This window comes from Panicum virgatum, chromosome 8K (genome assembly GCF_016808335.1).
Source record: "Panicum virgatum strain AP13 chromosome 8K, P.virgatum_v5, whole genome shotgun sequence".
Lineage (NCBI taxonomy): Eukaryota > Viridiplantae > Streptophyta > Magnoliopsida > Poales > Poaceae > Panicum > Panicum virgatum.
In genome coordinates, this window is record NC_053143.1 from 38,653,842 (window position 1) to 38,725,930 (window position 72,089).

At 45.8% G+C, this 72,089-nt stretch overlaps 3 protein-coding genes across 3 annotated transcripts; 2 read left to right on the top strand and 1 right to left on the bottom strand.

The window, feature by feature from the left end:
* The first annotated feature begins 18,569 nt into the window (after positions 1-18,569).
* LOC120644590 lies at positions 18,570-22,021 on the top strand. The gene is made up of 2 exons (XM_039921238.1): positions 18,570-18,996; positions 21,023-22,021. Exons 1-2 carry the CDS (start codon positions 18,680-18,682, stop codon positions 21,516-21,518), a joined length of 813 nt encoding a protein of 270 aa, XP_039777172.1. The 5' UTR covers positions 18,570-18,679; the 3' UTR covers positions 21,519-22,021.
* Positions 22,022-22,051: 30 nt separating this feature from the next.
* Positions 22,052-22,893, top strand: LOC120644591 (germin-like protein 11-1). Its single transcript, XM_039921239.1, has one exon. It carries the CDS (start codon positions 22,084-22,086, stop codon positions 22,750-22,752), a length of 669 nt encoding a protein of 222 aa, XP_039777173.1. The 5' UTR covers positions 22,052-22,083; the 3' UTR covers positions 22,753-22,893.
* A 1,956-nt stretch (positions 22,894-24,849) lies between these two features.
* LOC120644592 (respiratory burst oxidase homolog protein B-like) lies at positions 24,850-30,485 on the bottom strand. The gene is made up of 4 exons (XM_039921240.1): positions 29,446-30,485; positions 27,911-29,299; positions 26,239-26,756; positions 24,850-25,278 (listed from the first exon to the last, which is right to left on the bottom strand). Exons 1-4 carry the CDS (start codon positions 30,270-30,272, stop codon positions 25,169-25,171), a joined length of 2,844 nt encoding a protein of 947 aa, XP_039777174.1. The 5' UTR covers positions 30,273-30,485; the 3' UTR covers positions 24,850-25,168.
* Between the last annotated feature and the right edge of the window lie 41,604 nt (positions 30,486-72,089).

The window sequence follows — 72,089 nt, forward strand, 5'->3', positions numbered from 1 at the left end:
AGGCCCTATTTATTGGCCGGGACGAGGCAAGGGTGAGGGGAGTGGGGTGGCCGGCTGGATTGCGAGGCAGCCATTAATGGCGGTGGGGGTAGGTCTGGGCGTCGTGGAGCGGCGCGGGTGTCGAGGGCGAGCAAGGGGACGTGGTCGAGCAGAGGATGGACGGCGCAAGTGGAGGACGGTAGAGGGGGTCGGGTTGCTGTGCTCAGCGTCGAGCTCTGCTCGCGAGCAGTGCGGGCTCGGTCGGCGAGGCGTGCACAGGGCGACGAGACCGGTCGGGCAGGGGCGAGCGGCGCGGCAAGCATCCTGGGGCGCGTGGAGCGCGTGGGAGCACAGGGAAAATTTTTAACAATGATTGATTTTGGTGTCAGGACGGTGATTTGATGTTTTGATGTTGGAACGGAAATTGGGTTTGGTGCCAGGGCAACGAACCACCAAAAAGATTTGAGCTCAGCGATGAAAAGATTTTGAAAAACATTTTTAGTGTGTAATTTATTTTGGTGAATTTTTGGGATGTTACACGTGCTTGGATGCAGAGGTGGCTACCAGGGGGAGGTTGTCTATACTCTTAGCCTTGCCGCCATTTGTTGGGCCATCTGGAAGCACAGAAACAAGGCGTGCTTTGAGAATAAGAAACTGAAGCACCCCGCTGAGATTATTTGCTTTGAGAATAAGAAACTGAAGCACCCCGCTGAGATTATTATTCACGCTTGCGCTTTCATACTTATTGGGCAGGTCTCCGTGGGGCGGACTTGCAGAACAAGATTCTAGAGGGGGGCAAGGTCCTTCTCGCCAGCGCATACAAGGTGCTGGCTCAGCAGCCGCGGCCAGTGATCTGCCTACCGGCACCACATGATGATACTCTGGAGGAAGAAGATGAAGAGTGAAGAACCATCATGCCGATCGCTTGCTTCTTTGCTACTTTGTGCTTTGGTCATCGTCCTAGTTCTTGCCAGTGCTTTGCTACTCCAGTTGTGTCGAATCTGTAATAATCAGTAGCTTTGTGGGAGGCTTGCCTTAGGAATCCTTTGGCCACGGTTGGGTTCAGTTCGGGGCACCGGGGTTTTGAATGTCAAAATTTCGGATGTCTCCTCTTCCCCTTCTATATGTCTGTAATCTCTTGCTATTCTGTACCAAATTGAGGGACCGAAGCCGGCGACCAGAGGGGGGGTGAATGGGAGCCGATCAAAATTTCTTCGAAATTCGAACCATCGGCCTATATCCCAAAAATCAACCAAGCCCTCAAACGTTCTGACCAGAGTTTGGAGTAGCTATGGAAAAGCTAAGCCAACAGAAAAGGCCTCGAACGAGCGAGCGAAACCACAAAACAGATCGGAAGCAAATCGGGAAAACTGCAGAAATGATCTGCCTAGACCGGTCTGACCGGTGCACAGGACCGGTCTGACCAGTCGAGTCTGTTCAATAACTAGCAGACCGGTCTGACCGGTCTTGCCTACCGGTCTGACCGGTGGCACCCAGAACACCCCCGAAAACTTGGATTCAAACGATGAATCTCGACCAAACGACCACGAAAATCGATGAAACTTGGAGGAAGGCTTCGTTTCTACCCCAAGAACGTATCCCCAAGAGATCTCACCCTAAAGATATCCATAGCACGAGAATTTCGGGATGAGATCAAAAGGAGTGGGGTTTTCTCTAGAACTCAAGAAATCGAATTCGAACGAGCTAGTGATTCCAGAGGGATTAGGACAGAGCTAGAAGCACGGGAATCACAGCAAAGAACTCATGGAACCATCGCAATCGTGTGCACCAAAAACGAAACCAAAATCCATCACAAACGGGCACAAAAACGAGGGGATTGAATTGATTCAAAAGCCCAGAGGGCACGAGGAGGATAGGGCCTCCTTTCCCAAACAAATCCCACTAAAGGTCTCAACAATCCATGGACAAAATCTACTCTAAAGAGAGGAATAAAGGGAGGGGAACACAGGGGCGGCGGTCTGGAGAACAACACAATTCACGGACGAAATACACAAGCCGCACTAAACCTAACACAAGTGAAGGGGTATTTATACCCGCGAAACCGGTCAGACCGGTGCCAGGGACCGGTTAGACCGGTTGGCCTGCAGCACCCCCTGTACACGATCTCATCCGACGGCCGAGGTTCTTTCTTCGGAATGAAGTCTTCTCCACGATGCTGCCATCTTGATGAAGATCCAGTCCACGGTTTTGGAGGGTCCGCGAAACCCGGGTAGGTGGCCGGTTTTGAGAAAACCGCCAAAACCTCACGCGCGGGAAGATTCCCGCCTCTACGCCGTGGCCCTAGACGCCGTTCCCGCCACGTCCTTCTGACGGCCCTAGACGCCGCCCGACGCTCATCACTTCCTCGCACGCAGCGAGGCCCTAGACGCCGTCGACGCCCGTCACCTCCGTCAGTCCCGAGACCGACGCCCGTGCCTCCACGACTTGGCGTCTTCAACCGCCGTCCGCCTCCTTAGTTTTGTGGCGCAAACCAAGAAACCCGCCTAACGTCGCCGCTTGCGCCCTCGATCCAGGAGTGGACGCCACAGCTGCCACCCGGTCCGAGCTCCGGTGCCGGCTGCCCTTCACCGCCGTCCACCGCACGGTCCATCGGCCACAGCACCTCCACGGCAGCTCCCCGTCGACACTCGACGCTCGTGTACCTGCAATTCAAAGACCAAGCGCACGATCACACCGCACGGTTGACAATTCACTCATCACAAGCAGGATAGAGTACTCAACATTCCTCAATCTCCCCCTTGATGAGTGCATTGTCTACACACCACAAACAAACCAAGAGAAGTGAAACCAGAAAAGAACAAAGAAGCACAAGCAAGTGACAAAAGGCTCAGAAAGGCAGGAACAGTCACTTACTCAAGCAAAATCGATCCCCTAAGACAAGGGCAAAGGCTCGACGCAATCGATCAAAGGCCAAAACATGACTTCTCAAAGACAGAATTAACGCTCGACGCAGTCATGCAAGAAGCTGAGGGAAAACGAGGAAAACCAGGAGCCAAGAACAAAGCAGAAACTCCCCAAGCAAAGCTTTTCCCTCTCACAAGTGCAACTCTCCCAAAATGATGCACTCTCGAAGCCCTGTGCAGAACAAGTTTTTCAAAAATCAAACAAGTCTCCCCCTTGTTCGATCACTTCTCTCAAAATTCTCCCCTTTGTTGGCACATGCACACATCAAGCCTAAAAAGACCTAAAGCTCCCCCTGAAGCTAAAACTCCCCCTGAATAGATGCTATGCAATGAATGCAATGCAGGAGGTATAAGTGAAATCATTCAGGGATACAAGGATATGAGCAACATCTAGTCACAAGCACGTGTGCATCCATAAACAAGATCTGCATCTAGCTCAACAGGGTATATCATATCAGTATAGAGCTAGGCAAGTTCAGTTTAGGAGAAATATAATCATCACCCATGATCTAGCACTAACAAGTAGGGAATGGAAAGCAGTGCTACTCAAACTCATACAGGTGAGCCAAACCAGCCAAAACAAGTTGCCAACACTCATTTTTCAATCAATTTTATATCAAGCAATTCTTAATGCCAGGGGTCGAAAGCTTGTCATGCTTTACTTAGCAACAAGGCCAAGCCTATGCCAAAAGATAATCAGAAGCTTAAGGTACTCGTTTCAGTCATGCACAGCCTTGCTCGGGTTCTCACAAGTGCAAAGTGAGCCGTCCCGAAAGCTCGATCAGTGCGACAAGCAATCCCACCTGGATCTTTTCAATTCACTTCAAGAACAGTTCAAGCAATTTTATCAGATTTAAATCATTTCAAGTATGAATTGCTGAACGAAAAGCCACACTAGCATGAATAAGATAGCAAAGCATATCAACACGCCCTAACATGCTAGTAGCCAAGACAAGGTGATCATGTTTTCAGTTTTTCAAATCAAAATAGCTTAACTCAGATGATGTCATATACACAGTGGAGCAAGCTATACATGATCAAATTTATCAACTCACACTAGCAGGTTCTAGAAAATCATAGCAGTGTATACAAGAATGCAAGTGCAAGTGAGACAATGCAAAATGCAAACATGTACAATGCATATGCACAATGCAACTACCAAACCTAGAAAACAAAGAGAAGCAAATAAAATCTACAAAGCTAACCAAAGAAAAGTCAGCAATCAAAAGGGGTAACAAACCCCAAGCTCCCCTCGCAAGCGAGCAAAGGTGTCATGCTCTAGCGGTTTGGTGAGGATATCTGCGGTTTGCCTCTCTGAAGGGACATGGATCAGGTCTATGTGTCCTCTCTCATGGTTGTCTCGCAGGAAATGGAATCGGATGTCTATGTGCATGGTCCTGGAGTGTAGGACAGGGTTCTTTGCAATGCTAATGGCTGACATGTTGTCTACAAAGATGGGAACCCTACCAAAACTCAAGCCATAATCCTGCAAGGTTTGTTTCATCCAAAGTATCTGGGAGCAGCAACTAGCAGCGGCAACATACTCAGCTTCTGTGGAAGAAAGCGCTACACTAGCCTGCTTGCGAGAGGACCAAGACACCAAAGATGTACCGAGAAATTGACAAGTGCCAGATGTCGACTTGCGATCCAACCAACACCCACCCAAATCGGCATCAGAAAAGCCCACCAAAACTATAGAAGAATCCGCAGAATACCAAAGACCAAATTCAGGGGTGAATTTCAGATACCTGAAGATGCGCTTCACCACCTGCCTGTGAGAGGTGCGCGGTGAAGCCTGATACCACGCGCAGAGGCAGACGCCGAACTGGATGTCCGGTCGCGTCGCCGTCAGGTACAGAAGAGAGCCGATCATGCTCCTGTACTCCTTCTGGTCCACCGCCTCGCCGTCCAAGTCCTCATCAAGCGTCGTAGATGTGCTGATCGGAGTCGACTGAGGAGACAAGTCAGTCATGTCAAACTTCCGCAGTAAGTCTCTAGTGTACTTGGCTTGATGGACAAAAGTGCCCTGAGGAGTTTGCTTGATCTGCAGCCCGAGGAAGAACTGCAACTCACCCATCATGCTCATCTCGAACTCCCTATACATCTGCTCAGAAAACTTGGAGACAAGAGCGTGAGAAGAGCCACCAAAGATAATATCATCCACGTATATCTGAACCAAAAGAAAATCAGTGCCAGATCACATGAGGAACAAAGTTTTATCAACACATCCCATTTTAAAGCCCTGAGCCAGCAAAAAGGTTTTCAATCTATCATACCAAGCTCTAGGTGCCTGTTTCAAACTGTAAAGAGCTTTCTGAAGTTTATAAACACGGTTTGGAAACTTGGGATTTCCGAAACTAGGGGGTTGCTTCACATAAACTTCTTCTTCAATAAAACCATTCAAGAAGGCAGATTTAACATCCATTTGGAAAACCTTAAAACCCTTGGAAGCAGCAAATGCAAGAAAGATTCGAATAGCTTCCAATCGAGCAACAGGGGCAAAAGTTTCCTCAAAATCAATACCCTCTTTTTGACAAAACCCCTGGGCAACAAGACGAGCCTTGTTCCGAACAACCAAACCATCCTCACCCTGCTTGTTTTTGAAAACCCACTTCGTACCGATGGGATTACAAGCAGGTGGAGGCTCGACTAAGACCCAAACTTGGTTTCTTTCAAAATTTTCAAGTTTCTCATGCATGGCTTGACCCAATTAGAATCAGAAAGAGCGTGTCCAATATCCTTGGGCTCAAAAGAGGCAACAAATGCTGAATGAGCAAAGCCAGCGATACTTGTTACCTTGGACCTGGTGACTCGCTCGTTGAGATCACCTAGTATCTGTTGAGGTGGATGGCGACGCTGAATGTGTCGCGGTGCTTCCCGTGTCGAAGTCGCCTCCTCCTCAACCAAAGCTGGTGCCTCCTCAGGTGCAGCTGGTGAAGCCTGAGTCACCTCCTCGAACAGCCCCCGGGAAGTAGACGTAGTTGGGTCGGGGCCGTCGTCACCATCTGAGCTCGTGGCAGAGATAGCTAGGTCCACAGCACGCGTGGTAGCCTCAGCGTTGCCCTCTGCAGCTTCTTCCTCCTCATCTTCAAAGATGGAGGTGCCAAGCTCATCATCTCCTGCAACTTCAAAGACAGAAGAATTGCACGGTGCAGTCTCGTCGAAAGTGACTTCACAAGTCTCTCTGACGATGTTAGTATCAATAATCAGCACATGGTACGCTCTAGAGTGAGAAGCATAACCGAGAAAAATACCGTCAGACGAGCGAGACTCAAATTTATCAAGATTTCCACCTTTCAGCACAAAGCACCGGCAACCGAAAACTCTGAGATGATCAACATGGGGCTGGTGTCCAAACCGCAACTCATAAGAAGTCATGTGCATGAAAGCACGCAAGAAAATGCGGTTGGACACGTAACAAGCGGTGTTAACCGCCTCAGCCCAGTATTTGCGAGGACTCCTATGCTCATCGAGCATCGTTCTCGTCATCTCAACCAGCGTCCGATTCTTCCGCTCTACAACTCCATTCTGCTGTGGAGTGTAGGGAGAAGAATACTGGTGTTCGAGCCCTTGATCACTGCAAAAGGCGTCAAAACGAGTGTTTTTGAATTCTGTGCCATTGTCACTGCGGATCGCTCTCATGGCCAGGGGTAACTCGTTTTTCAACCTCAAGATCAAGTCTCGAACAAACTCGAAAGCCTCATCCTTGGTTCTCATGAAAAAGACCCAAGAATAGCGAGAAAAGTCGTCCACAATCACAAGAACGTACCACTTCCCACCAACAGACATCACCCGAGAAGGACCGACAGTGTCCATATGTAGCAACTCTCCAAGGTGAGAGGTCATCACTTGATTAACAGGTGGATGTGAAGTGGCAATCATCTTCCCGTGGCGACACGGATGGCAAACAATGTCCTTTTCAAACTTCAATTTGGGCAATCCTCGGATCAGGCCAAGTGAGCTCAGTCTAGACAACAAGTCAAAGATCAAATGTCCCAGTCTCCTATGCCACTTCCACAGATCAGAAGAAGGACCAGCCAACAAGCAATGAGAAGGGCCAAAAGGAGTTCCAGAGAAGTCAACAAAGAAAACCCGATCGCGAGGTGTAATCCGGCAAACCAAATCTCCCCTGGAATCCAAAACACGCGAGCAACCCTCCTTGAAGCAAACCTCAAACCCCTCATCAAGAAGTTGCGAAACAGAGAGCAAATTAAAGCCAAGATTCGAAACCAAATCAACTTCTCTCAGGGTAAAGCGATCAGAAACTCGAATAGCGCCAAGTCCACGTACCTTTCCTCTTCCATTATCCCCGAACACAATGTACTCCTTTGAGCGCATCGGGGTGAGGCTGGAGAACCATTTGTCATTCCCGGTCATGTAGCGCGAACAACCGGAGTCCATGATCCACCTGTTCTCCAAGCCTCCGACCTGCACATCAGTAGTGAGATAAAGGGTGAGCAAATGTCTCAACACTGGGGTTAGCAAAGTGAGAAGCAAACCAGTGTCAAGCCATTTGCTCTACAGAAGGGTTAGCAAAACCAGAAAAAGCGTATCCCCCGTCCCGTCTACCGCGTGACTGATGAACACCACCGCGAGGAAAGCGTTGAGCCTCAAAATCTCCTCCAAAGCCTCGGTCCCGTGGTCCATAGCCGTACTGAAAACGACCAGGAGCACGACCGGCAAAGCGACCACCTACTGGAGCACGGTAACCACCACCGTCTCCCTGACCTCCACCTACACGGCGCGCCCTAGCATCTCGCCTATCACCACGCCGAGAAGGACCATGCACCCGAGCAGAGTACATGTCCACGTTCCGTCTCTCCTACTCTCTCCTCACAGCCCGCTTCCTCCTGAAGCAAAACTCCTCCAGGTGACCTTCCCTGTCACAGAACTCGCAGTGGTACCTCACCTCACGCTTGGGAGGTGGAGGCCTAGCCTGCGGACGGGGAGGAGCAGCCCTCTTCTTCTGGGCAACCTGGGCTGTGGCAGCAGGGAGCGTGTCGAGGGGATTCCTCAACGCATTGGGCTTTGGAACCCAAACCTGCTTCTGCGGAGGTGCTTTCGATGGTTCTTTAAGCACACCATCCTCGGGGTCAACAAGCGAAGGCTGCGTGCTTGTGCTAGCAGTGTATCCAGCAGCCTTGCCAATCTTACCATACAACCTGTCAAAGTCTGACTTCGTGTATGTGTAACCGACCCCAAACAAATCACCACGCTTGAACTGCTTAATCATCATGCCCAACTGCGGCTCACTACTAGAAACCCAACTCAGAATCGCCCTAAGATAGGTATTCTCATTCTCTAAGTTGGCTTTCTCTACCGCAAGACTATCTAAATTAGCAATCAAACCAGGGCAAACAGAGCAGTCAATAGGTGGGCTAGACTCTACGACCTTAGTCTTTCCAAAAGACTTGATCAAAGCATTCTTCTCCTCTAGCTCCCACCTAAGCGTGGGACAAAGCTTACAAGCGCCAAACAAAGCAGGCCTAGATCTAAGCTCCTCTAGTTCACAAACAACAGTATCAAACTTAGACTGCAAAGAAGCTAGATCAGACTTGAAGATAGGACACTCATCACATTCAAGCACATCACTAACAATGGGAGCGTCTTTGACAAGTTCAAGCTCATGCTCGGCCTTGGCTAGCTCGTGAGACACGTCAGAAAGCGATGTCTTAGCAACATCTAAGTTCGCGATGTTCTCATCATGCTTGGCACGGAGAGCAACAAGATCATTCATGTGAGATATGCAGCCAGCGCACTCATCCTCACTAGATTTCTCCCTAGCACAAGCCAGCTCAGCCCTAAGCTTTCTACGCTCTCTAGCTGCTTCCTTAAGCAGCCTCTTCTGGTTGTCGAGAGCGGCGTACAACTCCCTAACCTCTGTATCAAGCAGGTCGATCGTGGAGTTTACCTCTGAATCGCTCTCAGGATCCAGGAGAAGAGCCGGAGTGCGTCAGTGTAGCATGTCCACCCGAAGACGCACGAGCACCATCGGCTTCACCCGCCATGGTGCAGAAGCTCTTGCGCCGACCGGCCGCCAAGCAAAGGCCGATGAAGCCGGTGGCTTCCTTGTCCCGCTTCTTATTCTTCTTGTCATCGTCGTCGGAGGTCGGTGAAGAAGTGCGGTCGGTGTTGGAGCTCTTGTCGAGGTCGCTGAGCTGCGCCAGGAAGGCCTTCTCCCGCTTCTTGGCCTTGTACTGGAAGCGCTTCTTGAGCGACTCCTTGTCGAAGCATCCTCCCCGGTCACGAATGCGGTGCTTGTGGCGCCGACACTCCTTGTTGGAGCCTCCCTCGTCGCGGTCACGGTGGCGGTAGTAGTCGAAAGAGTTGTTCTGGCCACCGCCGGACTTCTTGGGACAATCGGCGACGAAGTGGTTCAGATCGCCGCAGTTGTAGCACCCGGGGGTTCTTCTTCCTCTGCCTGTTGTGGTAGACGCGCTGGAACTTGCTGATCAGGAGGTACAAGTCGTCGTCGCCCAGCGTCTCCAGCTGCTCATCTGAAACAGAAGGCAAAGAGGCAAGAGAAAAGCCAAGAGCAGAGTTAGTGTTAGAGCTCGATCCACCTGGGCCAGTCACAAGAGCGACGCTCTTGGAAGGAGGGGCACCATTGAGCTTGGCTCGTGTCTGGTTATCCACCTCCATGGCCTTGAGCTTGCTGAAAAGCTCGTTCACCGTCAGAGTCTCATAGCCAACAGACTCAATGATGGTGTTCACCTTGAGATCCCACACAGAGCGATCAAGTGCGTAAAGCAACTTAAGGGCCTTCTCGTGCTCTGTGTACTCAAGGGCGCCAGCAGATCTATTCGCATTGACTTTGTTCACAATTGACTGAAAACGACTGAACATCAAGTCAATGCTCTCACCCGGCTCCTGTGTGAAGTTCTCGTACTCACGCCGGTGAGTCTCGAACAGTCTGGCCTTCACCTGAGGTGTACCCTCGTGGTAGTTCTCAAGACACGTCCAAATTTTGTGGGCTTCCTGAAAACCCTGGACGCGTGAGAACCCCGCACGAGAAATGCCAGCGAACAAGGCATTGATGGCCTTGGCGTTAGCCTCGTGCTGGGTCACCTGAAGAGGTGTGGTCCGAACAGCCAGCACCTCGTAAAGCTGGTTCGTGGTAATTTTCCAGACCTCGGCTCCGATGCTCTGCAGGAAGGCTCTCATGCGAACCTTCCAGTAGGCATAGTCCTCGCCGGAAAACACCGGGATCTTACCAAGACTCGCCATGGTCGCCGAGTGGTTTTCGAACCGGTTAAGGTACTGAAAACCTCAACCAAGCTCTGATACCAATTGAGGGACCGAAGCCGGCGACCAGAGGGGGGGGGGTGAATGGGAGCCGATCAAAATTTCTTCGAAATTCGAACCATCGGCCTATATCCCAAAAATCAGTCAAGCTCTCAAACGTTCTGACCAGAGTTTGGAGTAGCTATGGAAAAGCTAAGCCAACAGAAAAGGCCTCGAACGAGCGAGTGAAACCACAAAACAGATCGGAAGCAAATCGGGAAAACTGCAGAAATGATCTGCCTGGACCGGTCTGACCGGTGCACAGGACCGGTCTGACCGGTCGAGTCTGTTCAATAACTAGCAGACCGGTCTGACCGGTCTTGCCTACCGGTCTGATCGATGGCACCCAGAACACCCCTGCAAACTTGGATTCAAACGATGAATCTCGACCAAACGACCACGAAAATCGATGAAACTCGGAGGAAGGCTTCGTTTCTACCCCAAGAACGTATCCCCAAGAGATCTCACCCTAAAGATATCCATAGCACGAGAATTTCGAGATGAGATCAAAAGGAGTGGGGTTTTCTCTAGAACTCAAGAAATCGAATTCGAACGAGCTAGTGATTCCAGAGGGATTAGGATAGAGCTAGAAGCACGGGAATCACAGCAAGGAACTCATGGAACCATCGCAATCGTGTGCACCAAAAACGAAACCAAAATCCATCACAAACGGGCACAAAAACGAGGGGATTGAATTGATTCAAAAACCCAGAGGGCACGAGGAAGATAGGGCCTCCTTTCCCAAACAAATCCCACTCAAGGTCTCAACAATCCATGGACAAAATCTACTCTAAAGAGAGGAACAGAGGGAGGGGAACACAGGGGCGGCGGCCTGGAGAACAACACAATTCACGGACGAAATACACAAGCCGCACTAAACCTAACACAAGTGAAGGGGTATTTATACCCGCGGGACCGGTCAGACCGGTATGCTGGACTGGTCAGACTGGTTGGTTAGACCGGTCAGACCGGTGCCAGGGACCGGTCAGACCGGTTGGCCTGCAGCACCCCCTGTACACGATCTCATCCGACGGCCGAGGTTCTTTCTTCGGAACGAAGTCTTCTCCACGATGCCGTCGTCTTGATGAAGATCCAGTCCACGCTTTTGGAGGGTCCGCGAAACCCGGGTAGGTGGCCGGTTTTGAGAAAACCACCAAAACCTCACGCGCGGGAAGATTCCCGCCTCCACGCCGTGGCCCTAGATGCCGTTCCCGCCTCGGCCTTCTGACAGCCCTAGACGCCGCCCGACGCCCGTCACCTCCTTGCATGCAGCGAGGCCCTAGACGCCGTCGACGCCCGTGCCTCCACGACTTGGCGTCTTCAACCGCCGTCCGCCTCCTTGGTTTTGTGGCGCAAACCAAGAAACCCGCCTTCCGTCGCCGCTTGCGCCCTCGATCTAGGAGTGGACGCCACAGCTGCCACCTGGTCCGAGCTCCGGTCCCGGCTGCCCTTCACCGCCGTCCACCGCACGGTCCATCGGCCACAGCACCTCCACGGCAGCTCCCCGTCGACACTCGACGCCCGTGTACCTGCAATCCAAAGACCAAGCGCACGATCACACCGCACGGTTGACAATTCACTCATCACAAGCAGGATAGAGTACTCAACATTCCTCACAAACTGCCGGTATTTCCGTTTGGTTAATGGAGGTGGGGTAAATCCTCGATTCGAAAAAAAAAATCTCAAATCCATGCCTAAATGCACAACAAAAATGATAAAACGTGACACTATACAAAATAAGTACATAATAAAAGACAATTTGGTCCATAGGCATCACTTATATATTCATTGATGCTAGCATGTTAACCTGAACCTACACATAATGTTGGACGATTCTAATAAACTAGCAGCAGGAACCCGCACGCAACGTGGTCCCAGCTAACTCAAAACACATGAATCTGCTGCTCATAAAAACAGCACAGTATATCAAGCATGTTAGAATTCCTAAATACTTGAGGCTTTGAATTGCTAAGTAAATGCTTTCATTTATTGGGATTGCATAATGTTTTTGTCATAGAATACGACACCGTTGTTCCTAATTAAACACAAATCCCTCCTCAATGCATGTCGGTGCATGTCCAATCTAGAATCAGGTTGATTAAAGTCCACTACCCTTTGCTGCTCTCCTCGCAGCGGCGGACAAAATGGATGCGTGTCGCTTTGAGCTAGCTTTGGATATTTTGCAAAACCACTGTAACACTCAGCTACTAATTCACTGCAGTTAAGCTAATTAAGGTCATTAGTTTCGGACCTAAATAGGGAACCATAAGTTAGCAATCTCTTTGTCAGTCTGGCCCGACCGGTCTGACCGGTATGGGCGACCGGTCTGACCGGTAACCGAGTTGGTGGTTTTGGGCCCACAGCATTTAAATCTCTCCCTCACTCTCACAACAGCACGCACTCTCTCTGTCTCTCTCGCCCAGCTCCCTCTCCCTCACTCTCCCGTGCCCTCCCCTCTCTCCCAAACCCTCCCTCTCAAATCCCTCGCCCCAAATCAAATCCAAGGCGTGGGAAGCTTCAAATCGGAGTCAAGGATCGTCCCTGGCATGAACTCTTTCCCGGGGTGAGGTGGAATCCAAGTTCTTCGTGGGGGAGGAACCCTTTTAAGGTAAACAAGTGAGAGTTGAGTTGATCTCCTTTTCTAGGTGGTTATGAGTGCATCCCTTTGGTCAAATACCTCTAGTTAGATCCATGAACTAAAGCCTAGAAGGGAATGAGAGTTTGAAGGTTAGTGTACTCATATAAGGTATATCACCTAGGGTTGAGTAAATCCATCATTTAGAGGGATTTCGTCGATTTCCTTTGGTCAAGATCACCTTTATGCATCCCTGAACCTAGGTCTGGTAAGTATTTGGAATTTGGTGGACTAGTTTAACCGCGACATGGCCTCCAGCTTGTGATCTGGGTGGGACCGGTCTGACTGGTCGAAGTGACCGGTCTGACCAGTGTGTCAGAGACAGAAAGGGTTCAGTCTGGGGTAGTTAGTGTAATCAATTAGAAATTGTTTTGGGTATTAGGTTAAATATAATTTTTGCAATCACACATGCATTTTCTCATATCATATGCATATGCACACGTGTAGCGGCCGCGGCGGAGGAGGTCGTATACGAGGTGGTTGCGGAGCCACAGGAGCCGCAGGGGCAAGCCCCGCAGGAGGAGGTTCGCGGGGAGTCGGCCCAAGACCCAACTCACCCTAGTGTTGAGCAGCAGACGCAAGGCAAGCCCCGGAGCACAACCTATTAATTTTAAATTATGACATCTATATATATATCTATTACTTGTGCATTACATATAGAAATTGGTTTAAACCCTAGTTGCATGATCTCTAGGTTTCCTTGAGTTTATACTAGTATGATAGGACGATAGTAATGGTATGCTTAAGAGTTCGCTGTAGAAGTCGAGTGACTTCTTGTCACTCGCGAGAGATAGAATATATAGAAGTCGAGTAATTTCCAGTTACTCGCGAGACATAGGTTATGTCTACTTATGTTACAGTACTTGAGTATTGAAATGGATATGGAGATGTGAGACTGGGCGGGGATGATGTATAGGTATGGCCGCAGGACAGGGTTCCTCGGTGCCTTAGCCCCGTCTGAGTCGATTAAGGACCGGTCGTTGTCGGCAGTGCTGATCGGGGATTGAATTGTACTAACCGCATGTCGGGAGTAGGGGGTAGTCGAAACCGGTAAGCCGAGTACTGCCTTGCTTCGAAAGTACAGAAATTCTACCCACCCCTTAGGGCGAGTCGAGTGGCCGCGGAGAATCGGGATGCATGTGTTTACTTTTGGTGGTCTCTCGTAGGGCTTGGCTGACTATACGCAGGTGGGGTGGTTCTGTAGTTCAAGGCAGGGAGGGGAATGGTTGGCATGTATAGTCCGACGGGGCAAATGCGTGCCGTGTTGGTTAGGTCCACCTTGTAAGGTTAAATCGGATCGATTCGCCGTGTCTCGCGGTTATGAGGGCCTTGATCTCTTTGCTGCATCGTAGCAACATGTTAGAATGTGAGTTATATATATTTATATAAAATATTGAGTACATTGAATTATTTTTGCTTGCACCACAATGATTGCTATAGTGGGTCTATGCAAATATTAGATGAGAGTTCATTTATATAGAACCTGTAGCTAAAATAATGAAAGTAAGGAAACTATTTTAGTCGCTCTTTCTGCAAAAATAACCACCAGCCAAAAGCCTTGCATGTCTAGATATGTGGGCTAAATTATACCCACTGGTCGGGAAAGCCTTGCTGAGTATTAGAATACTCAGGGTTTGTTGCCACATTTATTATTTTAGGACACCCAAACGTTGACTTTTGCCCCTGTTGTATCAAGTTCATCCGCCGGGATGCAGAGGGGTGGCAGGTCGAGGAGCGGGACCCTTAGGTTAAGGTGCTGTCGAGTTGTACACTTGTGGGCTGAGTGTACCGCCTTTCTGTTTTGCGTAGACCGGTCTGACCGGTCTGACCGGTGGAGTTGGCAGCGGGTGCCGACCGGTTCGACCGGTTGGGTGAACCGGTCCGACCGGTCGGGATGGATCAGGACTGATGTAAGCTAGAATAGTTGTAGGATCTTTGTTTTCGACTTCAGTCATGTCTATGTAAGTGTTAATCTTGTAAATTATTTATGTATTTGAACTCGGTTGTAAAACTAAATGTTTCGTGTCGTGACAACTCTTGTATTTTCAAGTATTGAGTCGTGCTTGTACCATCTGCGCTCACCTTCGCGTGGGACTACCGGTGTTGTTTCGATCGGGCCGTGGGTTGAGAAAGGATCGCCAAATTAAGCTGTTAAACTAATGCGCCCGATGTGCTCAAATGACGGCCATTACGCTTAATTAGAGATTTAATTTGGCGTTCCGTCACAACCACCCTCCCCTTTATTAGAAATCACAACTCAGTGCAGCACGTCCAAAATGATAAAGAATCGCGTTCTTGTATTTTTTAGATAGGTCCTGGTGTTGAAGTTTAATTCAATATGAAGAAGGGAAAATTTGATATCGCTGTTATTTTTAAAAACCATCCCCCGTGAGCTGCTTTTGCAAAAAACTCTCCCATAGCCAACCGCGACGGCGCGGAGGTCCGTAGCGGTGAGGTCAGCGAGAGGGAGAGCGGGAGCGGAGCATGGAGATGGAAGACGCGCGTGAAGAGGCAGAGGAAGTGGAGTGGGCTGCGGTGGTGGAGATGGTGCGCGAGCTTCTTGGGGAGGCCCGCAGCGTGTCGACCAGCGGCGACGCCACGACAAGCGGAGGTGCACCGCTGCGACGCACTCGAACCGGTAGCTGGCCGTGTCACTGTCGGCAGCGAGGACGGCGAGCGGCCGCGCGTCACCTACATGTGCGGGCATGGCGTTCATGGCTGCATCGGCCTCGGCGCCTTCCACCCCTCCGACCTGCTTCCACTGCCTCCATGCCGATCCTCTCCCACGAGCGGCTCTACCTCGGTGACGTCAATGGCAGCCGCACTCACGGAATCCTCCACCCCGACTTTCACCCACGTCCTCTCGGTCGTCACTCGTCAACTCCACCTCTATCTCCTTCATCACTGACTACTGTGCCCGGGCCTCGCAAACCCGATGGAGGATGTCCACCGTGTCGCTGACGGCAAGGAGAGTGCTCCACCGTACCTATGGCTGCATGCCTGCATGCCCCCGGGACGCTGATGCGGGACGTAAAGTGCGCTGTGGATGAGCTGCAGCCTGCAGGTCGGATGGCCGTGCCGCTGCGTGGCATGGAGGAGAACCTGCTCGACCACCTCAACTCCTCGAGCCATGCCTTGATTTCATCAAGGAGGGTATGAGCTTGACTAAACAAATTGGTCGCGCATGGAAACTGAATTTTTCTAACACTAACCACTTGCAGTACCGTTGGTTGACAATTGCAAATTGGGTTAACCTATTATTAGCAATTGGAAGAAACTTGCTTCAACTCTCTCTTGAAGTCCTACTCAGAACTCAGAGCGATACTGTTCCTTGAACTGTATTGGTTAGCATATTTCTTTTTTTGTTTAACAGAAATAATAGTGCTTTGAGAATATTCTATCCAGTTAGAGATATCTGAAGTTTTTACTTAGATATGCTCCAACAGACAATTCTGACAATTAGTTTCTATTTCTTTGCGACTAAGTAATCTACAAATTGTCTTTGTTTGAACATTCTAAATATATAAGCCACTATTAGGCATAGATAAAAAAAAGTTGTATGAGACCATATTCATATAGTTTTGAGAAACTTGAAAATGTTTTGAAAACACCACCTGCATAGTAGATGAATGCACCAATTCTGGAGGTATGCAAGAAATGGTACTAAGTTCCAATAGTTTAAGAGTTGGAGGAAAGAATTATAATTTTTGACATAGTACCTTCAAGTCATTTGCACTAATGAAATTTAGATTTTCCTTTAAACATCTTGTCGATCTTGGAAATTTCTGCAGTGCTTTTTCTTCACTTGTTACTGTTGTTCCTTTTTTTTTTCTTCAGCAGCATTGCTCCTTACTTTAGCAAAAAATGGGCCCTTCGCCCCTTTGACCTTGTGTTGCTCAGAAATCAGAGTTTTTTGGAGATTAATTGATGGATTTTGGATTAGGGTTCTAAGAAATCTAGGGTCTTCTGTTGATCCCCTTCCTCTGCCTATTCTTTTTACTTGTGTTACATTTACAGCTCAATCCTTGCAGTCTCTCATAATTACATCATACATCGACAGAGTTCAATCAAATGTGTAGAACCAGAGCACATGCAGAATGATTATATGTCCCTAAATGTTTGTCTTGTGAGAACCGAGCTAGGTGTGCGGGCAGCCAGCGCGGGTTCGATTCCCAGGAATCGATTCCGCGTTTCTCACCCTAGGTACCGGGGTTGTGTGCGTGTGTGCTGGGTGTGTGTGGTGGTGTGCGTCCTCGGTATGGCGCATTCCGAGACTACTCGGACAGCCTCATCAACGTTGAGTCTGGTCAGCGTGGGCGTCCAGAAATCTTACATGACTCCCCAGTGCTCCTGGGTGCTTTCAAAAAAAAATGTTTGTCTTGTTCTAGAGGCTGTCAAAGGATCTCTGCTATCTACTACCTAGAAGTTTAGATAGGGACATTGGATTTGATCTTTCATTTCCTGTCATCTGATGGAAATATTTGTGCTCTACTTCAAATTTTGATCCATGAAAACATTGCTCTGATTACATATTTGAGGTTCTCGGATTATTAGGTACAAGCACAATCTTGAACTGCTTTCTAAAAGCTTATATGCATTGTGAATATTGAAGGCTTACCAAGTTGAACTCCTGTTTTACATTCGTCAAGAAATAATGATCTTCTTGTCATCTCCTCTATTCAAGTGCTATTACTTTTAGCCAGATCAGAGGAGAAATTCAAAAAAAAAGAACTTACCATTGGATTTTTTCACTCTGCTTTCTGTTCTTCACTATGTTGCAGAGATACCATTTCACCCAGTCCAATCTCATGTTTCACAACTTGTTTGGATTTGCATAGTCAATTGTTCTTGTATCCTCTGACTGCCCCAAGAAGAACAGATAGTCTGTACTTACTGTAATCCTGAGAAGAAATGGCAATGGCGAAATTGGCATGGGTTCTGAAACCTTTATTCTGGTTTGCTCAATATTAATAGAGATTCTGAAGTCACCTCATGCACATGTTTTTTTGATCCGCATGCTCATGTTATTGATATATGCGATATCTTCAACACTGTCACAAAGAGTATGGTTCTAGGATCCCATTCCTCGTTCCCTTATTTTTCCTAAACGAAGCACTTTTGTTCTGTCTTGAAGGGAGCAAATATATCATTTCAAGCAATGCATCTCTAATCACAAAGCCATTGAAAACTAAGGCGGGGGGGGGGGGGGGGGTTGGACCATGTCTAGGGCCGTGGCTAGAGATGTAAACGGATCGGATACGAACGGATATTATTGATATTGTATTTGCTTTCATATTTGTGTTCGAATACGGAGTCGAATACGGATAGTGTTAGTTCTTGCCGGATAAGATTGTAATGGATATCGACATCATAAAAATATAACTTTTGAGCATTCGGATACGGATCATTGATACTCGAAATCGGATACAGACGGATAAAAACACTTCCAGACCAGATTGAATTCGAATACGCTCAAAAATATCTGTACTATTAACATCTAGTTGCTCCACGCCCAAACTGGAGCTGGCTGCTCAGCCCATCCCTTTATTTCCAGCCGAACAAGCCGCAAATCTGCCTCTGCTCCAAGCCTCCAACTAGTGCTGCCTGGTAGCCCGGTCCCACCAAACACCCCGGGCAAAAGGATTCTTCTCCTCACAGCGTGGCACGGCGTCCAACCGCAGGATCCAGATCCGACCGCCCGCGTCGCCTCCGCCACGTCAGAACCGGCTTTAACTGCCAATCTCCCTCCGCCGCACGCCGTCGCCGGCCCGGTCTCGCTCGTCGCGTATACGCAGCAGCCACCACTCCACCAGCAGGCCAGGCGGCCAGCGAAATTGTGCTCGGGAAGGCCGGGGGGATGGCGGCGCGGCGGGGCAGGGGGTGGGCGCGCGGCGCGGCGGCCTTCGCGGCTGCGGCGCTGGCGGCGGGCGCGGGCCGGCGGTACGGCTGGGACGGGGCCTCCGCGGTGGCGGCCTTCCGCGAGGCCCGCGGCGCGCTGGGGCCCTGGGCGGCGCCGGCCTACGTCGCCGCGCACGCGCTCACGCTCGCGCTCTGCCCGCCCTACGCCATCTTCTTCGAGGGCGGCGCCGCGCTCGTCTTCGGCTTCCTGCCGGGCGTCGCCTGCGTCTTCTCAGCCAAGGTCCTCGGGGCGTCCATCTCCTTCTGGATCGGCAGGTCTCCGCGCCTCCTCGTCCTCTCCTCCTGTCCTATGGTCTCCTCGCGTCTGCGCTCTGCCGCGTTCCGGGCTGCTTTGTCTGTGCATAGGAGTCGAGATCTGAGAATTCCGTTGCTTTGAACGCGCGATCTCAAAGTTGTTTGTCCGTGGCACGGATCGTGGGGATTGAGGACTGGCTGGAAGAGAAGTAGATTTGGGATGTTCTAGACAAAAAGAAATTAGCTTTTTTCTGTTGGTTTGCCATTTTGTTCGCTTTCTTGCGTCCACTGAATTTGGAATTATGCAGTATTTGGCTCTGTATTATTGTTCAGTCGTGCATAATTGGGGTCACATAGATACGATTTCCAGGTAACTAGTGAGATCTAGGTGCTACCTTCTGCATGACTTGTTTTCTTGTTTGATGTTTCTAGACGAGAGTAGTGAATACTGAATTGTAGTGTTCTGGTACATGGCCCTTATAATTGCTCAGTCGTGCTGCATTTGGGTAACATTTGTGAGTTGATGTGGCGTGAAAGGTAATCCTTGAGCAGCAGAAAGGAAGTAAGTTGAACTTGAGACCGAAGAGAGGGAGGATAGATTGAATTGACATCAGGAGGGAGGGCAAGAGCGTAGGTTGGATCAAGAAAGTGGCTAAAGAATAGACTGTCTCACGGATTGTGTAATAAGTTACTACTGCTTATTACACCTGATGAATTCTGATGTCTGATAACACCACTTCTGATTACCATATTTTTGGTAGTGCTCATTTATTTCATCTTGATTCATACATGAGAAAGGTGGCGTGCAGCTTATTGACCACAAACTACCCTTTGAGCCCTCAAAAATTATACTTGCTTTTTACATAATATTCATGCATTATACTTCTCCATGCATACTCATACTAACATTTGAATACATGGCTCATCAACCTAGTTATGTATCATAATGAACAACATATTTATTTTAGGTACCACATGTGCTTTATTAGGAGTTAACATTTATGTAAAGATAGCAATGGGTTTTCTTTTACATAAATAATGGACTCAGCTATTCATGCCCTCAGATGGTTGATGATAGCTTAGTGCAACTACGCAACAATTGTGCAGTGTAAGTAATGTTAGTTCTGTGCTTGGCACTTGTACAATGTCAAAAGACCTATTGAGCTATACCTCCTTGGTCATTGTCTCCTGGATTAATTTTCTTGTTTTCAAGAAAAACAGCATTGACCTATTTTAGTAATGATAACGCAATACACAGTGCAAATAAATTATTAAACTTGAGGTTCATTACCTGTACTTCTGTTGTTGAGACCCTAAGAAAGCTGTCTGGCTGGATATTGAGCGCCTGGGGCTGGATATTGCTGCCTGACCCAGACAGCTTTCCCAGGGCTACCCAAATGATGCATAAAGTCATGAGAAACAAATTGATAGATGAAATTGACTGCACACAGATAACTCTTAGTAACCTTACAACTCCTTTTAGTTGGGGATCGTAGTTTCTAACTTGTGTCATTAACCTGTTATCTGTTTTATCTTTTAATCGTGGTAATGGCTGTTTTTCCATAAAGGGTGTCTTGATCATGCTTGTGCCATGCAGAATATTGTTTGTTGTTGTTCATAAATAGTGATAGGCTATAGATTTGTAGACATCTAAAAAAATAAACAAAATCATATTCTAGACGTTTTGGCTTTGGAATAACTGAGAATGCTCAATTCAGATAATAATTTGTTGCGTGAAACTCAGCCATCGATAGGAGTAGAATAATCAGTATGACAGAAGACACTGCAATATATTACTCTAACCCATTAAAAGTACTGTACAGGGATTTTTATCACTAGTGGCAATTGCACTGTGGCCTACTCTATGTTGATGTTCATCAGCTAATATGGCTGATTATACATTCTGGATTGATATTATTTTTCTATCAGCTTCTGTGGACAAGGCTTTGTGTTATAGATCACAGTTTCCATTTCATGTATTGTTTGTTTGCATACTAATCTTCTGTTCTAGCTCTCTTTCCTAACCAATCTTTCTGAATTTCTTCAGGGCAGTTTTCAGATATTTCACTTCAGCAATGGAATGGCTACAGAGGAACAAGTACTTCCATGTTGTGGTTAAAGGGGTTGAGCGGGATGGCTGGAAATTCGTATTGCTTGCTAGATTCTCGCCTTTGCCTTCCTACATTATCAACTACGCTCTATCAGCCACGGATGTTGGATTTTTCAGAGATTTTCTCCTTCCCACAATTATTGGCTGCTTACCAATGATACTACAGAATGTGTCAATCGTAAGCCTTGCTGGTGCAGCAGTGGCCTCCACTACAGGGTCTAAGAAGTCCCATATCTACTCTTACCTGTTTCCAGCAATTGGCATTGTGTCCAGCATTCTGATTTCTTGGAGGATTAAGCAGTATTCTTCTGCACTTGCTATTCCTGATGAGATTAAGAGTGCACCTGCTGATGGAAAGTCCAACGGTGATGCTAAGCTGGCTTCGCCAACATCTACAAATACCAACACTGAGAAAACTAGGAAGAGAAGGTGATTGGCAGTTGCGGCCCTGTATTCGCAATGACATCCACAGAGTATCAATTAGCTACAGTCATGCTAGTTAAAGGCTTAAATTTCAACATTGATGCATCACTACAGAAAGCATATTATCTGTTTCATGCCATGATTTTTTGGGGGCGTTTAACAGATGCTGCCTTCTTGTTTCTATCTTTGAGCTTCTCTTATTGTGGTGGATAATACCGCAATGTGAATCATAGAAGCTCATATGTTGTTTATCAAGAGTAATCTGGTGTTTTAGATTTGGCATATTCGACTGTATCTTGTATTGAAACTCAATGTATGTCCAAACAGGCGATCAGATATTCTTCTGGGTCAGAATTTGATTTCAGAACTGCTTTTGCTTTTTGGGATGTAGGACAGCTTCTGTGACATTCTCTGTGACTACACGTAGTTGTCTGTACTCTTTTGCTACAATCCAAAGCAAATCATGCAGTGAACTCCAAGCAATATTTACAGTTTGAAGAAACTTTGGTTTCACTCCTTTCTCGTCACACTATTTAACCCATGTTCTGCTTCCATATGTCCAAAAGTTACAAGAGATGAAGCTCTTCGTCCCCTTGTGTTCCTACTTTCTTCTCGGTGGCATCTATGCTCCAAAAGTCCTGTCAGATAGCCCTCCTCTGCAGGATGTATGCCCCATGGCAGCTCAGGGTGAGAGGAAGGTGTTCATGAATGGTTTCCTCTGCAAGCATCCCAGCACCATCTTGGCCTCCGACTTCAAGACCCTGCTGCTGAACCATGCTGGAGACCTGAACAACATGTTCCGGTCATCAGTGAACATGGTCACCGCCACTGAGTTCCCTGGGCTAAACACCCTGGGTCTGGCCATGGCACGCACCGACATCGCCCCCAGTGGGGTCGTGCTCCCCCACTCTCACCCGCGGGCATCGGAGATGATGTTTGTCCATGGTGGCAGCGTGGTGGTCGGCTTCTTTGACACCAAGGGTAAGCTGTTCCAGAAGACCCTGGGGGAGGGGGAGGTGTTCATCTTCCCCCGTGGTCTGGTTCACTACATCTTCAACTATGGTTTTGGTCCTTCGACGACGTTTTCAGTGCTCAACAGCCAGAACCCTGGTGTTGCTGGCATCACCCATGGGATGTTCACGACAGATTCAGATGTGCTGGAGGGGCTGATGGCAAGAATGTTGAAGTTTGGAGAGATGGGACTGAGTGACAACAATACTGCTGGTTTGCCATGGACATTCTGATAATGTGTTAACTTATTAGTGATACAATTTGAATGAAAATTGATCGAAGATTTGGAGATCATTTCGTATTAATGGATTCTGCTTTGTGATGTGGCTGCTTAATTTATATAACAGTTCTGGGCTCCTGGCCTTTAATCTGAACTATCAGAGCACCATATAAATTAAGAACAGAGACTTCTCTGCTCTTATCTCTGCAGGATCTTGATGTTGCAAACTCTGACATCTCTTCCTTTTTTTTTTCTCTGAACTGATATCTCTTCTTTTTATTTACACAGTCGTTCCTGGATGATGCGAAAATTGCGTCATGCAATGGCCATCATCTTCATTTCATCATCACCACTAAGTTTGGCATTCCTGGACCGTATAGCCTTCCTTTGCCTTTTGCTTTACTCGGTGGATCTCTACGCCTTTTGTTGTTTAGCATTATCTCTCAGCTCCTGGAAGGTGATATCTCTTTCTTTTTGACGGCTTCTCTTTCACACTGAAAGCTCCTGCATCTGATTAAGGTAGACTCCCAGCACCAGACCAATCCTACCATATTCACACGCTGCTTTGCAAGATGCTCTTGTAACTGAAATTGTAATGATTGATGCGCCCTGCGAGAAATTTCCACCACGGAGTCTAATTCAATGACCTGTTAGATGATCAGTTTTGAATTGGATCCCTACTGTTCTTGTCAGATATTCCTTTCTGCTGGTCTATTGCAGTACAAGTGTGCTGTTGATAGTGACCCGTTGTAAAAGAAACTTGTGGAGCTATGCGTTTGCTTTTGGATTTAGCAGACTTGGTTGGTCCATCCTTTTAGAGATTAGATTTTTCATCATTGTTGCAAATTTTTTAGGATATTGAAACGTCAGTTCTTCAGCAACGTCTTTCCTGATGGTTTTTCTTCTTGTTACAAGGAAACAATTTAGGAATATTGATTATAAAACTTTTCTAACAAACTTGATGAAAGGACCATACCAATTAAATAATCTTCAAGTTGATTCAGTGGTGTGATCTGATCTTATCTGACCAAGAATCCGTCAACAGAAGATAAGACAATTCAAGAGCTTAATATGGCAGAAATTTCGTTGAAGCCACATCACCTTTGCACTTTATGGTTCCACAGCACACTTTTCTGATTGAAATATCATATAAATCAAGACCATTTGACTCACAAATTAGGGTTCTCCAAGAAGATCATGGAAAAACAGAGGTGTATCAGTTTGTATGTCATGCAGCATGATTTATATAATTAATCTCACACTTAGTCTTTGTCTGGGTTTTATTATTTTTGCAAAGCATGATTCATTCATGGATGTGAAAACAAGAAACAATTCATCACGCAAGTATCCTGTATAGTCAACCTGCATAACTTTCTTGCAGGTTTAGATGGATGCATGGTACTTTTAAATTCTTTTTGCTCAATGTTCCAGACTTGTGCGCACATATATATTAAGAGCTAGAGGAAAACGATCGTAGCCCCCTGCTGAAATTTTACCTTTTATGAAGTTTATTACTCTTATAAATCCTTAACAAACATGCATAATCCTTAACTTACAATTCTTATTCAAAGAAGATCTTGCTGTCCCTTCAAAATCTCAACTTCGTTGGACAAACATGATACCTTAACCCTTTTTATGTTTGAATTTAATAACCGGATATTTAACTTCTGAGACTTGCTGCCCAAATTGAAGCAGTTTCAGGTAGAAAAACTGCAGAGAGAATTTGGAACCACAGAAAAAAGAGTACCAAATTTTGTTATTCAAGAATCTGTATGACTTGCAGAGCTGCACAAGCATTATTTTGCCATATGCAGCACTCTTGCATTCCAACTATAGTACATAGTATGCAATGTGATAAACAAAAGACTAAAAGGCACATAAATAAACAACCAACCGGTAACGTCACCGGTACCGACAAAAACAAAACGCAAAGGTAACTAGTACTTGGCTGCTCTGTGGGCCAGGGTGTATGCAATCATGCTCATCCTCCTCTAGAACCCTAACATGTTAGCGCTACTTATTGGTTGAGGCCGTTCATGGTTGTTTCCCACCAGATAGATGGTGCTCCAACATGAGAGATATGTGGCCTGCAGAGCCACCACAGCTGATAGCAGCCACAAAATGTGTGCTCTTTCTTTCGTGCATTGGCTCAACTTTCTTGATGCTGCCAGATCAGACATTTTGATGCCTTTGACATGATCAGGGCATCAAACTCTTTATCATGCTGCTTGATCAAGCTGTCTAAGTGACACACACACACACACACAGATGATCTTACAAAGGCATTTGTATTATTAGTTCTTCTAAAGTAAACAAAAAACTGATGGGATTTTGACCCAACTGGCCGGTCACAATCAAGCAATACCTACTTTGTTCTACTTCCTCTCTCTACATCCATATATACGCTAAACTTGTCGAGGCTAAATGAATTAGAAGTTCTCCTTGTGGAAATCGAACTTTGTGTTGGTTTTCCTCGAGAAATCCTGCGCGAGGTCACGCAGCTCCTTGGTCAGCATCGGGGCACCGCAGTAGAACACTCCTGCAATATCCAAGAACAAGGATATCAGTGTTGGTCCAGAAATTCAATTATGAAACAATGAATTACTATTGCGTGCACTAACTAGGATGCTGACTGGCCCTCTTGTTGGTGTTATCCCTTTTTAGGTAAAGGTTGAGCTGACAGGCACGCCTGACTTGACTGAGATAGGCAGGGGAGGACCAGTGGGAGGAACTCTTGGGAATATGTTAGAAAATCTCATGTCTTTTAACTGAACTTTAGATGTCCATTACATGACTACTGATCTTTATCTAATAGATTGATTTTTTTTATTTGTGATTGCAGTTATCAGCATGTTACAGCGATTGGCTAGCCCCTAATCTGTCACTCAATCTCAGATCAATCGCCACTGCAATGCAAACTCTTGTTTGCCTCATCATTTACTTATTGGTAGTGGCGGCTATCGGCAAGCAACAGTGACTGGTTGGCTGGCCCCTAGGCTGTCAAGGTCCCCTATTCAACTTCCATCCTAGCCCCATGGCAGCTAAGTCTGAATTGAACGCATCAAGCACCACACACTCTGAGGTGCAGTGGTGCTGATCATGCATAATAACACAATGTCCCTGTCAGCTAGGTCCGGCGACGAAAGGTAGGCCGGCCACATTGCGCTCCTAGCTCATGCCTGGCTAGGTAGCAAAGCATCAGGTTCGGTAGAGTGCTCCTTTCACCGCGATCGAGTGGGAGAAGCGTGGAGGCATGAAGAACCTACCTTAGCTTTTTCACCGCCATGAGACGCCGACCCTAGCTCTAGCTAACAATGCAATGCAACAACCGCAATTTTAACTAGGAAAGTAGCTAGGAAGCTTTTTACTACGGCGCGATCGACTCTGACCATTCCTGATCTCGGCTTTACCCTTTCTAACATGTTGACAACGAATGGCCGGGGTTGGAGAGAGAGAGAGAGAGAAAGAGATTTTTTGAGGATGGAGGATGGTGACTCACCGACGCGCTGGTCGCGGTGGTTGAGGGCGATGCGCTTGTAGACGTTGCGCCAGTTGGGGCGGGCGAAGTGGGTCCGGACGCGGGTGCCGGAGACGACGTCGACGCCGTGCTTGGCGTGGTTGAGCTGCTGGAGCATGGCGATGAGGGCGGAGCGGGCGTCGCCCTCCTCGTAGACGCTGGTGCAGTAGTTGTGGAGCTCGATGACGCCCTTCTTGTCGGTCTCGGCCACCTCGTCCATGACGCCGCGGAACCACTCGAAGGAGCCCTGCTCCCGGGTCACCCAGTAGAAGTAGGCCCGCCGCGTGCGGAAGGATGCCGCCGACACGGACCCATCGCCGCCGGCGCCGGAGCCGGCCTCCAGGTCGCCGTCGAGCATCTTCATGTTGTTGATGATGTCCTTGATGATGGAGATCATGGGCGTGGCGCCGATGCCCAGCCCCACCAGCAGCACCACGTCGTACTGCTTGTAGTCCTGCGCCGGCGCGCCGTAGGGCCCGTCGATCAGCACCTTCGGGAAGCTGCGAGGGAAAAAATCGTTTTTTCATTAGTAAAAAACGATTTTTTGTTAAAACTAGCAGCGTGCAGGCTGCAACGTTAATTCTCAGTTTCCAAAATGGATTAGAATTAATTAGCAGCTACTACTATTAACACTTGTTTGCACTCGGACGGCGCAGTGAAAAGTAAAGAGAAACGAAAACGTCAAAAGGTGGGGTTGTTTGTTCGTCGGAGAGCCGGGGGTCAACGGTGCCGGATTAAACTAGTCGGAGAAGCTAACTAAACCACTCTCACAAGCCAAGACAGCTGGGACATGACTTGAGCAGAGAATGAATGTCCTTTGCCCCCTGACCTTTGTTTCAAATAAAAAGAGCTTTTTTTTAAAAAAAAAGGGATTGGAATAGGAATAGGCGCCGCAGACCCTTCAGCTTTTGGAATCCCCAACCACTGGCCGTCGCCTTGCAGATGCCCATGAACGAACAGGGCCTCCACCGCCGGGAATATCACCGGCCGCCGCCCTGGCCGTTCAGCCAGCCCATCATTGGCGCCGGCCGAATCATGCGACCACCACCACCACCAGTCCACCATTGCTACTGCTACTCGATGACAAAGATGAGCAGTTGAGCACCCGCACAGGCCCCAACCGAACGAAACTGAACCTAGGTAGACACATTGGCATGTGGAACGAAACGAACGAACCCCTGCTGCTGACTGATGAGCCTCTGTGTGTGCGTGCGTGCGTGTGTGTGTGTGTGTGTGACGGTGACGCGAGCGGTGATCTCACGCGGCCAAAACTTGGCGGCGTTTCTGCTGACCAGGGGAAAAAAAAGCGTTCGGCACCAAGGTCCGGACTCCGGAGGTCAGAGAAGGTGGCTGCTCAGTTGACGTGTGTGAACCCCCAGCTGGGGAAAGGAACGAAGAAGCATCGGCCAGCTGCGGTGGCACTGGCACGCACACAGCCAGTGATCGAGCCACCACCAAGTCACCAACCCCCTCCTCCCTGCTGACCCCCTGAGCCACCAATGCAAGGGGCGACCTGGTCCGACCCAGCTCCGGCGCGCGGCCTCACCCGACCCGTCCACATCCGAGCCACAGCCACCCCCACCCACCCCTACGCGGCAACGGCGCTCCACGTGCGTTTTCCGCTCACGCTACTCGAAGAGAGATGGGCGCTCACCTGGGGTTGGCCATGGCGCCGCCGCCGTCGCGGTCGTACTCGGCCCGGAGCAGGCCGCTCTTGCCCTCGGCCGGCGGGCGGCACACCTTGGAGAAGACGGTCTTGAGCTCCCGCGTCCAGTCCCCCAGCGTCCGGATGTGCACGCTCACGTACTCGTCCTGCGGCGCCGACGTGATGGAGAAGGGGTGCCACTGGAACGGCGACACGGCGGCGCAGTTGACGAAGATGTACTGCCCGCTCTTGTACCGGAACCCCGGCGGCTTGGAGAAGTGCAGCGACAGGACGTTCCCGGGGTACACGGCCACCTTCAGGATCCTCACCGGCCGCACGCTCGACCGCAGCGCCCGCGTCAGCCGCTCGCACGCGTACAGCGCCATGGGCACCGCCAGGTACATCCACGTCGTCTTCTTGTACCAGTCTTTCGTCAGGTACAGGTAGTGCCCGTGCACGATCAGCAGCGCGTACACCACCACGAAGCAGTGGTGCGAGTACCAGAAGGCGTTGAACCCCGTCAGCCGCCGGAGCGGGCCGGGCAGCCGCACCCGGCCGCGCCGGAACCACGGCGTCGCCAGCGTGAACGCCGCCGCCATGAGCACCAGCATCACCAGCCCCGTCCACCCCTCGGTGCCCTTCACGAACCACCAGTAGTCGGGGGGCCGCGTCTCGCCGAAGTTCTTGGCGAGGGGCGCGTACTCGGCGTCGGTGGCGTGGAGCAGCCGCGGGAAGTCGCAGGTCAGGTGGGAGATGATGTGGAGCCCCGCGCCGGCGACGATCCCGACGGCGACCACCTTGTGGAAGTTGAGGTTGTCGTCGAAGGGGACCACGCGGGCCGCGGCGCCGCCGCAGCGGTTGCGGAGCCAGGTGATGGTGTTGCGGCAGACGGGGAGGAGGATGAGCGCCATGTTGAACTTGAGCGTCTCGGCGCCGCCCTTGGCGACGCACACGCAGTAGCCCATGACGTGGAAGACGTAGCGGCGGCGGTACTGGACGAACTTCCAGGAGAAGAGGGCGGCGCAGACGGCGAGCCAGAGGAGGAGCACCCAGACGCGGCGCCAGTTGTCCTCGAGGAAGTAGCCGGCGCGGCGGCTCCAGCGGCGCACCGGGTTGGGCTCCGGCGTGGGGCGGAGGCTCTGGCTCAGCATCTGGCTCAGGTTGCGGCTGTTGGTGGTGCCGATGCGCACCGACTGGCTGGGCGCCTGCAGCAGCAGCATCTCCAGGTTGTAGAGGTCGATGTAGCCCAGGTTGCCCGGGTCCAGCTCCTCCATGATCAGCCGGGCGTACTCCTCCGACTGGTCCTGGATCTTGGACAGCTTGTTCGCCGACGCGCTCAGCGTGATGATCTCCTTGACCTCCTCCTCGGTGATCCTGCCGTCCGCGTCCTTGTCCACCCTGTTGGGAAACCGACGGCGCCATTAGGGAGGGACAGAGAGAGAAAGCTTGAGCTTGAAGGGTAGTTAATTAACTAATTAAGGGGAGGGGTTACTGCCGCAGATGCTACTAGCGAGCGAGCAATCAATTCAATCAACTCAACGTACATGTCGAAGAAGGTCTGGAGGCGGCCGTCGAAGCTGGTGTCGGAGATCTGGTCCCAGAACTCGAGCAGCTCGGCCTTGCTGATGGACTCGCCGGAGATGTTGCGGCGGCGCGCGAGGGCGTCGAACAGCTCGCCGGCGAACTCGGGCTCCCGCATCCCGATGACCTGGCCGAACATGGAGCGGGGGAGGAGGCCGTTCTGGAGCTTCCCATCCCGGTCGAGCTTGTCGAAGCGCTCCTCGACGGCGTCCCAGCCCTTGGCGCCGTCGGCCCGGCTGATGAACTTGAGCCCCTTGAGCGCGTGCGCCGCGGCGGACTTGGAGCGGTCGAGGCCGCCGCGCCCCGCCGCGCCGCCGCCGCCGCGGCGGTTGAGGGACGCGAGGCGGCGGAGCTCCTGCGACACCTGCTTGATCCGCGACGAGGCGCTGCGGATGGCCGAGGACGCCGACCGCCGGCTCTCGAGCGTCCGCGCCAGCAGCGTCACGTCGGGGTCTTCCGCGCCGGCGCCGGCGCCGCCGTGGTGGTGGGCGGGCTTGACGCTGTGCACCGCCACCGAGTCGTCGCGCACGTCGAGGGTGATCTCGACGTAGTCGTCGTCGTCGGCGGAGGGGGAGGAGGAGGCCCGCGGCGGGGGAGCGGTGAGCGGCGCCGATACGGACTCGGCGAAGCGCGCGCTCTTCCGCGGCCCCGACTTCTTGCTCAGCGGGCCGCTGTGCGGGATCACCCTCTCGCGGTCCCGCCCCTCGTGCGCCGGCGGCGAGGCGGCGGCCGAGGACATCTCCACGATGTCCCCGGCGCCGCCGCCGGCGCCCGCGCTGGGGCTATGCATGGCGCCCCGGCGCGGTCAGGTTCTCCAACGAAACGCTTGTGCGCGGAGCGGGCGGAGGGTGTGTGACGCGGCGGTTTCTGCGCTGGCTCTCTAGTCGGGGGAGGACGGGGACGGAGGTGGGGCGCGGTGGCGTTTGGTCTGGGAGTAGACCGGGGGGGAGTGGAGAGGCTTTATAGCCAGCAGCAGGCGTGGCAGCGAGGAGGAGAGGAGACGGGGGCGCGGGGGCGTAGTACGTTTCGTTTTACCGGTCGCCGCTGACGCGTGGTGGTGGCGCGGTCTGGTCCGCGGTGGGGGTTGTTGCGGCGCGCGGGTGGGGGAGAGGGGAAGGAAGAATTCGCCCGGCCCGGGGGAGGGAAGGATCAAGGAGGCGGCTGGGTTGACGCGCGCACGCGGAAACGCAGCTGCTTCTGCGTCGCCTCGGCCTCGCGCAGTCGTGCCATCCCCTCTTCCGGTGTCGTGTACGCCCGCGGCGCGTCCGCGGCCGCCGGGGGGGGCGGCGTGCTCCGCTCCGCTCCGCTAGGCTCGGCGGCGCGGGTGCCGGTGCCGGCGGCAGGAGGCGCGGGCGCCGACGTGTGGCGGGGGCGCCCCTATCTCCTGAGCTGTTTGGGTTGGATGAGGCCGGCCGAGGGGTCGTCTCATCACGGCGCCTCGCGACAGGGATGGGATCCTTCGGCCTGTCCGGTTCTGTGGCATGGCTCCAACGAACCCCGGATTAAGGAAAGAAAATCGATTCTTTTTTTTAGGCAAACAAATCAGCAGGAGAGGTACGGTTGGGCCCCTACCGGTTAAAACTTTGGTTTCCAAAAGATTGATTCATGCATCAAGGACAAGGATGCATGCCCCCTCCGCGCTGCAACACGTCGAAGACGTTCTCGCGTTTCAAAGACAAGGCATGCATGACCCTTAGTGTCTAGCACGTGTTGCTACTTACCAGCATGACCCTTTGATAAGCAACATTAATGGCATTTCAGCCAGAGCTTCAGGTCGACTGACACGGCAAAGTCTAGAAAAAAGAAAGCGTTTAATTCCTGGCGCCTCAAGTAAGGAATTGTACAAGGAATTATACGAGCCATGTACTTGAGATTTGGATGATGGAATGCCACTTTTTTCTTTGTGGAGATGATGACCGTCCCTCCTCCTCTCGTTTATGTTTTTGAAAAACTGGCAGGAGCACAGCAGAATCATATAACAAGGAGAAGCGAAGGTTCATACGAACAAACTAAGATGTTACTAGGTAAAACAAAAGAGCTTTCGCTGAACTGAAGTAACTAAGCATTCCGAATTATACGAGCTAGTACGTACTTGAGCATTGGATGATCAAACGCTATGTTTTTTTTTGGTTGTTCCTCTTCCTCCTTAAAATATAACGGTGCGTTGCTTGGATCACCAACAATGGAAAATGCAAAGAGCTATTGGGTTGTAAAACTGACTGCACAATCGTTGGACTGATTTGTGAGACGAATCAGATGAGGGTAATTAATCCGTGAGTAGCGGCCGTTTACGGTATCACCTTGGTTGCGAAGGATTAGTTAGGCTCATTAAATTCGTCCCGCGAACAGGCACCCATCCGCACAAAAGGATTTGTAATCTCGATGGCCCCTGATAAAATGCCGCGGAGCTGACGCTCCCGTGCTTCCATCAGGGACACGGACAGAGAGGATTAACACGCTGTCCAGCAGTAGGTGTCCTGACGAGCGAGTGTGAACGCTTTGTCGTGCATCCCCTGGCGTGTCCCAGCAGCCCCTGGACTGGCGTGTCACGAGAGGGCTTCTCTAATTTACCGTCGCCCGTTTTTTCCTATCCGTACGGTCGATTTCAGACAACCTGACAACCCACCCCACCTGGTGGCTAATCCACGGTTCCCATACATTCTATTTTCCGAAACCAGCTACTAGCGCTATTCGATGGATTCACTATGTAAGGGTGCAAAAAATTAGTAAAAAAACTTTTATACTAAAAAAATTTATATTACAAAATTACGATTGAGGTATTGAAAAAGTTTGTGCAACAAAAAAATCCTGAAAAGAAAATTTTAATAGAAAAATATTTTGATAGAAAAAATGAAGTATTTTTTTCGATATGTTAAGCAAAAGTATTTTCAAACTATTTGAGAAAAAAGTTTAAAAAATGTCCCATGGAAAAAAAATTTATAGTACAAACTTTAATACATAACATACTTTCCAGAATTATACTTGCTACTGAAAAAAGTTGTGCAGAAAAAAATTGACGTGTGAAAAAATTGATAGAAAAATTATGACTACAAAAAAGTTACAGATATGTTTCCTTGAAACAAGAAAAAAATAATGAAAAAGAAAAGAAAAAATGGAGCGCCGCATGCCACCGAGACGATGTGGCTGGGCTTGCTGGAACCTGGAGCCGCCTAGAGCTCGGTGGACTCCCCCGCGAAGATTCGCCGCCCGAAGCTCGCTGGAGTTGCTCACTAGTCACTGGTGCTGCGCTGAGGTCCGCACTCAGCAGCTTACTCGCTGTAGCCGCCTCTGTTCCTCGCGGGGGCCGAAGCGCGCGGAGCTCCGCTGCTCCCTGGCCGGAGACGACACCCTACCCTATCCCATGAGCTGCACTGCACCGGCCTGCGACCCCCCGCTACGGATCTATTCGAAGAAAACAGAAGGGAGGAAAGAGAAGGTGAACAGGAGGAAGAAAAAAAGGAGAGGGAAGGAGGCCGGAGAACAGGAGGGAGGAACTGAATCTGGCGTCTCGAGAGGAAGGAGGTGCCCAATAGTTATTGGGGTCATGCGGGGCCCACCCACATGACCGCGGCGAGCGCTGTGGGCCGCAAAAGTAGTTTTGGGCGACGGACCGGGGTTGGGGTGGACGGACCAGAGTGACCGTCACCCGCAGATTCATCATCGCGGTCACGAGAGGATCGGGAGAGTGCGCTCGTAGGAACAACTCATTGATTTTCCCTTTTTTTCATTTCATTTTTTAGCCATAAAAGAGATTTAGGGAAAATATTTAGCTCCAATAGATTGATTTTCCCTTTTCTCCTTTCCCCTTTATTTCCCTCCCCCCTCCCCTATTTAAAGGGGAATTGCATCTTCTCTCTTTCCTTCTCCCTTTCTATCCATTATTTGCTAGCCACAAAATTCACATGCATGAGAAGATTCTGGCCACTCATGAATTAAAAGGAAAAGAGAAAAATCAATCTGCTAGAGCACTTATCCCCAATAAACTAAAATTGTGATGAGGGATTCCCCTATAAGATGAAAAAAAAGAAAAGAAAAAATCAATTTATTGGAGTTGCTCTCACTTCCGGCCGGCCCGGGTTGACCGCCGCGCGCCCGCCCGGCCCGACGGGGCTCGCAGCAGTGTTTTAATTCAACCATCCCCACCTACCTACCAGCAGCGCCTGCTAGCTAGCTAGCTGCCACGGCCGGGCCGTCGCGGTGACGCGCCCAGCTGCTCCACGGGCGGCGTTTCCCGGTTCTGTTGACGGTTGCTCTCCGCCTGGGCGGCGGCGAGCCGGCCGGGAGCCCCCAACTGTATCAAGATCGATCGTCAAAAGCGCCGCGCGTGCCTCTCGTCATCACCACCGTGCGTGCGTGCGTGCGTGCAGCAGCTTCTGACCGAGCTCCAGCGAGAGCGAGCTGCATGGTGGTGGTTTCACGGCCGATCGACCCAGAGGAGGCATCTCGTCTGCTAGCAGCTCTGGATGGATCGCGATTCGCGAAAGGCACGTGTGGTTGGCGACGGGGCGGGGTGCGTACGTACCGGCCGGGACTCTCTCGGCGCCCCGTGAAACGCGGTGTCCACTTGGTGAAAATTCGCACCAACTAATTGGGGAATTTTTTAGGCCCTTTCAAGGAACGGGATTTCATTTTTTTTTCTTCCTCCTAAGAGCATCTCCAAGAGTGCCTTAAATACATCCCAAAAACTTCCATTTCCCAAATAATAGAGAAAACCTGACTCCAACAGTAGCCCATCTCCTTGCCCAATTTTACCGCACGCCCAAAAAACGAAGGCTTTCGGAGCCATTTTTCCGCCGGCGGGATGAGCTCCCAATCGCGAAAAAATCTCCCGCGCATTGGTTAGTTTGATGGGAAAACTGAAATTAGTTTGCTAAGGGGAAAAAGAGGAGGTCAAGTGTGGGCCCTGATGAGGTGTCACAGCTTTTTAGATTAAATTTTGAGGAGCTGTTGGAGGATGGGGTGATTTTTACTCCCAAATTTTTTTGGCTAGCTCCCAAAACTAGTTTTTTGGGACTTCATTTTTTAGGTATTGTTGGAGATGCTCTAAAGCCTTTTCCCGAACCTAGGGTTGTGTCCGCAGATAAATAAGCTCATACCGAATTTCATCATTATTAGTTTTGTTAACTCCATCAATTAGTTTTATTATTAAATCCACCGCGAAGAATATCCAGATCAGGGGTCGGGGATTCAAATTGGGGGAAATGTCAGATGCTGCCGAAATGCGTGAATTTTGGAATGAAATTCGGACTGGCATTCCGAGAGGCAAAAGGAAAACATAATTTAGAGGTGATTCATTCATGGTTTTTCACACAAAGGTGATCAGTGCGTTGGCTTGTATACATCTTAGCAATAGCAAAATAAATAAATAAATAAAACAACTTTGGATATTTTTTCGGACCAATTCAGTTTCATTTCGGTCCTCACTGAAACGAGTGAATTTCACCCAAATTCGATCATTTCGGACCAATCCTAAAACCCTATTCTCGATAAGGCGTTTATTTGATACCGCAGATATCAATATATTTTTTTTCCAAAACCTTGGTCAAAGTTGGGAGTTTGATTTATGACAAGGTTCGGCGGGAGGAATTAGCAGCTGGCTACCGCATCCCACGCCATCTCATAGCCGTACAGCTTCCAAACTCCAACCAGCAGGCTAGTGAAAGCACACATCACAGTACAAAATGACAAATGAACAGAGCCATCAACGTGCATCTTTTTGCAAGTGAGCCAGGCTTTCCTCCCAAAATTCCTCACAGCTGCGCATGCAGATTATGGGTGCCTCCAGTTACAGTATGTGAAGGAGATTCCGATAAGATCAGGCTGGTATGGTATGGTAGGATCTCGATAGAGTAAAACCGCGCTCCTCAACTGGTCATCGTCATTCCCCCGTCGCCGGCGGGCCAATCATGGGTCTTCCTCGGCTGTCTCCGGCTTGAGGTTCTTGCCGAGCTAGAAAAGTTTTTTCGCTCGCTTCTGTTCAGGCGGTTTGTGCGCCCTGATTCCTGCCTTTTTTTTTTCTTCTTTCCTTTTGGGTGCAGATTGATGATTGTGATAATGTACTCTGTAAAGGGGTTGGGGCATGTGGCACCCAGCAACTGAAGCATCCATCTCACCTCGCACCTGTCCTGTCCAGGCGGCACTAGTGGTCTCATCTTTCGTGGTCCAGCTCTAGATGGATCAATCACTAAAAGCACGTGTGGCTGGAGATGGATGCACTTCAGGCTCACTCTCGGTTGCTGCCAAATGCTGCTGCATACTCTGAAGATTTTTCAATCGTGAAGATTTTTTTGTTCCTTTTGTAATTTTCCGTCTGAATGGAGGTCTCTGAAGTTGTTTTTCCTGTATAGGGTTGACGGGGAAATAACAATCTGACCTCCCCGCATGAAAAAAATGATTTTTTTCTATGTTGCTTCAAGATTTACTACATTGTGCGGTCAAGATATATTTGTTGCTCATGGTGACGCCGTGTGATGGGCATGCACGAACCTAAAGCGTGCTGATCCTTTTTTTTTTTCAGCGCGTTGAAATTTTAGTAGAAGGAACCTAATGCGGCTTCAAGGAAAGAAAAAAAAGAAGTTCCAACTGCATAGGGTTTTCCCAAACGTACAGTACAACTACAAGAGGATGAGGTAAGTGAGAGTGTATTTCCGGACCAGACACTGCTGATATCATGAGGATAGCCGATAATAAGCGGCGTAAAGGCAATGGCAAAGCGACCGTGTGCTCGTCACTGGACCTCTTCTTTCTCCAAGCCAACTAGCTAGATTCAACTGCTCTGCTGATCAAACATTACCTGAATTATCGCCCTCTGTGGAAGAAAAAAAAAATCTGAATACGACATCTTAACTGCATTTTTTCTTTAAAAAAACACGCAAATTCGCATTTCTTTCTTTGCCTTTGATAATTCAGTGGATGGTGACGCATTGGTAGCTGGTAGGTGGGGAGCTGACGCCCATGGGACTGTTTCAACACAACTTAACAAGGAGGCTGCGCGTGTTCTACGCTTACTGTTCTCAACAAATTTTACGGGACATTCCAGAGACTTCGAAAAATGCAAGAAGAATGACTCATGGGTGAGGAAATGAGAGAGTTGGATGTTGGAACCTGATAATTTGCGTACACAATCCTAATCCCTGACCTTCTGTTGGTCTGAAGTTTTCTCATTGGTTTTGCTTCAAACTAGTACCAGTGGTTGGTCCAAGCCATCCGTTGTTTGGATCAAACAACTTTTAAATTTAACCAACTCTGCTCATGTCAAACAACCACTAGATTTTCTCACTGGTCAGCTTGCTTATAAAGTTTTTTTTTCTGACACATTACTTACTCTCTTATGCACCACTTAATGATCTACTGGTACTATTCTGCTCATGCTCTCTCAGTTTCTGATTGTAACTGTCACTCTGCTTGTCCAACAACCTCCTGTGTCAAATATCTGACGAGGTCTTCGCCTCTCAACTAGGACAGGCAGGTTCATGTGGTCACACACATGCATGGGTGCTGGGTTTGTCAAACTGTCTGACCTGATTTGCACCAACAACTGAACGTTCCTGGAAATGCTCTTGTGCTGCGTGCATTCATGCGTTTGCTTGGCACTTGCAGGTTTCCCATTCAAGCCATTTTCTAGCACATCTTCCCTTGACTCCATTCCTTAATGTACAAGTCCATAGGTTTGTTTTGCTTAACTGAAGCATGTGCAGGGCAGGACAGATGCTTCAATTCAGACCAGAAGATTCTTGCGAATTTTGCACGAGCTTAATTGTTTGGGAGTTCAAGCATCCATGGAGAGCTATGCTGCTATGCTGTTCAAGGTCGACACAAGTGGCCTGGAGAAAAGAATTTTATGGGCAAGCAACTTTTAAAAGTTAGTACTGTGTTAGACTGATTTTAGAAGCGCAGCTGCTATGTTGGACCTGTATTTGTGTCAGTTAAACTTTTGCTTGTTCCTTCGTCCTCTCAAATTCCAGTTGAAATTATTACTGCTGCAGTCAAATTTGTAGGTAAGCCGGTCCTTGGAAAAAACCTGTATCCTTTTCTTGAGCCCATTGAAACGCCTCCCCTGGTTTCTGACTCTTGAGGCGTGAAAGGTCTCTCTGGAGAAGTTTCACCTACCCTGCGTTTGGGCCAATTTTGTAGTCATAATTCGCACTTGACTTAGTTGTTTCTACAATCTAGTATATCTTTATCTGTTTAGTGAAGAAATTTGGAAACTGTTGAGATGCTAATCATGCATGCTGCTCTTCTTTTTTTTTTTTTTTGGTTTGGACTAGGTCTATGGTATTCTAGGACCACTGTTCTCTTGACTGTTTCTTGGAAACAGGGGGGAATTCAAACTGGATTTCTTCTAGTATTAGACAGAACCAGTAGTGGTGCGGCATCTATTTTTCTTTTTCTTTTCAGGAAAAGTAGTACATTTTTTTTTGAAGGAAAAGGAGTAAAAAATTTCCAACGACAAAACACAAGGAAGGCAAAGCAAGAATCCATGCCTCATTCTGCTCAGTAGATGCTAATGCCGTGCAGATTTCCCTATCAGCTGTCGAGGAACAGATCAATCGAAACCGTGATCCTGACGGCTCGATCGCTGTCGAGGAACAGATCAAATTGACAAAGTTTCAACAGCACAGCACAGCACAGCCTTGAGGATGTGAAAAGGCCGTCTAGATTAGAGGCACAAGCTGTGGTAGAGCGGAAGGAGATGCCCACTTTTGTGGGATGACTGGAACTTGAAGAAGCAGACATGAAGCTGTCGCTGTGCCCTCTACCTCTCGATGAAGTTATGCTGATATGATCATGGGGAAATTGTCATGTCGCGATGCATGTAATATAATTGAGATTTTCGAAACTTGGTTATGAGATCAGTACAAATGAAAATGACATGCCCATGTTGAGTTAAATCTTTTTATATTAATAGTGGTAGAATTGAGTAATTTAGAATCGTAAGGGTACATTATGGATTTTTTTTAGTAATGGTATAGTTGGGTAATGCAGATGCAAATTTATGGTTATTTAGCTTTTCTCATAGCAAACATGAGTAATTTATAAGCAGGCCTAACTTCATATTATCTTTTATAATGAGAAATGCGGATAATTTAGATGCAAACTTAAGGCTTTCCTTATATTATCTTTCATAATAGCAAATGTGGGTAATTTTTAAACCAAAATAAATCCGATTGTTAGTATCGTTAATGATGATCAGTTTCTCCGAGCTCATAACTATTATTGGTAGCCCCCTCAACCATAAACAATCCACACCTTTCCTTCAGAAAAAAGACAATCCAAACCTCGACCATAATCTGCACCTAAACCATAAACAATGTAAATTATAATTACATGCTCATCAAACTGCAAATGCCACTCCCAATTCTTCAACGGACTACGGAGTAGCACGAGGTGTACGTTCGTTTGTTCATCAGCCGCTCATCATCGGCTACAATCAATCGTGGGTTACCGGGTAGTTAAGCGAGGGAATCAAGCTAAGGACAATGTCATCAGATTATTAAAATCAGAGGGCTAGGGAATATGCTGACGTTCTGACCTGCTTACCTGACGAGAGATGAGAACGTTGACAATGACACCCAGCAGGAGGCCAAAATGAGGAAGGAATGGTGTTGGTTGAGTCCGCCAGCAAGCTACTCGGAGCAGGAATCGTGTGCACGGTTTTGGATAATGCTTGGTTGTGAATAGATTAATGACTGTCAAGTATTCAGATTATTTGTGGAGGATGCTGTGATTCATGCATCAGTTGTTTCCGAAACCGCATGAAGGCGCATGCTTCTTCCTCGCTGCCCCGGCCCTTAGAGCAGATCGATGCCACCATAAGATACTCGCCGAAATTGAAGTTATTAAGAAGAGAAATTTTACGATGATTGAAAAAAATAAGAGCAGTCCATCTGGTAAAATCCTAAGGTGGTGAAGGTAGGAAGTACCTAGAAGTATCTAGAGTAAAATACCTGATACTTCCAAATTGTGGGACCAAGTACCGAAAATGGTGGGACCAAGTACAGATTTAATTTTAATTTTTATAGATCAACGACCAGAAAAAATTCAAGGGAATAATACCCTGCTTATTAGTTGGTGAAAAGTTGTTGGTTTTGATACTGTAGCAAATTTCATTGTTACTTGACAAATAATGTCCAATCATGAACTAATTATGCTTAAAAGATTCATCTTGTGCTAATTAGTTAGATTGTGTAATTAGTTATTTTTTCAACTGCATTTAATATTTCATGCATGTGTCCGAACATTCGATGTGACAGGTGTAGAATTTTTTTTGGAAACTAAACAGGGCCTAAATACCTGAAGTACCCTTTGGTACTTTAGAGTCATTGTAAAAGAGCTCTATTAAAAAAGGATTTTGTAGGTGAAAGTACTCATTTTTCACCTCCCGTTCGGGAAGCCCAATCCATACTCGCACAGTATTACAGCGGCAGACAGAGTCCACCCATTTCACACTGTGCATACAGTGTGCTGCGGCGCACGTTTCGCACGTGCCCGGAAAAGGCCGGCCCCTTCAGGCTGTGCGTTGTCTGGTGAAGCGGATAGCGATTAGGATAGAGATTACGCGTTGATGAACAGCGTAATCTCTTGGATAAAGCAGCGTCTTGTGGCGTTGTGATCTGGCATCTTTGATGGGACAAATCAAGCGTATCCGTCTGCACATGTTGATTTTTTTAAGAAAATGGAGGCATCTCCATCTTCATATGCTGATGACTTTGCCATTCATAAATTTCGCAAGAATCTAGTGGATTTGTATTTAATGGAGTAGCATAGACTCGTAAGCAGAATTGAATTGTCCTTTGTACGTTCTAGCACCGTAGGTTACGTTGGCACGCACAGCGGTTACAAAAAAATTGCAACCTGATAGGAGTTTAGATCTTTGCTTTCATCATAATTAATGTAGTTATGCCATCACTGCTTAGTTTTAGTTCTAGCGCATCATAGTAGCAAGGGAACTGCCCTAATTTTCTGTAACTATTATATAAGTTATGAAATTATTAACTGTACCGCTGGATGGATGATATACTAAGATCATGACTCTCTACGTACTATCCCAACAGAGGGATTATGCTGAAATAAGCCGAAAAGCTGACAAGCCGAATACAGAGATTATGCATTGCTCCCTTTGAGCTGTTTATTTGATAAGCTGTTATTTTATTTGACACGTATGCATGCTACTGAAATATTGGATTCTTATTATCGTACCGTTAGCGACTAAACAATACATGTCCCATACATCTCTTTGATCCACACAATATATTACTGTTGAAAATGCTCAAGAAATGCACTTTTATCTTTATAGGATGGAAGGAAGCACCACCTTTTTTGACTCTTTTTCATTTTCAATGTGAAGTTTCATGCATGGTTTTCCTGATGTGCGTGTTGAAAAGGGGCATCATGTGAGGACAAAGTCAAGTGTTTTCTCCCCTTTTCGGGTGTGTTTAGTTCCCTTCCCAAAAATTTTACACCTCATCACATCAAAAAGAATCATGCTATTTAGGAGTACTAAATAAAATCTGTTTACAAAACTTTTTACATAGATGAGTTGTAAATCGCGAGGCGAATCTAATGAACATACTTAATCCATAATTTGCAACAGTGATGCTACAGTATGTAGCAGATCCGCCCAAATTAAACCGGCTTAAGTACGCTAACTATCCTCTTAATAAATAATCAAGTTACCACGCAGTTAAAATGGTGTAATCCGTCAGTCTGTTGGGTAATTCCCGATTAAACTATTGTACTCCAGGATCACATTTGTACTAGATGACGAGCACATGTGATACAAGCATACAGAGATTTTCAAATTAATTTACAACACTGGTTTTACATAAAAATTTTGAATACAAACTACAGAGTTCAACACACAGCGGAAGTTTAAAACAACGTTCAAAATACAAAAAATACTACAAACGCCGATAAAAGTGGGCCTCACATCTTACCCACGATGTGCTGCCAACTGGCCCGAACTTCACCGAGAAAACGGGACCCACTCGACGGTCCACCTAGGAGGAAGCGGTTGTCCAATCCAGGACGCACAGACCTTCTCGAAGTCAGCGGAAACACAACCTGCTCAAAAGAGTTACAACGACAGCCCTGAGTATACTAATACTCAGCAAGGCTTATCCGACTCGTATATACTTAGCCCGTTATCTAGACATGCAAAGTTTTTTGGCTCTGGAGTTGGTTTTGCTGAAAAACTACTAGTAGTAAATCTTTATTTTCAATATTTTAACTCTAGTTTAGCATTCGTGTACCAACTAGGTTTGCTATAGCATCTAGAGCACACATGGTAGATCAATTAAACCTCTAGTAAAACACCAACGAACATTTTTATTCCATTCTCATTTACATCATTTACTACGATGTGACGCAGTGATCAAGGCTCTCATATCCGCGAGACACGGCGAATCGATTCGATTTAACTTTGCAAGGTGGACCTAACCCACACGACACATGTAAGCCTCGTCGGGCCACGCGCATCAACTGTTTCCATCATTACCACGACATTTGAACCCCGCCTGCTAAAATCCAGGTGATGGGCCCCTTACGGTGAACTCCCAGAGAACCCGAAGGCAGCATACTATCCAACACCCGCCAACTCCCATGCCTAGCGTAGCAGGTCAGAATTCAAAGAATCATTGTAACATGGTATACAGCTTACCGGTTTCGACTACCTTCTACTTCCGGCATGGGGCAAGTACTGTTCAATCCTCGATCAACAGGGCCAACAACGGTACGGTCCTCAATCGACACAGGCGGAGGTTTTCTTTCCATCCATTTCATATCCAGAAGCAACTCATCTCCGCCCGGTCTCCATTTCTCTTTCCTCATTGATTCATTTCCAAGCCATTTGCCATAAGAAATAAGATCTCAAATCTCGCGAGTGACAGGAATCACTCGACTTCTACCGAGATCCTACTTAGCAGATCATTTCTAACAACACCTGTATACTAGTATAGACTCACCGGTAATTAGGGAGAACATGCATACTAGGGTTTCATACAACTCCTAGAACATAAATGCATAATTACTTAAATAAACATTGAATACTGAAATTAGGGTTATGCTCCGGGGCTTGCCTTGCAGGTCAGTAGGGTTAGCGACTTCCTCCGTAGCTTGCTCAGCCGCTTCTTCGGCTTGCGGTTCCCCTGCTTGCGGCTCCTGGATCGGCTCAGCGACCAACTCGTAGACAGTTTTGGTTCACGACATCTACACATATGAAAAAGAATGCCGTGCACTAGTTAAAATGATGCATGGCACTAAGGATGCAATGCAATGCGATGAAAAGAAGATACGACTGGCAATCATTTAACGAACAACAAGAAAAAACCAGCGATAAAGGAAACGACTGGGTGTTGCTAGGTAAATTTAGTTCCCACTTAGTTTAGCCTGAAGTGTTTCCTTTCAACAACACTACTAAACTCACTTTAAGAAAGCTAGACACATACGAAAAAAAGGGAAGAGGCAGAAGGCATTTCTTACCAACGGCAAAAATAAAGGAAGACTAAACCTAGGAACTAAATAAATGCAAACACATCGCTTGCAGCCCTAATTGAGCCACCCAAAAATTACCAATAAGACAAGGTACGGATAGCTCAGGCAACAAAAATTTACCAACATTTATTGATATATAAAAGTATTTCTTTTAATCCCAACAAAACAAACCGAACACAACAAGATCTACCTAAAAGCACATTGACTCTAGACTTGAAACTTTTACAGTGAATTACACATGCCAGGAGTAATCTACTGCATAAATTTCATAATTTTTAGAGCAGCAGAACAACCGGTATTAAATAAACAAGCTTAAACACAAACCAAAATTTTAGCAGGGGCAAAATTGATATTTCACATGAATGAGTATTTTTCCTCTGAAGATCTTGATCTAAGCAACCCAACAAAATTTAGTTTGTATTTTTCGCATTTTTCTACATTTTTCTATAATTTTTTCAAAGTTTTCAGCCATTAAAACAAAATAAATAAAACGCTAAACCAGGGCCTGACAGCCGGACCCCACACGTCAGTGGGAGCCGGCCCAGCCCAGCTCCTCTGTTTTGCGCCCGCACGCGCCATGGCTGTGGCCACGGCCACGGGCGACACCGCGGCAGCGGCGTTCCCTGCCGGCGGGGGCCGGCCGGTGGTGCGGCGGCGCGGGCCCGCGGCCAGGATGGCCGGGCACATGGTTTTAAATAGCAGGCTATAGCTCCGCTATAGCCCGCTATAGTCTTTTTAGAGGGTCTCCGCTACGCTGTTTGTATTTGTGCCGCTATGGCAGTTATGGACGCTAAATTGTGTTATAGTTGCGCTAAATGGCATATCTTTAGTGCCGCTATAGCCTTATCCTTAGCTCATTGCTACTTTTTTTGGTCTTTTGGACAGTTGAATATTTTAATTGTATGAATTGTGTTGTATTATCAACTTAAGTAATGTTTTTGTAGCCCTAGAAACATATTTATATTAATGAAATTTGCTAATTACTATATTTTTGTGCATCTATTACATGTATTTTTCATGATTTAGTAGTAAACCGCTATTTGCCATAGCCCGCTATAGCCTCCGTTATAGCCTCATAGCTTCGGGGAAAAATACACCGCTATTTGCCATAGCCCGCTATTTAAAATCATGCCGGGCTGTGGCGGGGCACTTGCCGGCGCTGCGGGGCCCCGCGCAGGGGTGGCCCGCGGCGGTGAACCGGCGGTGGCGGAGTGGGATTTGAGCGGGCAAAAAGGCCGGGGACGAAGAGGAGAGCGTGGGGAAGCTCACGGGCGCTCGAATCGGGCGGAGGTGGACCGGAGGACGGGGATCGACGGGCGGGGCGGAGCTCGACATGAGCGTCAATGGCGGCCGGCGATGGCGGGCTTGATTCGGCCGGCGTAGGGCTCAATCGAGCTCGGGATGGGGCGGTGTGCGTGCGGGGTGAGGCGAGGGAGGCTTTGGCGCGAGAAAACAACGAGGGACGGCGACGGGGCGGCAGAGTTTGGCCGGAGTGGCGAACGGCGACGAGCTCTGCTCGTGCTCGGGCTCGGCTTGACGAGGACGAAGGGGGAGATGGAAATGGATAGGGACTGGCGGATAAGGCGGCGCACACGGATGGCGAGGATCGCCGGCGCGCGCGACGCGTGGAGTCGTCGGCGCATCGCCGGTCGCGTTATGGGCAAGCACATTAGAAGAATTGGGGAGAACAGTAAACCCGTTTGACCGATTTTTGACTCAATTTGACCGTCCGAAACTCAAAATTTTCATATGGGAACATGAAATTTGGCCAAAATAGAAGTTGTAGAGGAAGAGGAGATCTACAACTTTTATTTTGGGCGAAAGTTGATTTGACACTCGGATCAAGGAGAAAAACACGATCGAACACGACTAAGTCGAAGTTTACTATGCGAACTCGATTAACGCTAATGACACTGCTTAGGTCCACAATTAGCGAGTTAAACCCGTGATTAGCACCTTGACTAACACAGGGGTGTTACAAGTAACCATCCTCTAATTATGGATTAGTTAACCTCATTAGATTCATCTCGCGATTTATAACACATCCATGCAAAAAGTTTTATAAACAAATTTTATTTAATACTACTGAATAGCAAGATTCTCTTTCACAAAAATTTTAGGGGAGGAACTATGCACACCCGTACTGTAAGTCACAACTTGGTTAAAGGAAATATCAAAATCAATTCAGAATTGTCTAGAAAACTTTTCTTTTCTTTTAAAATAATATATACCACATCGGAAAAAAGATGACGAGGAAGCTTCCATGCTAAGAAATCGTTGGGTCCTAACGTCCACTCTCCGATGCATCACTTCTACTGCTTTCCCGTTCGAAATTATAGTTCACTTTACCTTTGTCATAAATCAAACTTCTGTAAATTTGACCAGCTTTATATTTAACTATTACTAATTAGATGTTTCTTTTGAAGCCTCCAAATGAAGCCACCTAGGATCATAAGCAGACAGTCTGAAAAAATAGAAAAATTCTACAAATTCTCAAAAAAATCTGAAACATCCGGACATCAATTCAGCAACTCTAATTATAATAGCCATTGGATCTATTATGTTTTTCTAATAAATTACCCACCTTTCCCATTATGAAAATAGATTAAAGTAACCCCATAAACATGTGTCTAAATTACTTACCTCTGCCATTATAAAAAAATAATCTAAAGTAACCCCTAATCTTCATATAAATTACCCACTTATGCTATTATAAAATAATATCAAATAACCCCCTAATTAAATTTCAAATAAATTATCCAATGATATCATAATAAAATTTAAAATAAAACCCAAATATGAATCACAATTATATTATTATAATAACATCTTAAAGTGCATCAATATAAATTTTGAATTACTATTTTTATCATTATTAATATATTATTTATATAAACACTAACTGTAATGTGTGTGTCACTATATATTTATGTATATATTTATGTATAAGAGAAGAGATAAGAATACCAATTTTCATGTTATTCACATAACTCAAACAAAATATTCAGTTAAATACATATCAAACATATATGGAGGTGTGATGCAAAGTGAGAAAAAATTGTTAGTAACTAAACCTATCACTACCTGCAAAAAAAAAGAAACCTATCACATTTTTTACAATTACATAATAATAAATATATATTTTTACTGTACTGAGTTAGAATATTTAATTAGTTAAAGAGAGGGTCAGATAGATAATTATTAGATATCTCTAACTAGTCCATGCAAGAGCACGAGTTGATAGACTAGTAACTCTAATACTGATTGAAATTAGAGAATTTTGCGTTAGGACAAATGTAAAACAAACTTTAACTTAGAACCGAGGGTGTACCTACCATCTTTTTTTTTAAAAAAAAACTAAATTATCTAGTTGTACTATACACTGCTGGTGCTGTCACACTCTCTACAACTAGACACACCACACACCCTGCTTGTCCAACAACCACCTGGCTCACATCTCTGACCTGACGAGGTCCTCGCCTCTCAGCTAGTAGGCCAGGCTTATGCAGTCTATTCCTTGCATGCATGGATGGTGTTGGTGCAAGCTGGATTTCGTCAACCTGTATACGTTTTACCTACTTTTCGCATGACCAACAGATGAAAATTCCTGCGTATCAACTACTAGGGCACGCTCATGCTTGCATTGCATTTCCCTGGCTGTTCCAGGTTTCGCATTTGAGTCGTTTCATTTTCTTGTGTATTTTTCTTAACTCCATTCTGAATGTACAAGTCCACGTGGGAAACATGCCTTGGTTCAGGTTAGAAGCTTCCTAACAATCTTGCACGAGCAGAAAAGTCCGTGTTCATGCACGGACTGACAGCTATGTTGTCCAAGATGACACAAGAGAAGAACTTGTAAGGCCAATCTTAATGGAAGTGTTATAAAGAGTGTCATGGACATTAAATTTGCTAATATATACCAATAGTATGAGGAGAGATAAGAGAGGGGTGTCATAAAATGTGAGAGAAGTGTCATCACTATGACACTCCACTGACACAGTTTTTAAGATTCCAATCTAGGTAACTGTGTCGATGACGGCCAACGGGACCGGCGGCCATGAAGACCACGCGCGCAGAAGGCGGGAAGTGCAGCCGGAGGGCGGTGGAGCCGCGATTGAGGGCGGTGGAGGAGGTGGAGGGGCGCGCAGAGGCGGCAGTTGCAGTGGCAAAGAACCGCCGGCGCCAGGAGCGCTGGCTGGACGCCCGCCGGCTGCCGGAGCCTCTCGCAGCGGGAGGACGAGGACGACGTTGCTACATTGTTGCTACAGTGCTCCACATCAATTATTGCTATAGTACTAGTAATGGGCGTTAAGTGGGTATATGTAATGGCTACTCACTCATGTTACCAAAACAGAACATCCGTAACGGGCTTTAAAGTCCGTTACTCATAGTTGTGCTATTAGTAACGGTCGTTACCTGTTATTAGTACATTTCGTAAGGGATGTTAAGAGACCATTACTGATGATGACTTTATTCGTAACAGTTATATTTAAGAACCGTTATGGGCTGCCGCCAAGTAACGGGCTCATCAAACGCCCGTTACTATTGTGACTTAACAGTAATGGGCGTTGTGGTGGTGTGGTCGGGCTCGGGTCTGCCAGGATTATTGGTAACGCGCGTTGTTTCGCGCCCGTTACAGATGTCCTTCTCTGTAACGGGCTTCTAGCGCCCGTTATCAATGCCGTGTTACCTATTTGAGGTTTTCACGTAGTGACACTCCCACTGAGACTAGGCCAGTCTCAGTTGGAGTTTTATGGGAACAATTACCTAGACTGAGAACTAGATAACTGTTCCAGATGAGTTTCATGATGATAAAACTCTCCTCATATCTCATGAAACTTCATTCTTCTCTCTCATTGCCATGTCAGTAAAATTGATGATATTTAATGTCATTAAACACCCCATGAAACCCCCATGTTAGACTGATTCTTGGGAGGTTGGTATGTTAGTGGAGCACTAATTTTGTCAGTTAACCTTGTATTTGTTTCTTGTTCTCAAATTCCAGAGGGACCTACTGTTGTAGTCAAATTTGTAGGTAAGCCAGTCCGTGGAAGGCTCTGCGTCCTTTCCATGAGGACATTGAAACGCTTCCCCTGGTTTCTGACTCTTGACACCTGAACGATGGTCTCCAGAAAAGTTTCTCTTTTTTTTTGAAGAGAAGGAAAAGTTTCACCTACCATAAAATTTGGGCCAATTTTGTAGTAATCTATTATCTTATTATTCAGCCAACAAAAGAAACCTCCACGTTCGCTCTCAAGGTCTAGAAATTCTCACGTTAATCGGAGAAAAAAGAAAAAAATAAATTTACCCACTACTGCCATTACGATAAAATTTGTCTAAAATATCCTTATGACTAATTAAAATTAACTCACCACTGCCATTAAAAAATAATTTAAAATACTCTATATCTTATTTATATGAATTGCAGTAACTTAAGTCATGGAAATAGAAAATTTATTTGTACACATGGATTAGAAAGATTAAAATATCAAGTAACCATCTTTTGAGCCTACAATCCAATCGATCTCACATGTACAGATCGTTGAGTGTTTATCTTGACCAAGTTATAGCTTAGCCGGATATGGGACACCGGAGTCGAGACTAGCAGGAGCAGTAATCCATGATGACTGTGAGTTGGTCCGGAAGAGTAATAAGTAGTGTTGTTATCAGGCTTAAAGACGGTAATCACATGTAGTTGAGAGACGAGCGACTGGGCGAAGTAATATGTTGAGCAAGACGATCGAGAGTTCGAGACAGCGTGCGGCGGCAGCGATACAAGATATGATAACGAAGATGGAAAAAATCGCAAATCGTTTATTAAGCAAGCGTTCAGAGGTGCGCAATACACGGTGGAGAATTACTGCGAAAAAGAATCAAGCAAGATAAAAAGACATTTTCTATTTTCCCAATCTCTATTGCTAACACACTTGCTTCTTTATGTATATTCGGTCTCAAGACATATAAATAATCATGCTAATAAATAAATAAATAAATAATATCGACCACTACAATTATGATAATATTAGTCAAAAATATTGCTATGCCTAACGAAAATAACTAATCATTGATGTTATGAAAACATTAATAAAAAATACCTTTCGACCTTCTTTGCAAAGATACCTCAAGTTATGTACAAATTATCAACTTATATTATTGATTAAAAAATAAAGCTCGCAAAAGCTATTTAGTTAGAATAGGAACAAGTTAAAAGAAAAGATAGATTGACCAATGGAGATAGTAATAGAGCCCTAACAAAAAAACTTATAACAATATATCTACATTTAAATTACTTTTAAGAACTAGACATAGAGTGCGATAGTAAAAGAACAACACAAGGGAAAAGTATAAATTTAATAATAATAATAATGATACCAATATATATAAACATTTAGATTCTTGATACTAGCCACGCAAATGCGCGGGCCATCTCACTAGTTATTTGTAGTTGACTAGCAGGTTGATGTGACACTACTGTATTATTATCAGTATGAATAAATTCTCTCAATGCTATTGGAATTTGTATGACTCCCATTGCCATTTAAATTTTCAAGCTCCCTTCACTGCCACTGGTAGAATTTTCTTCCTTGATTGCCATTTCTGTTAGTTGAGGGAATTTACTCAATAATGAAACTGTTGGGGTGTTGCATGCCAGTACTCAATCGTGCTGCTTTATTGGATCATTGCCTGATTTCTAGGTTCCAATGGAAACCAAAGTTTTTCCTATGCATTTTCTGTATATTCCTTTGCGATTTGAACAAGAGCTATCAACCAACCATGTTCACCGTTTGACCATTATCCATCCCTGCAGTTCCCCTTTCCACACCTGATACTCATGCCACGGTTGCTGCTAACTCAGGTATGGTCTGAATTAAAAAATCATAAAAAGTGTGATTCTAGAAATTGGATTTCAACTAACTAGCGTAATTAAATGATCAGATTTGATTTGCATGTCAAAACTAACTACATGTGGCTACCAAATGAGGGTATAAAAGTCTTTTCATATCACCACTAATCTGTGTAAAAAAACTAGAACCACGCACTCTTCATAGAACCGAGAAAGTATGATCGATTCAAACAAGAATCCACGATTGCTCTCGCTACCTCTACGATCTCCCCATCACTGCACAGTAATGCGCGGCGGCTTTCAGGATCGGATCGGGCCATGATCCTGACGGCTTGTTGATCGCCGTCGAGGAAAACTCCAAATTGACAAACTGAATTGCGTGCGGGGCTGGCTCGAACAGCACACGGATCGGTGGCACACTGTGTAGATCATGAGAGGCAGGCACAAGATCAGCACAAGGCCAGACAGTGTGGAGAGAAAGGTGCTTGTCATGGACATGGCCACGTCACCGTCACGCACTTGTGGAAGAATGGCCGGGACTCGACGTGGACAGGCTCTGGCGGCTGCGCGCTCTAGATGGTGGGTGTTCGTTGCTGTGGCATTATGACTCGATGTGCTAGCAGCCGTGTAGCCTGTTCAAACTAAACCGGCTTGGCAAAAATAAATCTTTTGTCAGTTTGTGGGGGGGAGAACAATGACCCTTCTGAACTGTACCTTTGCTCAGAAAACCCTTGCACCACGTACAAAACTAACCCCAATGCTCTGGTGCTTCACGCTTTCTCGTTGTCGTTGGTTGCGTGTGGCTGATCATGGATAAGTACGTATCTCTCACTGATTATCATTGACTGTTTAGCCCTGGCCACACGTACACGCAGGCTTTGGCTAAATTCAGTAAACCCGTCCAAGATAGCAAGGGCAGATTCGTCCATCGACAGGCGGAGGCTTGGACCTGGACGGTTGCTCCCAATCTTCAACGAACGAATCTGACCGGCCGGTCGCGTCAGTCCTTCATTATCACCTAACTAGCTAGCTAGTCGTGGGTTTCCGGGGTAGTTAAGCGAGGAATCATCAAGGACAGTTTTGGAATTGTTAAATCAGTGGGGTAGGGAAGATGCTGACTTTTATCTCGTTAACTAGATGATGAGCTTGAATACAAAATAAGGTAGGACACATCACCGCCGCTCTCCATTGCTCGCCACCTCATCGGAACGCAGAAAGACGGTGTTCTAGTGGTGCTACTCCCGCAGTAGGTGGGGCAGCTACCGCCACATCATCACTAGCGCGTGATCCCCAACAGGAGGAAACACTTTTTTTTCTTTTCTTTTTATTATAAAGAAAAGGGGATAGCAAATGGAGGCGGAAAGGAATATTGTTGGTTGAGTTGCACGGCTGAACTCTTAGCCCCAGCAAGCTACTCAAGCAAGAATAATCGTGCACGTTTGTGGACGATTAAAGCAGCCAGATTAGCATCTGTTTTATTTTCCGGAGCCTGGCCTGGTTATCGTTTCTGGGAATCAGATCAGCATCATCTGATTAGCCGGTGGTTATTGACGGAATATTTTCGGCGGTGGATCCTTGGGATGCATGACATGATTCATGGATGGTGTAGGGTTTGTCGACGCGTGTCGTCGTAGAATAATTTAGAATTTAGGGTTTTAGAGTTTATGGTTTAGAAAAAAATGTTACTTGGAAATAAAGGGAAAAAACAAGAGAAAAGCGGGGCACTCGCTGACGGTAAACTCAGTCATAGAGAACGGAAGACAAGAAATAATTTTTTAGAAAAAACATCTGCGTTATTGGCTGCATTTAGTTTTTCAAGGCCAAGAAATGGAAAAATAAGAGAGAGTGCCATAGATTTCAACGGCTCTTCCAGAAGAAGATCTGCTCGATTATAGTACTCGTGATAGACTAGTGCAAGAGTGAACAAAAGGTTAACAATTTCACACTGCATGCATGTCCTTATCATTTGGCGCATATTCTGCACGTGTCATGGACGGTCCTTCAGCTGGGTTGTTTAGGTTAAGTGGATATGGATTAAGTAGTGTTTAGGCCACTACTACAGAATAGTCCTTTGTTTCAGGCCATTTGTCCCGGCAGCCTTTAGGCCCGGGACAATAGGTGGCTTTTGTCCCGGGTCCAACGGCTAGCCGGACCAGCGGGGGAGGGGGGGGGGGACAGGGGCCTTTTGTCCTGGTTGGAGGCACCAACCGGGACAAAAGAGTGGCCTTTTATCCCGGTTGGTGGCTCCAACCGGGAAAAAAGGCCCGCGCAGCCACCAACCGGGACAAAATGTCACCCTTTTGTCCCACCCTTTTGTCCCGGTTGGTGTCTCCAACCGGGACAAAAAAAGCCTTGGCCCCTTATCCCCTTCCCTCTCCCCCCACCCGAGCCATTCAGATCACTTGTTTCTTGCTGTTCTTGGCTCGGGAGAGAGGAGTTCTTGCTCATTTCTTCACCACATTTGTGAAGATCTTTGATTCCCCGTCCATCCATCGGCGCTAAAGGTTTGGGGCTTGTTTTTCTCTTCTTCCTTGGCTTGTATAGCTCATTTCATGCTTTAGAAATTGAGAAAATGTGTAGCTAGCTCATTTCTTGGACATTTAGCTAGATTGCATATGTAGGTGTGATTTTATTTTAGATTTAGATGAGTATGTGGATAGTAGAAATTTTTAGAATGAGTGTAGACACTTCATGTGATGTACTTGTATATATGACCATATTGTGGATAGTTGATTTTTGTATTCATGAATGAATTAATGAAATGAGTATATTAGAATTTTTTGTATTATGAATGGATTATTTTGACACTCTAGTGATGTATTTATTCAGGCTCACATTGAAACCATCTAGAAGCTAAAAAAATCTTTATTTTGAAACAAGTATACGTCCTTAATCTCCATCCAACGGTGATGGCACTACCTTTCGGGGATACACGATGCGCTAAAGGACGCAGTCACCAGCACTTCCGATTGATAAGAAGACAGCATTTGACGCAGTCAGCATGACCGTTGTTGTACTGAGAGCATATCAACAAGCACGCTGCCTGTGCCAAGTGCTGTGCCTATTAACCGTAAATGTTGGTGCTGCGACAGGCCGATTGGTGACATCCTTGTACCGCACTGTGTCCCCCCGAAAGGCAGTGTCATCACCGCAGGGTTGAGGTTACTGACATATACATTTTCTGAAATAAAGGTTTATTTTTCTTCTAGAGGGTTTCTGGATATTGAAAAGAGTGTACTCCTGGAACTGAAGGGTGTCAAAGTAATTAGAAGTTATAGAGATTTCTTTCAATTAGTTAGAGATTTCTTGAGGATTAATGATACATTTCGTCTTTTTTATATGATTTCATTGTTATTTGCAAGAGTTATTAATTTGATCATTGTAATTGTAATAGTAAATAATTTTTGCATTGTAATGGTAAGAATTTATAATTTTGTGGAAAATAAAGGTATTTTTCAGTAAAATATGGCTTCAGCAGCGGGAGGGAGTGGCGCCGGTGGGGGTGATCATTGTCCTTCTGGAGAGAAGGGCACAACTCGAGTAGGTCGTCGGTCCAAAAAACCTAGTGCTTTTCATAGGGCAGCGCTCCGTTATTTGGAAAAAGAATATAGAGAATGCATGGCAAGGGGCGAGGAAGCTCCGTTTGATCTTGATGATTTATTGTGGCGTTATGGTTCGTCACCACCAAACTCAGAGGTTTCAGCTCCGCCATCTTCTTCTGCGCCAGCAAGAAATCCGTTAGAGCATTCTGCGTTCCAACGCAAGGACGGTTGAAAACCTTTGTGTTGTTGTCCGAATTTTTAAGTTTCATGTATAGTACTCCTTTGTTAAGTTCTGTAATGGATTAAGTACTCCTTTTAATTAATCAAGATGTATGATGGATATTGCATATCTTTTAATTATTCATGTTATGTTACATTTAGTTTAATTTAGGTTTGATATATTTTATTTATTCGATACGTGTAAAGAATTCAAATCGATTTATTTAAAATGCAGATGGACCGGCAATGGATGTACAATGCTGACCGACATTCGAAAGAATTCATTGATGGCCTGCATTATTTTTTGTCTGTGGCTGAGGCAAACAAGCAGAATGGTTTTATGTGCTGCCCGTGTGTTCATTGCAACAATAACAAGGATTACTCATCTTCAAGAATCCTACACAGCCACATTTTTGCAAATGGTTTCATGGAGAAGTATGTTTGTTGGACGAAGCACGGAGAACATGGGGTTACCATGGAAGACAATGAAGAAGAAGATTTTGACGACCACTTTCCCAGGAATGCTGGAATCGGTGCATTCGATGACGATATTCCCATGGAAGAGCCCGAAGTAGATGTAGCAGAAAATGATCCCAGCGACGATCTGGGGCAGGCATTGCACAATGTGCAGGCAGACTGTGAGAGTGAAACGGAGAGGTTGAAGTTCCAGAAGTTGTTAGAGGACCACCATAAGTTGTTGTACCCAGATTGTCAAAATGGATTAAAGAAACTTGGCACCACCTTGGAGTTGCTGCAATGGAAGGCGACAAATGGTGTATTCGACAAGGGATTTGGTGAATTATTCAAACTTGTTAAAAAATGCTTTCTAAGGACAACGAATTGCCTGCCACAACGTATGAAGCCAAACAATTTGTTTGCCCTTTAGGATTGGAAGTGCAAAAGATACATGCATGCCCCAACGACTACATCCTCTACCGAAGTGAGTACGAGAATTTGGATGCATGTCCCGTATACAATGGATTGCATTATAAGATTAGAAAAGATGATCCTAGAGATGTCGAGGGGGAGCCTCCCCGGAAGAGAGTTCCTGCGAAGGTCATGTGGTATTCGTCTATAATACCACGTTTGAAGCGTCTATTTAGAAATAAAAATAATGCTAAGTTGATGCGATGGCACAAAGAGGAACGCAAGAAAGACTCGATGTTGAGACCCCCCGCTGATGGGTCGCAGTGGAGAAAAATAGATAGAACGTGCCCTGAATTTGATTTGGATGCGAGAAACATAAGGTTCGCTTTGAGTACGGATGGCATGAATCCTTTTGGTGAGATGAGCAGTGGTCATAGCACTTGGCTTGTGACTCTTTGTATGTACAATCTTCCACCATGGCTCAGCATGAAATGAAAGTTCATCATGATGCCAGTGCTTATCCCGGGTCCAAAGTAGCCCGGAAATGACATTGATGTGTACCTAAGACCATTGGTCGAAGAACTCTTATTGCTCTGGGGCGATGAAGGTGTACGGATGTGGGATGAATACAAACAGGAAAACTTCAACCTACAAGCATTGCTGTTCGTAACGATCAATGACTGGCCTGCTCTTAGTAACTTGTCAGGACATTCGAACAAGGGATACAAATCATGCACACACTGTTTAGATGATACCGATAATATATGGTTGACTCACTTTAAGAAGGTTGTATACATGGGTCATCGTCGGTTTCTTTCCATCAGGCATGCGGTACGAAAGAAGGGCAAGCATTTCAAAGGCCAAGCGGACCACCGAACAAAACCGATGCACCGTAGTGGTAAAGACGTCTTCAACATGGTAAAAGATCTAGAAGTTATTTTTGGAAAGGGATCTGGTAGCCAACCTGTTCCGAACGAAAACGGAATGGCGCCCATGTGGAAGAAGAAATCTATATTTTGGGAGCTACAATATTGGGAAGTCTTAGATGTTCGTCATGCAATTGATGTGATGCACCCTATGAAGAATTTTTGCGTCAACCTGATAGCATTCTTGGGAGTGTACGGAAAGACAAAAGATACAGTAGAAGCACGTCAAGAAAAGCAACGTATGGAAGAACGAGATGCCTTACATCGACAACAATGAGATAATGGACGACAATACTTAAGTCCTGCCAGCTATACTCTCAGCAAGGAAGAGAAAAAAAAACATGTTTGACTGCTTGAGCAGTATAAAGGTTCCATCTAGACACTCATCCAATATAAAAGGAATCTTAAATTTGGTAGACAAGAAATTTACAAATCTCAAGTCCCATGACTGCCATGTGCTTATGACCGAACTTCTTCCGGTTGTGTTGCAGGGGATTCTGCCTGATAACATCCGGTTAACCATCGTGAAGATATGTGCCTTCCTCAACGCAGTTTCTCAGAAGATAATTGACCCGGAGAAATTGATAAAGCTGCAAAATGATGTGTGTGACACCCTAGGTGTCTGCACAGTAGTTGTGTATCTATGGTATGCATCATGTGCTTGAATTGCTTGAAAAATGATCTTTTTGTAAATATAAAAGGTTATATGTGTAATTATAATTCTATGCATGGTCCTTTCTGTAGTTTATTTGAATAGGGTGTGCAATTATAGATTTTGTGGAGGGTGTTTTTGCAAAATGTAGTGTAATCATTACATGGCAGGAAACTTTTCAAATCAGCCTAAGTTTAAATTGAAATTGCATTGAATTTGACAAAATTCATGGAATTCAAATTCCCTTCCTTGTTTTTAAAATTAGCTCTCTATCCTTTGATCAAATAAATTTTTGCACAACATCAAAGTTGTAGATCTTGAAAAATTGAACAACTTTCATGTTGGGCACATTTCATTTGAGCCCTATTTTAAAAGTTATCTCTGTTTTACAGTTGGGTCCCTGGAAATTTCAGAAATTGCAAAGCAGTCCATTTTCTTCCACCTCAGGCCAACTCCTCTGCTTGCTCTGCCGCCGGCGCACTGCCATGCCGCCCGCCGCTCTGGGTCACCCCCGAGCCCCCTCCTGCTTCGCGCTGGCGCCCACGCGTCGCGCTGCACCTCCTCCACCGCTTTTGCCTCGCGCCGTGCCCTCTCCTCGCCTTGCCACGCGCCCAGAGGACTGCCGCCGGCCGCCACTGCGACGCCGCCGTGGACAGCACGGGTTAGAGGCCGCCGCCCTCTCCTTTCGCGTGCTTTAAAACCAGGAGGACCCCCCTCCTTCTTTTCCCTTCGCTCATTTGCCGATTCCTCACTCCTACGCCCCATAACACCGCCGCCGCTCGCTTGTACTCCGACGAGCTCCACCCCGCCGTCGCCCCGCCATTCCAGAGCCGCTCCGCCCAAATCGACCACGCAAATAGCTTTGCCTCCCTCTCGCGCAGCTCACGGGCTACTTCTCGTCGACCATCTTCCACCGGAACCCCCTCACCGTCGATCCTCACCGCCGCCGCATCTCTGTCCGCCGTGGAGCCACCACCCTAGCCATCCATTGCTCGAATTGACCCTCCCACGAGCATCCCACACTCCAAACGGTGCTCACCGAGTCAACCATCGTCGCCCAGAGCCACCGGAGTCACCCCGCCGTCGTAGCCGAGCTCCGCAAGCCGCCGCTCGCCGTCGACACCCACTTTCCCGACCACCCCAGCCTCGATTCCAAGCACCAGGAGGTGCGCATCGACCTCTTCTTCATTTCTCCCAACCCAGCCCTCGCCGCCGGTGAGCCGAGGCGCCGGTAAAGGCCGGCCATCCTCCCTCTGTTCTTTTCCCCACGGCCAAGGACCTTGTGTTGAAAGAAACAAAAGCCCAGGGGGCTGTCTGCAAACCCCGTGACTCAGATGAATAGTGCCTTTAGGGACTTCTTTGTTATGCTTTTCTGTGAACTTTGAAATTCAGTAGAAATTCGTAGAAAATTCGTAAATTAGCAAATCCAGTTGTTCTGGAATCCTTGAGAGTAGCTTTTTGTAGTAGAATCATAATAAGCTAGGTGTTTGTTGCAAGTTTTTGCTGTATAAATGGTTTTGTGTCACTAGGTAAATAAATACTAGTTGTTTTATCTTTTTCTTATCTAAAGTTTGAAGCCATGTCTTGCAGTGAAATTTTTTATGGTAGTTTGTTCTTGTAACTCTAGTATTGTTATAAAAATTTCATGGTCAGATCTCATGTGTTCTTTGATTTAATCCTTGTTTAGTAGACTTTAATTATGATAAATAGTTTATGCTGATGTTAAATCATGAAAATATTTTTGAGTGATCTTTTTGAATAGTTTAGCTTGTAAATAAAGTTTGAGCCCCAGTTCATGACTAGAACAGGAGCTAAAAATAAATCTTGCTAATCTAATGTCTATTTTGTTTATTTTCTCATAATTATTTCTGTGTAGATAAAATCATGGAAAATTCACAGTAGCTAATTAATCCCTGTGTAGGTCTGCCGTTAACTTTTGAGCTTCTGTTTTGCTTTAGCTTAACCTGCGTAATTCAATCTTGTTCTAGGTGTGATCTGAATGATTGATTTGTTATGAATAAATGGCTACATGTTTTAGCATGAAATTTGCAGGATAGCTTGTTCTGTTTACCTTCTGTTCAAAGTAATTTTTGCTGATTTCATTACTGAATGTGCACTGAGTGGCTAATTTGTTAGCAAACCATAGTTTGCTTGCTATAGGAAACCACTCCCACTTGTTTATGAAGTTAGTATAGCTTTCTTGTGGTGTTGATCATGATGCCTTGTGTAGTTAGAATTGTTATTTAACTACTCTATAAACGATTGCCCATGTGTGTGTATAATTCTGTTCTTGCATTACATATAGATACGACTTCCTTATCGGACGGGACGTATGAGCTGATCCCGGAGTCTGACGGAGGTGATCTCGAAGCTCAAGCGAACACCGCCGTACTAACTGAAGCCCCGGACCAAAGTTTGGAAGAGCCTAGAGCTGAAATAGTTAGTGTCTACCGAGAAGGCAAGCCCCGAACATAACCTATATTTCAAATCATTATCATTTACTGTTATTATTTACTTGTGCATTTATAGTTCTTAGGATTTGAATTGAAACCCTAGATGCATGATCCTAGGAACCTATGTACTGAACACTAGACCTGAGTTCGATTAATTGCTAAGCTTATAGGACCGGTAAAAGTTGAGTGATTGCCTATCACTCGCGAGCTCTATAGGAATTGCTTGTTTACTTTCTGTTGTCAATATAAGGACGACGGACGGGGTTGTGTTCGATATCATGACCTTATGTGAGACCCCGTCTGTGTTGATGAACTTGCTAAGGTCGCGGTGTGTGGTAGTGCTGGTTAAGTTTTTGAACGTACTAGCCACATGCCGTAAATATGGTACGCGGTAAGCCTAGTAGCCGATTGGACCGGGGAGTGGATATACCTACCACTCTCTCTTTAGAGATAGGTTTTTAAATGTTATTGTTGATCAACACTGCGACTTCGAGGGACAAGGGTGGACCTTGGAGCCCTATAGTCGGGGAGAGTGACCCTATCCACAAGGCGGAAAGAAAGGTCAACGGTTGTTTGGGAACGACCCGACGGTGTTCCAAACGTGTGTGTTAGGTCTGCCTGGCCAGGTTAACAAATTCGATTCGAATCGTCTGCTTCCCACAGTTTGGGACTGCTTGATCTCTTTGCCACACAGAGTAATAAGAGCAACAATATTATGATCAATCTTGATGTTTGCTTAGAAGTTCTACCATGATTGGATAGTAGTTGCTTACATAGAATGGATAATCAACAAGAATCTTGAAAGCTAAAACTTGAAAGTAAGAACCTACTCTTTATTGCTTTTCAGCAAAAGGAAAACCAAAGCCTCACAAAGCCCTGCATAGTCTAGCTAAAGTGGGCTACATATACCCGTTGACGGTTAAGTCTTGCTGAGTATTAGAATACTCAGCTTTGCTATTGAAACCCTTTTTCAGGTATGAGTTTTGTGGACCAGGTCGCTAGCTTGACCCATCCCTGCTCTTTGCCTCCTGGCTGGTCCGTAGAGTGGGATACGTCTTCGGCCGGCAATGACCTTGACGAGTGATACCTTGATTGGGCTAGCTTGGTATACTTTTGCGACGTGTTGTAGCCGTCGTGTTTTATCTTCCGCTGTTTTAACTCTGAAGTTTTACACTTAAGGCTTGTATAACTGTTTTACTAAAGTTGGTTATGTAATAATGGTTTGAACTAGTTTGTAATCTTTACTATGCCTGTGTTGTAAAATTGTGGTTGTAATATCTCTGGACTCGCCTTCGTGCGGGGTATGCTTGTTCGATCCGAGAACCGGTGGTTGTATCGGGACGTTACCCGACAGACCAAGAATTGTTCCGTTTGAAGTGTGTTTGAGCTGGGGTTGCCTTTATGGTGATGGCCTGCGCACTTGAGCCGGGATAATTCAGGTGGTTCTCCCACGATGTGGTGCAATGTCTTGTTGGCTTTGAGCTGATATTTCCACCATCTTTCTTCAACATCATGACACATCTTCTAGCGCACCTTGTGAAAGAGATTGATATCCTCGGACCAGTATTTCTACATAACATGTTCTCATTCGAAATGTTCATGGGGGTACTCGTATGGATGCCACGGACAATAATGGAAAAATGGACACATATTACGGCTACATTGAAGAGATATGGGAGCTAGATTACAGTCCCAATTTCAAGGTGACTCTATTTCGTTCCCAATGGGTTAAGCTATATGGAGGAGGGGTAACAAAAGATGAGTATGGGATGACAAAAGTTGATCTCAACAATCTTGGGTATAGAGACGAGCCATTTGTCCTATCCCAGGATATCGCTTAGGTTTTCTACATTAAGGACATGTCCAGCAAGCCAAACAAGGGGATAAACAAGCAAAAGGATGAGCCTAAGCGACACATAGTTTTATCAGGAAAGAGAAACATCGTTGGAGTGGAGGACAAGACAGACTTGTCAGAAGAATATAATAATTTTGTTGCCATTCCACCTTTCGAAGTAAAATGTTGATCCATGCATCCTGCTAGCCAATGATGATGCTCCATACTTGCGCTGTGATCATAATCAAGGGACATTTGTGAAGAGAAAGTTTGTTACCGCTAATCCTTCATATACTTGAATCATTTTATATTTTTGTATAAAAATGTAATCGCAATTCGAATACTTTTATTATATATGTACTGTACAATTATACTTTATGTGTTATATATATCATTTTTTATATTTTTCACTTAATTACCAGACTCAATTATAATTTTCATTCAATAATGGATTACTGAACTAATTTTATTTATTTCATGAAATTACATTCACATTAACACACTATACTCTCTCACTAACACACACTATCTCTCAAACTCACACACTACTCATTAATATCATGAAATTACTTAATTTTATGTAAAATTCACTTTTTAAACATTAATATCGTGATAGAATCCACTTTCTGTCGAAAAGTAACAGTTTGAAAAAAATTTGTTCACCTAATATATTTTTGCATGGTCAAAATAACAAATATGATTTCAAAAAAATTAGATATTTCGTTGACCCAATCACTTGAATGAAAATTAATTATTTTTGTTGCGTGTATCAAGTTTATATAGAGATAAGAAATTTTGTTCTATAATTTTTGGAATCAAAATTTATTAACTGAATTAACAAATGATAGCCTATTTTAAAAGAGAAGTAAAAAGAAACAAAAACAAACATAAGATTTGGCGGGAATGAGGGAAAACGGGCCCCTTTTGTCCCGGGTGGTAGATCCACCCGGGACTAAAGGTGGGCCGCGGGCTGGGAATTTTCCCGGCCCGCCCAAAAATACCTTTTGTCCCGGGTCGTGGCTCCACCCGGGACAAAAGGCCCCCACCCCAATATCTCCCTTCTTCCTCCCCCTTCCCCAACACTTGGTGGTTTTCTTGATCTGCGTCGCGCCGCCGTCGTCCCCTGCTCCCACCGTGCCTCCTGCTCGCCGCCGCCGCCGTCCCCGAGCGCCGCCGACCTCTGCCGCCCGAGCTCCGCCGCCCCATCGCGCCGTCGGTGCCGAGCTCCGCCGTCCCCGAGCACCGTCGACGTCCCCCATCGTCCCCCACGAGCGCCGCGCACCCGAGCTCGATCCGCCGCCCGAGTGCCGTCGGGCCGCTTCCATGCCGCCGTTCCGCCCCTTTGGAGTCGCCGGTGAGGTTTGCTGCCGTGTCCTCCACCCTGTGCATGCCTCCCCTGGCCCGCTCCGGCCCCGGCTCCGTCGCGCCGGCCATCGTGTGCCTCGATGCCGCCGCCCCCGCCCCTGCGTGCCGCCGGCTTCGCCTCGACGTCGCCGTGCCGCCGCCTCGCCGCTACTCCACCCGCCGGCACGCCTCGACGCCGACGCCGCGCCGTCGTCATTTATTATTTAATTATGTGATTCAAAGACTTTAATTACATGTATTTTTTATTCTTAATTGAAAGGTGTCATTTATATTACTTCTTTACATTCACCGACGCTCTCTCCTTCTCACTGACGCTCGCTCACTCACTCACTCACATACACACACACTCACTCACTCGGTCGCTCACTCGTTCAATACTCAAACCGTTACCGAACGTAGTCCCCTTCTCATTACCGCTTGGAAATGGTTAGAGTATTTGCCATCTAAACGTCCATGTAAACATAGTCCCCTTCTTGACCTCGTCCATGTAAACGAATTTTGATCCAATCCTCGCAAATATGTACATTTTTAGTGAATTTTTTTAAGGGTTTTATTTGTATTCATATTTTAGTTACGATCGACCCGCGACACACAGACGCGGAAGAGGAACAGTTCCTGTTGAATAAGATTGGCGAAGGTCAAGAAGATGTCCCTGAACAAGCTGATGATGGCAGCAATACCGACATATATTTGAATATGTCCGGTAATGGAATTGAGCCACCATCTATTCAGGATGACGCTGCTGGTGAACAAAGTGTTAATGTACATATCACAACTATACTTATTTGTAGTGAAAATCATATTTTCATCTGAATCTATATGAATACTATGAATGTTTTTTATAGCCGTCTGGATCATCGTCGCAGCAAAAAAAGACGAAGCGAGGCCCAACAAAAAAACTAGAAGGGCGGTTCATTATAACAGAAGTTGGTCCAGATGGCGAACCGATCGCTCCAGAAGCTGCCACCAAAAAATTCATAAGACAATCCGGATGTATTGTCAGGGACCACATCCCGATCAGCTTCAGGCTCTGGAAAGCTTCCAATCCAAGCGAGGAACGGGATGCGGTACCCGAAAGAGAAAAAGAATGGTGCTGGCGGGAGCTTAAGAAAAACTTCACGGTTCCAGCTGAATCCGAAGAGATATGCAAGCGCTGGACCCTGAGTAAGATGGCCGAACAACTGCAATCATTCAAGAAAATTTTGACGAAGAAATATATCAAGACCGGGACCACACCCGTATTTACCGGCGAGCTCGAAAAGCTCAGGGGTCACTGGGATGCATTTGTGGAATACAAGTCTTCAGAGCTTGGGCTTCAGAAGGTGCAGAAGGCCAAAGACAATGCCTCGAAGAAAGTGTACCATCATACTCTAGGCCAAGGAGGCTACAAGCTTGCAATACCCAAATGGGAGAAGATGGACTAGGATCTACTTGATAGATGCATCCAACCTGCGACCATGAACTGGCCTGAAAGGTCAAGGACCTGGTTTTATGGTCACGGGGGAAGCTTGGACCCATTGACTGGTGACTGCATCTATGGACCAAACATCCAGCGAGCAGCCCAGAGACTACAGGAGGCCAAACAAGCAGCGGCCGAGGGAACATTCCAGCCGGATAGTGAGAGGGACGAGCTGACTTACGCCCTTGGGAATCCAGAGCATCCGGGCCGCACAAGAGGCAAAGGCGTGGTTCCGTGGAAGTATGGGTTCAGGGATTACATTGAATCATATAGAAGCCGGCAAAGAAGAAAGAATGATGAGCGGGAGCACTTGCGAAGGCTAGAGGAACGGCTCATGTCACACGATCAAAGACTGGAGGAAGAGGTTCAACGCCAAGTGGCCATAGCAATGAGCCAGCAACAGCAAGCGCAAACGGTGCCTCCAGAGCCTAATGTCGCAGCCGATCATCTGTCTCAGCGGAAAAGCAGCTGCGCTTCCACAGACGTCGCCGTCGCCGAGCCAACGGGGATCTAGGCCGCAGTTGAAGCGACGGCCCCGCAGCGATTTCCAGTGGATGAGATCACCCAGCGGACACCTTGTGACCTGCAGACTGCCGTTAAGAACTTAGTGTTCACTGTTGAGTACGGTACCGCCATGCCAACCCAACCAGGAGACGTGTACCACGGGCAGCAAATTCCACCAGGATACACAAGAGTTGGCGTGGAGCAGGTGTGCCAGGGTTGGGAGACGGTCGAGCTTGATATTCCTGGAGGCGATGGGGAGAGGACACTAGCAGAAGCCATTCATGGCTACATCCTATGGGATAAGCGCTACATTGTCCTAAAGTCGGATAATCAAACACCAAGACCGGCATCTCAGCATGCCTCTCCAAGGCCGGCATCTCCGCAAAACTCCCCAAGGGCAGCACTGTCTCGGCAAGGTTCACCGGCACATTCTCCATCACCATCATCTCATGAGCCGATGAACACTCAAGTGTCACCGTCGCCTCCATGGTCACCCCCTCCGCCGCCGGCAAAGAAGCAGAAACGGCCGCTGGCAAAGAAGGTAGCTGCACCAGCTAAGGAGCCTCCAAAGAAGAAGGAAAAGGAGAAGAAAACCAAGGAGGCTCCTATTAAACCGTGGGACATGAGCCTTGAAGAATGCAATTGGATAACTCTAGAAAGTGTTAAAGAGCACTTCAACCCTCCGATAGATTTGAAATTTTTTAAGGGATTGTGCAAAGCAAATAAGAGAAAATTCATTCCGAGAGACCCCCCTTCAGACTATGAACGCACAATTATCAAAACTACTGAGAAAAAGAAGAGACAATCAAAGTCGTCGTCGTCCGACGTTCCACAGCTCGGAGCCCAAAACAAACAATCAACAGAGCCTCTCGTAGTGGGATAGACAACGCAAGAACAAGACTTTGTTACATTTTTGAAAGAATCAAACCTGGCGGCGGCTCAGATTGCAGGGGGAGAAGATATTCCAAAGGCCGATGTGGTCGTCAAATGGACGTATGAGATCGGCAAAACTCTTGTACCCCCCCGAAGTTGTGTCCGTGCTTCCAACGCAAATGTATAAGCTGCACCAGCACTACATGCGTGCGATGGCCGATTGCATCTTCATGCAGGGCGCAAAGATTAAAGATGATGATTTCTTATGGGGGAGGCCATTATATGGATAAACTGGGAAGAAATTTACCAACTATTCCATCAGGAGGCCCTCGACATCTCTATGGTCGGCTTGTGGGTTCTGTAAGTATTTTACTCTCCTTATGTATTGTTTTGCAAGATCTCAATATACTGATCTCTTGATTTATTCGGTATCATGTAGAATGGAGATACAAACTTGCAGGAGAAAGGGATACTCTCACCTCGGCTTCATCGACCCAATTACTTGTAATTGGAGGATTCTACGCGACACTGCCGATGAGCTATACCAAAACTTGTTCAAGTACATAAGCGTTCATCACAAGAAGCAAATGATATTGTTTTCTTACAACTTTGCGTGAGTGATTCCTTTCGTCTAACTCTTTCTCTTTCTATTCTGTAATCGAATTGTTTAAACCTTAACTACGAAGAACTGCCTCCGTATAATCTTGCAGTGAACACTGGGTCCTAATTGTCATAATTCCCGAGAAGAGCCTACTCGTTGTTATGGACTCATTGAGGAGACCTCCAGAACAATACGAAAATCTTCTTAACATGATGAAAAAGTAATTCTACCACTACTCCGTCGATGACCGATAATTTGAATCACTTTGTTACTTGACTATATTCTAATCATGCACAGGATTTGGAAAGAATTCGCTAAAATCATCCAGGCAAATTTGACAAGGAATTGAAGATCAAGACAGATTTTGCGGTACGCACTTGGATGATTCGTAGCACGATTCATTAGTTTTATTATATATTCATGTAAATACCTGATAGTTTCTTCTCTCTTAAAGTGGATGAGGGAGAAACAAGGCACTAATTTATGTGCATACTATGTATGCGAGAACATCCATGGTCTGGTAGGTCCTCCAAAGGGCTGGACAGATTGGGAGGAGGAAGTAAGTAAAAAACTTGTTAATATTTGAACTCGTATTTTAATTAGTCGAAACTAATTATCCCATTTTTCCATAAGTTGAGGAGATGCGTGATAAACTCATACCGGAGGAAAAGATTATGGCGATTCAAGAATAATTGTCCGGATTTATTGTTGAGCAAGTACTCGATCCAAAAGACGAATTCTACTATGATGGACTATCTAATATTGACAATCGCAGCAAATATGATAATATACGCGTATATATGTAATTAAGAACGAATATACCTATGTAAATATATATGTGTGTGTATGTATTAAATTTCTATTTATGAGTATGTATGTATTATATATATAAGCTCTCCAATAATATATATATTTATATTTATATTTATATAATATTGATCCTAGACATTTTCATATGTAAAGGAATTCACATGTATAGATATGTGTATACATATATATATATAAGTGAATTAATTTATATATGAAAACTATTTATGACAAATATTATATAAGTAACTATATATATCTGTATATATTAGTGGAGATCATACACACTGAATTCCAATACATAAGTTTAATTGAAATGCAAAAGTATAATTGAAATAGAAAAAGAATTGAGAAAAGGAAAACAGAAAAAAAAGGACATTTTGTCCCGGTTGGTAACACCAGCCACGTGGGCGCTGGGAGCAACTTTTGTTCCGGTTGGTGTTACCAACCGGGACAAAAGGTCTTTTTTTTGTCCCGGACTGGCGTTCCCGATTGGGACAGTGGTTTCCCAATCGGGACAAATCAACGTTTCTGTAGTAGTGGGCGTCGGTAACAGTGCTGATGAATCCTCTGCAGAACCGCCCAAAAGTTAATTAAGGACGGTCACATCGGGACAAATAAGTCATAAATTGTGTGCATCTGTTTTCTAGCTAATAGGAAAGTCTCTTGATACTACCTGTCAACTGACCGTAACGTCATGCCATTGTTTGTTGCCTTAGCCATCGGCTGCATCTGGACAGTGCCTCATCATGTGTGTACAATGTGACACCTAGACAAATCAAGCGCATTCATACCTGCAATTTTGATGACACTATATATCATTGCTAATTCGCAAGTGATCTTAGTTATTTGTATTTAATGATGGGGGAGGAATCCAGAGCCGTTACAATGACTCATAAGCAGATTTAATTTGTCTGATGTGCAGGCGTTCCAATAATTATATGTGCACATATAGATGGTGTGGTAGGTGCATACCAATCAATATAGAAGTCGTTGGTGCGTGTTCAGATTTGGCTTCCATCATAACTAGTAGCCTAGTTATGTGATTGTGTCGTTAGTGCAACTGGCGAATCAAGTAGTTATATTCTTAACTTAGTACCGGAGTACAACGAGTAGTGGAGCATAGAAAGCAGAGGTTTACCTAATTAATTATCTATGATTGAGTTAATAATAATTTTATCTTATTATTACTAATTGGAGGTTCCAACCTCCACGTGAAGCCACCTAGGATCCTAGATGAATACTCTTAAAAAATAGAGAAATTTAAAAAATTCTCACAGAAATCAGAAACATCTAGCCATCAATCCAATAACTCTAATCATAATAGTCATTGGATCTGTTATCTTTTCTAATAAATTACCCACCTTTGTCATCATAAAAATAGACTAAAGTAACCCACATAAACATATATCTAGATCACCCACCTCTGCCATTATAAAAAAAAATCAAAGTAACCTCCTAATCTTCATGTAAATTACCCACCTATGGTATTATAAAAATAATACAAATAATTCCCTACATTTACATATAAATTATCCAATTATGTTATTATTAAGAGTTAAAGTAACTCATAAATCTGAATCTAAATTATATAATTATAATAAAGTATTAAAGTGCACCAATATAAAATTATAAATTACCATTTCTATCATTATTAATATATTATTTATGTTATTGTTTACTAGTGGAAATGCACATGCCACAGGCATGTATTTGGAAAAATATTATTTGAAAATAATTTGATTACATCAACAATTATTAAAAAATTAACTTCTTTATATATTTTCTTATTAAATGGAAATTCAGTTATAGAAGATATATATCTACACAGTGATCCCGGCATGCATTTATTGGCCCTCATATGAATAGCTTATTGGCCGTCAATATATTTCCTAATTGGATGGGACCAAGATTGTAAAAGTCAATCCCCGAACATAGGCCATCTATACCTTTCCTAATCGAGTTGAATTGGTTATGAAGATTTATTAGCCGGTCAATATGGAGTTGAATCAATTAGCGTGATAGACAAATCTCTCATCTCTTTAAATTTATTTCCAAAATAATAGGCAAGTCTCCCCCTCCTTTAATTTCTTTCCAAAATGATAGGGAATCACTTTATGTTATTTAATTTATTTTTGGTAGATAATTAGCATCAATTAGCCCTAAGATTAAGGGGGCAGAGAGGGGAAGCTTGGGCAGGGGTTGCGGTGGGACCGACAGGGTGAGTTTATAGGTGAAAAAAGTTTGACTTTTTGAGCAGATTCATTTTCTAAAGTGTGGTTTTGAAGCTTTCTCCAAACTTTGGTACCCCTTAGCCCTGACAAGTGGGTCCTCTGTGAGGGGTATGGTGGGCTTAATCTTGGTAAGAAAGATTTTCAATTCTTTCATCCTCTATAGTATATAATATAGAAAAACTACCTAGGATATGTGTCACCATATATTCATTTATATATGGATGGAAGAGATAAGAATACCAATTCAAAAACAAATGGTTCCGTTAAATATATATCAAATACACATGGGTGTGTGATGCAAAATAAAATCTATTTCAACTAGATAATGATAAATATGTATTTTAGAGTATGTGTTAGAGTATTTAATAGATGAAAGAGGACGTGAGATAGATATTTACAATTATTAACTATATGTTCTATTTTTTATATTAATTCTAATTAGTTCATGCTTACTGTGAGTGAAACCATGAACCCTTGATTGTACTAGTTATCCCACTTCGATTGTATATGCTATTATGCTCCCTTGCTTAACATATGATTAGCAGTAAACAATCAATAATGCATGCTCACCCTACTTACCTTTGGTAAAAATTACTACTGTTGAAACTACTCAAGAAAGGACTTCGTATTTTCTCCACGACGAAAATTGGAGCACCTTTACCAAAACTTTTTGAATGTTAAGTTCCAGGTATGTGTGTTCCGAGAAAAAAAAAAGGTTCCAGATATATATATGCGCTCTGCAAAAGGGTGAGACATGGGAAAACGGATGTGTGACTTGAGAAAGTGCAGAAGCTCCGCAGAGGTTGCATCATAGTGTATGGCAACAAAGTATAGTGGATCCTCTCGTTTTCTGCCCCTTTTCATATAGAACACACAACTGGGCTAAAAGCAGAATCATGTGTATCGAAAGTAAACTCAAAAGCAGTCCTGGAATGTATGCGCGCCAGCGCCACTTATCCTTTTTTTTTTCCAAGTAACAAATCATTTCGAAGGTGACAAGGAAACTTCCAAGCAAAAGAAATGATCATTTGGGCAAGCTATAGTCGGCTGCAAATGAACATCCACATTTCTGCATGGTGCTCGGTCGTTAATTTTATGAATCATTTCCTCCACAAACATAGAATGTATATTTGTTTAGCTACCCAAAAGTGATAATAATAAAAAAAATAAAAACAGCTACAAGTTGACGATGGATACAGTTATTGTAGAAATTATTTGATTTTATTAGCAAAAAGAAAGTGAAGTGCAATGCGATATATATATTGGTAATACTATTCTACACCTTAGATGCAGTGTTTATTCTACACCCAGCAGTTACCGAATTACTGAATCACGTTTAGTAAAATGGTGTTCAGTAATTACACGCAACGATTATTATTGAAAATTTGTTCAGTAATTAGTTTGATGTAGCTACACCTAGGGTGTAGAATAGAACATGTAAAAAGTACCAGATACTTTACAATCATTGTAAAGTACACGATTCGTAATGGGTACTTTCAGCTACTTTTACCTTGAATTTTTTTCTAGTTGTTGATCTATGAAAAGTTTTTATAAAAATTAAATTAAATTAGTATTTGGTCTCAATTTTTTGGTACTTGGTTCCACCTTTTGGAAGTACCAGATACTTTACTCTAGATATTTCTGGGTACTTCCTACCCTCAGCATCGTAGGATTTTATCAGATGGATGGCTCCTATTTTTTCAATCATTGTAAAATTTCTCTAGTTATATACGTAGAAGAAAAAAAGGAGTACTGAAACAAAGCTGAACAGAAGTACTTCCACTAAGCAGTAATTTCACATCAAATTCATGGTAGGTACCTAGAGACTTCTTCCTCAAAAAAGATTATGCATGATATAGTACATTTATTACGACCCTAATTGAGTATTCGAAGTGAGAAATATAATAAAGAAAGAATAACCCACACATTTCAGTACGGTGCTCAGTTAACTTTACCTAGCCAAAAGTGATAATCTAAAAGTAAAAGCAGCTACAAGTTGATGGTATGTACAGTTATTATGGAAATTATATATGTGAGTTTACTAACAGAGAAAGTGAAGGGCAACGACATGTATTGGGGCATTGTAGCTGCTGGACTACCAGAAAATCGTGTACTAGCCTTCTACCTCCTGTACAAGCTAAATTAATTATGCTTCCAGCTATATTACCGCCTGCTATTTAACTTTTTTTTGTCACTCATAAATTGACATAATAGAAAATGGATTAGCACGCCTGCTATTTAACTTTTTTTTGCTTCTAGAAAGGAATGTACCATGCTCTCACGAGGTAAGCACGCCAGCTCACACGTAAGATCGACAACCGACGAGGCCAATGAGCACCCGGCCGTCAGCCGCCTTTGACGCCGGCCGGCCAGCCGGGGGCGAATTCTTCCCAGGGTTGGGCAGCCGCATTACCACCGTCTCACACTTACCCTAGGTTTCATGGAGAGATTCATATCATTTAATTCTAGCTATATACTACATCATTAATTTTACTGACATGGCGAGGAGAGAGAATGAAAGAATTTCATGGGATGAGAGAGAAGTCTCGCTCCTATAAAACTCAACTGGCACGATTACCTAGTTTTCAGTTCAGATAACTATACTATAAAATTGTGCATTGAGACTGACCTAAATAAGCTTCTAGAAAGGAATGTACCATGCTCTCACGAGGTAAGCACGCCAGCTCACACGTAAGATCGACGACCGACGAGGCCATTGAGCACCCGGCCCTCAGCCGCCTTTGACGCCGGCCGGCCGGCCGGGGGCGAATTCTTCCCAGGGTTGGGCAGCCGCATTACCACCGTCTCACACTTACCATGGGCGCTCCCATGCGTCTACATGCCTCAGGGATATTCGGGTATACGTGCATATCCAGCTGGACGGCACAGAGCGAGTGTGACAATGCATGGTTGAAACACGAACACGGGCGACCGATGGTACAAAGCAGAATGCTGTTGCCGTCAAGATAGAGTCCAAAGGGTTCAGCTTCCATCACAGGCAGCAGCAGCAGCAGCAACTTTGCTTTGATTTGGTTCGTTCCAGCTTTGTTCCTTTCTTCACGACCCGAGCTTGCGCTGCTAATCATGTCTCTCTAGTCTAGTCTCCCTAGCTAGACCTGGTGAAAAGCGCCTAATGGTGTTTGATCACACCTTTAACCGGTCAATATAGTAGATATATAGTTGTACGTAGAAATAATAACATTGGCTCTGTTCTGCTGGAACCAGCCAACAGTGTTTTTTTCTCACACGAGTCCAGTACCAGCCGCCAGCAGTACTTTCACTACCGGAAACCCGAACATTGCCAAGGGGTTTGCCGAGTACAATTTTTCGGGCACTTGGCAAACAATCTATTTGCCAAGTGCCATCGAGAAAACACTCGGCAAAAAAAGGCACTCGGCAAACAAGGTTGTTTGCCGAGTGCCTAGAGGTTGGCACTCGGCAAAGAGGTGTTTGCCGAGTGCCAAGGGGTGGGCACTCGGCAAACAACCCATTTCTGAATTTTCTAAAATTTTTAAAAATAGCAAACAAAGTCTAAAAATTATGAGATTTGGCAAGATGTCATAATATCATATGTGTAGGTTGTGAGAAAAAGTTGAGGAGGTTTCGCACACTTTTGTCATGTACGTGCTTACAAACCGATACATCTCCGAAGAAAAATCATAGAGTTGAGAATGATCCGATAAGAATTGGAGTCAAATTGATGGTCGAATTGTTGTTTGAGTTCAAAACTTTTTGTATAGGCAATAGATAACATAGATTGCTTAACGTGAAATTTTGGTAATTTTTTAAGTCCATTTGGTATTTTTAAATTTTTTTACTTAATTTTTTTGCCGAGTGTATTTTATTGGCACTCGGCAAAAAGAGGCTTTGCCGAGTGCCATAAAAGTACACTCGGCAAAGCGTCTCGGATGAATTTTGAATTAGAATTTTTAGAGT

Bases quoted from the DNA above. Each gene is read 5' to 3' on its own strand.
- LOC120644591 (XM_039921239.1), top strand. From the start codon at position 22,084: ATGAAGCTCTTCGTCCCCTTGTGTTCCTACTTTCTTCTCGGTGGCATC.
- LOC120644590 (XM_039921238.1), top strand. From the start codon at position 18,680: ATGGCGGCGCGGCGGGGCAGGGGGTGGGCGCGCGGCGCGGCGGCCTTC. The intron at 18,997-21,022 runs GTCTCCGCGCCT...GAATTTCTTCAG, and splicing joins ATCTCCTTCTGGATCGGCAG to GGCAGTTTTCAGATATTTCA.
- LOC120644592 (XM_039921240.1), bottom strand. From the start codon at position 30,272: ATGCATAGCCCCAGCGCGGGCGCCGGCGGCGGCGCCGGGGACATCGTG. The intron at 29,300-29,445 runs GTACGTTGAGTT...GTTTCCCAACAG, and splicing joins CTCCAGACCTTCTTCGACAT to GGTGGACAAGGACGCGGACG. The intron at 26,757-27,910 runs GTGAGCGCCCAT...TTTCCCTCGCAG, and splicing joins GGCGCCATGGCCAACCCCAG to CTTCCCGAAGGTGCTGATCG.